General features: G+C 45.9%; 2 protein-coding genes and 1 non-coding gene across 8 annotated transcripts; 2 read left to right on the forward strand and 1 right to left on the reverse strand.

Annotated features, from left to right (window-relative positions):
- Window positions 1-6625: 6625 nt before the first annotated feature.
- On the reverse strand, window positions 6626-15173 carry LOC100599776 (putative speedy protein E7). 2 transcript variants are annotated; one of them, XM_030795828.1, is made up of 7 exons: window positions 14644-14803; window positions 13473-13691; window positions 11942-12172; window positions 10555-10613; window positions 9236-9321; window positions 6952-7195; window positions 6626-6829 (listed from the first exon to the last, which is right to left on the reverse strand). In XM_030795828.1, exons 1-7 carry the CDS (start codon window positions 14801-14803, stop codon window positions 6770-6772), a joined length of 1059 nt encoding a protein of 352 aa, XP_030651688.1. In that variant the 3' UTR covers window positions 6626-6769. The 2 variants fall into 2 exon arrangements, with proteins under 2 accessions (XP_030651688.1, XP_030651689.1); XM_030795829.1 differs by lacking the exon at window positions 11942-12172 and having other exon boundaries at window positions 14644-15173.
- A 7570-nt stretch (window positions 15174-22743) lies between these two features.
- RBAK (RB associated KRAB zinc finger) lies at window positions 22744-45050 on the forward strand. Of its 5 annotated transcripts, XM_030795832.1 has the most exons (6): window positions 22744-23293; window positions 23648-23741; window positions 24704-24825; window positions 33905-34031; window positions 34291-34386; window positions 39259-45050. In XM_030795832.1, the coding sequence occupies exons 3-6, from the start codon at window positions 24811-24813 to the stop codon at window positions 41166-41168; spliced, it is 2148 nt and encodes a 715-aa protein (XP_030651692.1). In that variant the 5' UTR covers window positions 22744-23293; window positions 23648-23741; window positions 24704-24810; the 3' UTR covers window positions 41169-45050. The 5 variants fall into 5 exon arrangements, with proteins under 5 accessions (XP_030651692.1, XP_030651691.1, XP_003277961.2 ...); XM_030795831.1 differs by lacking the exon at window positions 23648-23741; XM_003277913.4 differs by lacking the exon at window positions 23648-23741 and having other exon boundaries at window positions 24767-24825.
- Window positions 45051-47178: 2128 nt separating this feature from the next.
- Window positions 47179-48829, forward strand: LOC100592386. The gene is made up of 2 exons (XR_004026364.1): window positions 47179-48100; window positions 48530-48829. It is a non-coding gene; the product is annotated as an uncharacterized LOC100592386 (transcript).
- Window positions 48830-70438: the final 21609 nt, after the last annotated feature.

Consider the following 70438-nt stretch of genomic DNA (forward strand, 5'->3'; position numbering starts at 1 on the left):
GTCATCTGTTTAGGCCTTTCCATGGCCCACATCAATGCCAGTATTTCTGTTTGTTGCACATTTGATTTCCTTCTTGTTGGCATTTTGAAGTCCCCCTGTTTTCCAGATCACACCGTGGGCATGGACCACAGAGATTGCGTCTTGTGAGTCTGTAGAAACAGTCAAGGCCTTGTCCTCTCTTAGGCCCAGGGCTCAGGTTAATGCAGATTTTCCTGGCCGTCTGTGCTGAAGTCCCTGTGGGGAGGCTCCTGGCTGGTTTCCCGTAGGTTGACAGCTACATGTCCTGTCCTTCACTGGCCTATTTTCACGAAGCTCCTGCCTTCCACAAATGATGTCTCCCTTTCTTCTTGAACCACATCTCTGTTATTGAAACTCTAGAAGTCGGCTGGGTGTGGTGGGTCATGTCTGTAATCCTAGCACTTTGGGAGGCCAAGGCGGGCGGATCACCTGAGGTCGGGAATTCAAGACCAGCCTGGCCAACATGGCGAAACCCCATCTCTACTAAAAATACAAAAATTAGCCAGGCGTGGTGGTGGACACCTGTAATCCCAGCTTCTAGGGAAGCTGAGGCAGAAGAATTGCTTGAACCCGGAAGGCAGAGGTTGCAGTGAGCCGAGATTGAGCCACTGCACTCCAGCCTGGGCGACAGCAAACTCTATATAAAAAAAAAAAACAAAAAAACCTGGATGTCTGCCTCTACTAACTGGGAGGGGTTAATGTCAGAGCCTATGGCCTTTTTTGGAGCTTTCTGGAGCTATCTGGGGCACTCTTGAGATATGAAGTCGGTGCTGAGGACCACCTGACACCTTTTGCCTCAAGGTCCCAGGACATCAAGTCTTGGAGGCACTTGCTCAGTCATTCTAGAAATGCTGACATGTTCTCATCAGTTGAACCTCCCCCTCAGCTTGCTCCCATTAAAAGGGGGTTTGCTAACTTCTTTCATTTCTCTCAACAACGTATTCTGAGAGTGTTCTAAAGGTTCCCTTGCTGTTCTGACATCGGGTCCACACTCGAGATGGATTGTACTGCTTTTCACCAGACTGGGGATCTCTCTCAACCTCCCAGACCCAGAGACGGACATTGCTGTTTGCCCAGCCACCTGCAATCCAGGAAGAGAGGCCTCAACAGACACCAATTCTGATGGTGCCTGGGTCTTCGACTTCCAGCCTCCAGAACTGTGAGAAAATGAATTTCTGCTATTTAAGCCGCCTAGTTATGGTATTTTGTTATGGTAGCCCAAGACCTCCCTCCCCACCACCACCAACAAACACATATGTTTCCTTTATAAATATAAATCCGGAGAGAAATTTGACCAGGCGCAGTGACTCGTGCTTGTAATCCCAGCACTTTGGGAGGCCGAGGCAGGTGGATCACATGAGGTCAGCAGTTCGAGACCAGGCTGGCCATAATAGTAAAATCCCATCTCTACTAAATATACAACAATTTGCCGGTCGTGGTGGTGGGTGCCTGTATTTCCACCTACTCGGGAGGCTGAGGCAGGAGAATCGCTTGAACCTGGGAGGTGGAGGTTGCAGTTAGCCGAGATTGAGCCACGGCACCACAGCCTGGGCATCAGAGCGAGATTCCAACTCAAAAATAAATAAATAAAGAGGGATATTTATGTATTTCTCCCTATATTTACAATATTTATATACATAAATATAAGTTATATATAAATGTCATATTTATAAAGCAATCTATATATTTAATACATTAATACATTAAATATTTTATACACATTATCTATATGGACATATAAAAAGGAATTTATATGTTTCTTTGCTGTTCTGACACTTCCCTACGCTTCTTTTCCCAGTTGTTTCTGGCCTTTGTCTCTGATTCCTGGAGACAGCCTCTAAATCCTTGGAATTTCCTGGGTGATAGGCGTGTCTGTTACTCATGGTGACCCCCCAGGGTCACACCTGAGTTTAGGCCAACCAGGTGACTTGTGATTGACTCTGGTCAACCACACCAGAAAGACCGACCATGTGATTTGAAGGTTGCGACTTTGAGCCACATGGTATCAGGCCGATGTCCAGAAAGGAACTGGGGGGCTGGAGATTGACTCCACTGCCTGGCCAATGATTGAGTCAGTCAGGCCAATGTAATCAAAGCCCCGGATGTGGAGGCCCAGGTGAACTTCCTTGGTCAGTGATACACATCAATGTGCTGAGAGTATGGTGCGTCCTGAGGACACAGAAATGTCATCTGTGGGACCCTCTCAGAGAGTATGTGTCTGTTGCTTTTGTCCAGTCTTAACTTTTGTCAGTGTTTTTCTTATATAAAACTGTAATGAAAATGTCATGCTTGGTCGAGAACAGTGGCTCACACCAGTAATCCCAGCACTTGGGAGACCAAGGCGGGCAGATCACCTGAGGTCAAGAGTTCGAGACCAACCTGGCCAACCAACCCTGTCTCTACTAAAAATACAAAAATTAGCTGGGGGTGATCACTTGTAATCCCAGCTACTCGGGAGGCTGAGGCAAGAGAATCACCTGAACCCGGGAGGCAGAGTTTGCAGTGAGCTGAGATTGCGCCACTGCACTCCAGCCTGGGCGACAGAGTGAGACTCCATCACAAAAAAAAAAAAAAGAAAGAAAAGAAAAAGAAAGTGTCATGCTTTTCTGAGTTCTGCGAGTTGTTATAATTATCAATTCTGAGGGCACCGTGGGAATCTCCACATTTGTAGCAGTTGGCGAGAAGTACATGTGGTCTGAGGACACCCAAGTTTGCAGCTGCATCTAAAGCCTAGTGGGGGCTTGTGGCCTTAACCTGTGACATTTGACATAACATCAGGGAGTTGACATCAGAATTGCATCACACAGGCCAGGTGTGGTGGCTCATGCTTGCAGTCCCAGCACTTTGGGAGGCAAGATAAGAGGATCGCTTGAGCTTAAGTCTGAGGCCGCAGTGAGCTATGACGGCACCACTGCATCCCAGTCTGGGTGACAGGACAAGACCCCGACTCCAGAAATAGAAAAATCACAAAGAATTGCATGGCAGAGTGCCTGTCTTTAACAGCTTTAACTGTGGCAGGAACTGTTTTTTTGTTGTTGTTGTTGTTTTTGTTTTTTGGTTTTTTTTTTTTTGCGGGGGGAGACAGAGTCTCGCTCTGTTGCCCAGGCTGGAGTGCAGTGGTGCCATCTCTACAACCTCTACTTCCCAGGTTCAAGTGATTCTCCTGCCTCAGCCTCCCAAATAGCTGGGATTACAGGTGTGCACCATCATGCCTGGCTAATTTTTGTATTTTTACTAGAGACAGGGTTTCATCATGTTGGCCAGGCTGGTCTCGAACTCCTGCTGGAATCAATGGAGTGAGCCACCGCGCCCTGCCACCTTTAGAGTTTTCTTACCACCTGGTTTTCCTCTCTCAATATCTTTCCCTCATTTCCTGCTTTAAAACTCTAGCTTGGAGTCTGGGTGCAGTAGCTCCTGCCTGTAATTCTGTAGCAGGACGAGCCGCAGACAAAACTCCTCAGACACTGAGTTGAAGAAGGAAGGGGTTTATTCGGCCAGGGGCATTGGCAAGACTCCTGTCTCAAGAGCTGAGCTCCCCGAGTGAGCAATCCCTGTCCCTTTTAAGGGCTCACAACTCTAAGGGGGTGCACATGAGAGGGTCCTGATCGATTGAGCAAGCAGGGGGTACGTGACTAGGGGCTGCACGCACCGGTAATTAGATCAGAACAAAACAGGATAGGGATTTTCACAGCGCTTTTCTATACAATGTCTGTAATCTATAGATAACAAAACCGATTAGGTCAGGGGTTGATCTTTAACTACCAGGCCCAGGGTGCGGCGCCAGGCTGTCTGCCTGTGGATTTCATTTGTGCCTTTTAGTTTTTACTTTTTCTTTCTTTGGAGGCAGAAATTGGGCATAGGACAATATGAGGGGTGGTCTCCTCCCTTAATCCCAGCACTTTGAAGGCCGAGACGGGTGAATCACTTGAGGTCAGGAGTTGGAGACCAGCCTGGCCAACATGGTGAAACCCCATCTCTACTATTTTTACAAAAGTTAGTTGGATGTACGGTTGGGTGCCTGCAGTCCCAGCTACTTAGGAGGCTGAGGCAGGAGAATTTGCTTGAATCCAGAGGTGAAAGTTGCAGTGAGCCAAGGTCGTGCCACTGCACTCCAGCCTGGGAGACAGAGTGAGATTCTGTCTCCAAAACAAACAAACAAACAAAACCTCTAGCTTGGGATCGGCCTTCTCTTCTATTATTTTTCTTTTTAAAAAAATTTTTAAAAAATAGATGTTGATGCTGTGTTGCCCAGGGTGGCCTCAAACTCCTGGCCTCAAGTGATCCTCCTGCCGTAACCTCCAAAAGTGCTGGGAATGTAGGTGTGAGCACTGCACCCAGCCTTATGTTTTTTTCTACATAAAAAGTAGTGCAGGATTATCTTCTAGAGCTAATTAATATGTTCAAATAACCAAAACCCCATTAAGGAAAAATGTCATGACAGCAAATAATCAATCCAGACCAATATGATCACACTCGCTGTGAAGGTGAGAAAACCTCATCTTTATTACATTTCCCCAAGAGACGCCCTGCATTGTTCTCTTGAAAACACACAGCTCATGTCCTCCTTTAGAACACACATCCTCTTTAAAGTAACATACAAACATGCCAATACAAGGTAAAAAATTACATCTGAATTCTCACATTTCAAAAACATACAGTAAACATCAAATAAAAATTTATTTTTATAAGAATTTAGGGGAACTATCATGTAGCTGTAAGTGTAATACATATATTAAGAATCATAGATAAAAAGAGTGCTCCCTTCAGCAGCACATGTAATAATAAATAAAAAGATTTAAAGGTAAAAGATTTAGGATAAAAAGAATCCTCTCTTAAAAAGGAAAACAAAATTATATTTATGTGTATATAGCAGCTATAACACCCATCTCACAACTTTGTAGGAACAGTGTCTATTCAAAAATACCAGTATTTTCCAGATATTTAAAATAAATGTAGTAATAATTCTATGCCCATCCTTTTCAAAATAAACCAGTAAAATATATAGTATATATTAGACATGTTAGCATATATCTAAGACATGTTAAAAATCACAACTGAATTCTCACAATTCAGTCACAAACCTAAACAGCAAATAAAAATTTCTATGATGAGAACTTAGGAGAACTACCAATAGCTATAAATAGAAGAGATTGTTATGGAAGTATCATAGATAAAAAGTGTACTCGCTTCAGAGGCGCATATAATAATACAGAAAACAATTTAAAGATAATAAAAGATTTAGGATAAAAAGGATTCTCTCAAAATGAAAAGAAAATTATGTATGTATAACGGCCATAACTCTCATCAAAAAATCTACAGGAACAGCATGTTTTCAAAAGTACAATTTCCAAACTATTTGAAATAAACCTATTAATAATTCGATGGCCAACATTTTCCAAACAAACCAATAAATGCATAGTGTGCATGAAGCTGTCTGTTACAGTCTATGGCACTCATATTTCACAAAGAATTCCGTGCCAATCTGAGTGTCTGCACTGTGCCTTCGAATGTTCCTGGACTGTGGCAACCAAGTCCATAGGAAACAGGGCCTCCAGGCTCCGCCCAAGGGAGGTTGGAATTCAGCAATATAAAAAGGGAGGTGGTGCTGCAGGAAGGAGTGGAACCAGAAACACCCCTGGTTTCTTACTGTTCTCTATGGATTCCTAGAAGTACCCCACCACCACCCATCCTAGGAGGACAACGTGATCATTCTATTCAGCTTCGTCTAGAACAGTCCGGGTTCTTCTAGATGATCTGCACAAATGGCTCCTCTCCTCCTTCCTGGTGTGTGCCATAGCATTGGAATAAAGTTCTTGCTGAAAATCCACATCTCCCCTGGGCCCGGTGTTCTGGAAGTGAGAGAGATGATGTCACACTTCAAGGAGGCAGCTCTCTAGACAGGAAGGTTATTCGTGTCCCATGTCAAGTCTAACTAGAGTTCAGAGCAATTGAGAAATCCAGTTTTATCTCCTGTCCTTCATTCCATAGCCTGCTTCTGAACCATGGTGTTCAACTGTAAAACTCACACTTTGGTGACCCTAACTCTAAAACTCACTCAGTACACCCAAGGTCAGCCCCAGTGATCTGCTTCATAGCAAGGACTTTGGGTGGGTCTGCCCAGGGAGTAGGGCACCCTCAGAGAAGGTGGCTTTGGACTTGATCACAGCTGGGGCCTTTCCTGTCACTTAAGATCTAAACTTGTAACCATGCTAGATCCGTTTCTAATGTGACAACATCACGAACCCCGAGTCCAGAAGCCTAATCCATAATCCTACCTCCTCATAATGAAGTCTCATGCTCTGTGCTCAACGTGATTAGCTGCACCAGATGTAAACCAAAGCTTCACTGAACCCTCCACCCAAATCAGTAACTCAAGTTCATCCATCATAATGAACCTCCCCAAACTCAGTATTTATGATTATTTTTGAGTCAGGGTCTCACTCTGTCGCCCGGGCTGGAGTGCAGTGGCAGTATCAGGGCTCCCTGCAGCCCCAACCTCCCAGGCTCCAGCGATCCTCCTTCCTCAGCCTCCTGAGTAGTTGGGAGTAGTGATGCTTCCCACATCGCCTGGCTAATTCTTGTATTTTTGTGGAGAGGGGATCTCACCACGTTGCCCAGGCTTGAAGCCGGATCAAGCAATTGGGTTCCTCAGATTTCCGAAATAGACCCCAATATTACGCCTTTACCCCGGAGGATGCAGATGTACCTTCTCTTAGGCCGATGACCTCAGGCCTCCATGGTCCCTGGAGCTCTAGGAAAGGCGGGCACGATCTCGTGCCCACACCCAGTGCTCTGGATCATAAGCCTGGATCTGGAAAAACAAACGCCCTTTGAGAAGACGGGGACTCGCCAGGATACCCAGCTCTCCCCTCATCCAGCCTCCAGCCCACCCGATTCCACCCCACCTCCTCCACCTCCCCAGGCCCCACCCACCTCCTCCAACTCCTCCGGGGAAACCCAAGCCCTGCAGCGCATGGAACAGAAGAACTGGAACCGAAGCTCCTGGAACAAGGCTATCTGAGAGCGGTTCTTCCTGGCCCTCCAGTTCATGGAACGGCATAACCGGAACCGACGCTTATGGAACAAGGGTACGTGAGAGCGGGTCTTCCCGTACAGGAAGTAGAAGATGTTTTGTTTGGAGGCCTGGTCGTCCTCCTCCATGTCATTGGCCAGGTAGCTGAGGACAGAAATCAGGTTACTGCTCAGGGTCACCACCAGGAGAGACCTCTGGCTTAGGTCACCTTCCCAGAGAGGAGGGCAGGGGACTGTCCCTAGCTCAGGACTGGCACCCACCCTGCAGAGAGCCACGCCTTCTTCAGGAGGGCTCTGCTGGACAGAGACCTGTTCAAGGGTGTCTCCCACTCCTTCAGGATGGAGACAAAAACCGAACCGGTGGCCAAGAGTGGTGCCTTATTCCTGGAATGCCAGCACGTTGGGAGGCCAAAGCAGGAGGATCACTTGAGGCCAGGAGTTTGAGACAGGCCTGCGCAACATATTAAAAATAGAAGAAATACGCTGGACGCGGTGGCTCATGCCTGTAATCCCAGCACTTTAGCAGGCTGAAGCAGGTGGATCGCTTGAGACCAGGAGTTGGAGACCAGCCTGGTCAACCGGGAAAAACCCCATCTCTACTAAAAATACAAAAATCAGCCTGATGTGGTGGCACACCCATTAGTCCTAGCTACTCAGGAGGCTGAAGCATAAGGATTGTGTGAACCCAGGAGGCTGAGGTTGTAGTGAGTCGAGATTGGGCCGCTCCATTCCAGCCTGAGAGGCAGAGCAAGACTCTGTCTAAATAAATAAATAAATAAATAAATAAATAAATAAATAAACTGTGCAGGTGTGGTGGCACAGCCCTGTAGTCAGAGCTAATCAAGAGGCTGAGGTGGGAGGATCGCCTGAACCCAGGATATGGAGGCTGCAGTCAGCTATGATCTCACCACTGCACTCCAGCTTGGGGGACAGGGCAAGTCTGTCTCAAAAAAAAAAAGAGATTGGATACATTGATATTTTGCCAGGACCCTGCCTTCTACAGGCATCTAGTCTAATGGGACTGGGAGTAATCAAGGCAGATGACCTAATCCCAGTGTCCAGGATGTAACTGGAGAGCTACGGGCATGCAGAAGTTGGAAGATGAGGGAAGGCATCACAGAGGCTGTGGGGTGAACTGACTTCAAGGAATGGGTCATTCCCTTCAGAACCACATGTGTGCAGGACACCCAGACAGAAAACACAAACGCAAAGTCCAGTGGAGGGCATTTGGAAGGAGCTGTGAAGCCAAGCCAGGAAACACCAAGATGGCGAGCCAGTGTGGTTGTAGAGATTGTAGAGAGGGTGGGATTGGCACTGTGGACCCTGGCCTCGATAGAGAAAGACATCAGCTAAGGAAGTTGTTCAGGTGGATAGGGAGGTTGTCATGCTTTGGAAAGATGCTCAGGCTGCGCTAGGAATCCCCCTGGCTTGGGGAGAGACTCCAGGAGACCCCAGCAGCGAGCATTTGACAGTGGATTCGAGTGATGCGAGGGGGACCTGAACTGTGGCCTCTGTCATGGGAACCCAGAGGAGGGTGATGGCGTTTGTGGTTGATGTGAGAAGGGGAGAGAAGAACCAGAAACGTCTGCTTGCTGGGGGAAGTGTCGTGTCCACTCCTCCACTCCTTTTCTGTTTCCCTTAGGAGCGGTTTATGGTTCCTTTTGTTTTATTGTTGTATTTGTACACTGGCATTGGGTTTGTTTTTTGGGCTTTTTTTTTTTTTTTTTTTTTTTGGAGAAAAAGTCTCGCTCTGTCGCCCAGGCTGGAGTGCAGTGGCTCAGCCTTAGCTTACTGCAACCTCCACCTCCTGGGTTCAAGGGGTTCTCTTGCCTCAGCCTCCCGAGTAGCTGAGATTACAGGTGCACACCACCATGCCCGGCTAATTTTTCTATTTTTAGTAGAGACGGGGTTTGGCCATGTTGGCCAGGCTGGTCTCGAACTCCTGACCTCAGGTGATCCGCCTGCCTCGGCCTCCCAAAGTGCTGGGATTAGAGGCGTAAGCCACCGCGCCCAGCCTGAGTTTCTTTTTAGAAACAACAGTCTATGATAGTATAATCCTGTCTTTTTTTGTACACAGAGTAAAGAGGACAAATAGGTGAAAGAATAAATGAAAGGCTGGAATCCCACTTCCCCTGCTGTCCCAGGGCATTGGATATTGACGGATAGGAGGCAGCAAACCACTCACAGAGCCAGGAAGAAATGAATGCGTTGGTATTGCCAGGAGGGGAGGCCGGCCCGGCTAAAATACGCTATGACCATAGCCAGGAGATACTGATGGAGAGAAAGGAACACAGAGAGGGAGAGGTCACATCTTGGAAGACGAAGATTGTGGAGAGGGGGAATGAGTGTCTGGGGAGGGGCTGCCTGTCAGAAAAGGGACCTCAGTGTTGGGGTGACTGTACTCATTTGGAAATTGCGGGATGGAGGGGTATTCGAAGGTCGGATGCAAATCCGAGAAGCCGGAGGAAGGGTTTTCAGTGATGCTCCCAGGATGGTGGGCTCCGATGGGATCTTTGGAGGGGGTGTGTCTAGGTCGGCTGGTATCAGGAGGGCCTTTTGTGTGCCAGGCAGAGAACTGTCCCAAAGAGGTGAGAGTAGAGGGGCCAGGAGTTTCAGGGCTGCGGCCAGACTGTGGCCCAGGGCTCAGATCCCACAGGACCCATAGGAGAGGCAGGGGCCATTCATTCACTCTGCAAGAGACCAGCAGAGTCCTGAGGGAGATGCTGACAAATCATAAAAAGACCAAGAATAGCTGGGAGTGGCAGCTCAAGCCTGTGATCCCAGTACTTTGAAAGGTGGAGACAGGAGGATCACGTGAGCCCAACAGTTCGAGAACAACCTGGGCAACATAGCGAGACCCTGTTTCTACAAAGATTTCAAAAATTAGTTGAGCGTGATGGCATGTGCCTAGCCCCAGCTCCTCAGGAGGCTGAGGAAAGAAGATTGCTTGAGCCCAGGAGTTAGAGGCCGCAGTGAGCTGTGATCATGCCACTGCACTCCATCCTGGGGAGCAGAGCTAGACTCTGTCTCAGAAAAAATAAAAAATGTGTGGGTGCCAAGACTCAAGACCGGGAGCTGGCCGGGCACAGTGGCTGACATGTGTAATCTCAGCACTTTGGGAGGCCAAGGTGGGTGGATCACCTGAGGTCAGGTGTTCAGGACCAACCTGGCCAACATGGCAAAACCCCGTCTCTACTAAAAGCACAAAAATTAGCCAGGCGTAGTGGTTCACGTCTGTAATCCCAGCTGCTTGGAGGCTGAGGCAGGAGAATCGCTTGAACCCAGGAGGCATCAGCTGCAGTGAGTCAAGATCGAGACACTGCCCTCCAGCCTGGGCAACAGAGCAAGACTGTCTCACAAAAAAAAAAAAAAAAAAAAAAAAAAAAAAGACTGTAGGAGCATCTGGTGGGAGGTGGTGGAAGGAGAACTGTGGGCTTGGAAACTGCGCCCTCCCCGTGGCTGTGCATTGGAACAGGAACACAGTTACATGGAGAACAACCTTACCTTGTCCGACACCCTCAGATCTTTGTCCCAGGCCAGGAATCTTTTAATGACAGGATCCTCTGTGATTAGAGAGCAGATGTCAGCATGAGAAGCAGGACAGGGTTTCTGTGGGAGCAGCAGGGCAGCGAGAAGTATGCCTCCCGGGGGGAAGTCTCAGGATTGTGGCCACGGGTGAGGCGGATGGGAGAGGGGAGAATGACTTTCACTGGGCAAGGGAGTGAGGCTCCTGCTCTGAGAATCCCCTGAGAAGAGGCCGAAGGAGGCCCTGGGTGTGAGAATCTACAGGATGTAGAGCTGGGAATCAGCCAGGACCCCCTCCAGCAGACAGGGAGGGACCACTGCCGAGTCATAAAGGAATTCCCATCATTTCTTCATGAGACAGTCACATCAGGGTGTGACCATGGCCTTGGTATCCCCCACTATGGATGGAGACACTTAGATTTAGAAAAGTCAGTAAGAGGCCGGGCGCGGTGGTTCACGCTTGTAATCCCAGCGCTTTGGGAGGCCGAGGCGGGCGGATCACGAGGTCAGGAGATCGAGACCACGGTGAAACCCCGTCTCTACTAAAAATACAAAAAATTAGCTGGGCGTGGTGGCGGGCGCCTGTAGTCCCAGCTACTCGGAGAGGCTGAGGCAGGAGAATGGCGTGAACCCGGGAGGCGGAGCTTGCAGTGAGCCGAGATTGTGCCACTGCACTCCAGCCTGGGCGACAGAGCGAGACTCCATCTCAAAAAAAAAAAAAAAAAAAAAGTCAGTAAGAGACATTAAGTTTCAGGGGGCACAGCTGAAACCACTTTCTTTGTTTATTGATTTTGTTTTTCTTTATTTGATTTTTATTTTTTTTTATTTATTTATTTTGAGACAGAGTCTCCCTGTGTGGGCCAGGCTGGAATGCAGTGGTGCGATCTCAGGTCACTGCAACCTCTGCGTCCTGGGTTTAAGCGATTCTCCTGTCTCAGCCTCCTGAGTAGCTGGGATTACATACATGAGCTAGTGTGCCCAGCCTTGGTTTTTCTTTTGAGACAGGGTTTTGCTCTGTCACCCAGGCTGGAGTGCAGTGGTACAGTCATAGCTCACTGCAGCCTCAAAGTCCTGAGTTCAAGCAATCCTCTTGCCTCAGCCTCCCAACGTGCTGGGATCTCAGGCGTGAGCCACCATGCCTGGCCCAAAACCAAGCTTTCTTATCCCAAGTGCCAACCTTTATCAAGTCTAGCCTAATCCTCTATCATCTCCTAAGTGTCCCTCATGAGTGATCACTTCAGAGTCCTCCCGCATGGAGAGCTCACCCACTGGGGCGTATTTTTCCCATTGGAATAGTGTGGTTATTGGAAGTTTCCTCTTTTTAGAAAGAACAGGATTGGAGGTGCTCTCTGGGGTGTCCTCCTACCAAGCAGCCTGTTGAAGGCCTCGTGGTGCTCAGGGAGCACGAGCGACACTCGCCGTCGCTTCAGCTTCATCTTGAGGCCACACAGCGTCTCCACCACCCAGGTCTCCTCAGGCTCAGGAGCAGGCTCCTTCTGTGGCTCCTCCGATGACGACTCCTCAGATTTGTCCGACCACTCCCTCTTCCTTTTCCAGCAAAGGGATCTTCCTGGGGGGCTGTGATCTACCCCAGGGGCTGAGTAAAGAAACCAGGCCATGGTGTAATGCTTCTGCAACTGATCACCTTAGATCCCCACCCAAAACCCCAAACCACCCTCCATCCTCCCCAGCCTCACAGACTGTTGGCTTCTCCAAGCCATCTTTCCTTCTGTCTGTCTCCTCTGCTGAGCTCCATGTGCCGCTCCTTCTCCTCCCCATTCTCCCGTTTCTCTGTCCTCAAAACACTTCCTCATGTCCTCATGTCCTTCCCTGGTCCCTGGCTCTCTGAATCCCTTTTTTTTTTTTTGAGACACAGTCTTGCTTTGTGGCCTAGGCTGGAGTGTAGTGGTGCGATCTTGGCTCACTGCAACCTCCGCCTCCCGGGTTCCAGTGATTCTCCTGCCTAAGCCTCCCAAGTAGCTGGGATTACAGGTGCCTGCCAGAATGCCCAGCTCATTTTTGTACTTCTAGAAGAGACAGGGTTTCACCATGTTGGCCAGGCTGGTCTCCAACTCCTGGCCTCAAGTGATCTGCCTGCCTGGCCTCCCAAAGTGCTGGGATTACAGGTGTAAGCCACTGCACCCTGCCTCAGTACCTCCATTCTTTCCACACACCCTCCTCACATGCTCCTTCCTGACTTCTGGGCCCCTCCTTCTTTTTTTTTTTTTTTTTTTTTTGAGACACGGTCTCACTCTCTCACCCAGAATGGAATGCAGTGGCGCTATCTTGGCTCAAAGCAACCTCTGCCTCCCAGGTTCAAGTGATTATCCTGTCTCAGCCTCCCGAGTAGCTGGGATTACAGGCATGCACCATCACACCTGGCTAATTTTTGTATTGTTAGTATAAATGAGGTTTCGCTATATTGGTCTGGTTGGTCTCGAACAACTGACCTCAAGTGATCCACCCATCTCAGCCTCCCAAAGTAATGGGATTACAGGCATGAGCTGCCACACCGGGCCTTAGTTTTTCTTTTGACACAGGGTTTTGCTCTGTCACCCAGGCTGGAGTGCAGTGGTACAGTCATAGCTCACTGTAGCCTCAAAGTTCTGAGTTCAAGCAATCCTCTTGCCTCAGCCTCCCAACGTGCTGGGATCTCAGGCATGAGCCACCGCGCCTGGCCCGAAACCAAGCTTGCTTATCCCAAGCGCCAACTTTTATCAAGTCTAGCCTAGTCCTCTATCGTTTCCTAAGTGTCCCTCATGAGTGATCACTTCTGAGTCCTCCCGCATGGAGAGCTCACCCACTGGGGCATATTTTTCCCATTGGAAAAGTGTGGTTTTTGGAAGTTTCCTCTTTTTTAGAACAGGATTGGAGGTGCTCTCTGGGTGTTCTCCTACCAAGCAGCCTGTTGAAGTCCTCGTGGTGCTCAGGGAGCACAGGTGACACTCGCTGTTGCTTCAGCTTCATCTTGAGCCCACACAGCGTCTCCACCACCCAGGTCTCCTCAGGCTCAGGGGCAAGCTCCCTCTCTGGCTCCTCCTCGAATTCGTCCAACCACTCCCTCTTCCTTTGCCAGCAAAGGGACCTACGTGGGGGGCTGGGATCTACCCCAGGGGCTGAGTAAAGAAACCAGGCCATGGTGTAATGCTTCTGCAACTGATCACCTTAGACCCCAAACCCCAAAACACTCTCCATCCTCCCCAGCCTCGCAGACTGCTGGCTTCTCCAAGCCACCTTTCTGACTTTCTCCTCTGCTCAACCCCATGTGTCGCTCCTTCCCCTCCCCATTCTTCCGTCTCTCTGTCCTCAGAGCACTGCCTCATGTCCTTCCCTGGTCCCTGGCTGAGTCCCTCCTTTTTTGTTTTGTTTTGTTTTGAGACAGAATCTTGCTTTGTCGTCCAGGCTGGAGTGTAGTGGCGCAATCGCAGCTCACTGCAACATCTATCTCCCAGATTCCAGTTATTCTCCTGCCTCAACCTCTCAGATAGCTGGGATTACAGGTGCCTGCCATAATGCCCAACTCAATTTTGTACTTGTAGTAGAGACAGGGTTTCACCATGTTGGCCAGGCTGGTCTCAAACTCCTGGCCTCAAGTGATCCACCTGCCTTGGACTCCCAAAGTTCTGGGATTACACGTGTGAGCCACTGCACCCAGCCTGAATTTCTCCATTCTTTCCACACACCCTCCTCATGTTCTCCTTCCTGACCGCAGACCCTTCTTTTTTTTTTTGAGACAGCGTCTCTCTCACCCAGACTGGAGTGCAGTAGCTTGATCTCGGCTCACTGCAACCTCTTCCTCCCAGGCTCAAGTGATTCTCCTGTCTCAGCCTCCCAAGTAGCTGGGATTACAGGTGCGCACCACTACCACCTGGCTAATTTTTATACTTTTAGTAGAGATGGGGTTTCACCATGTTGGCCAGGCTGGCTGGCCTTGAACTCCTGACCTCAGGTGATCTGCCCGCCTCGGCCTCCCAAAGTGTTGCAGTTACAGGCATGAGCCACTGCACCCGGCCCCTTCCTTCGTCTTAGTCAATCCTATCCCACCTCTTCTTCCTCCGGTCCCCTCACCTGATGGTCCTGGCACTTCATCATCCACCACCTCCTGGAGGGGGTACCCCGAGGTGCTCTGCTGGGGGCTCTGCTCGTCCGGGGGGTGCGGTTGATGGCTGGTTGTGATCTTTCTCATAATCTGTCCCCTCTTGCGGAACCTAGTCTCTGTTCTGTCCATGGCCTTCTTCTGGACACTGCTAGGATCCAGAAGAGTATGTTATCAATTCTCAAGGCTGGGAGAAGTCAGGAGTGGAGAACAGCTCTGAGAAGATAACTGTTATCCACCTGAGGTCCAGGCGCCGACGGAGTCCACTCCTTCCAATCAGGAAGGTCGGAATCTCTGATGTCATTAGTCATTGCAACCTGGCAACCAGTTTGAAGAAAAACACATGTAACTGCCAGGCTGATCTCTTGTCCTGGAGATTCCGGGTGAATGGTATCTCCTGCCACTGTCCCAACCTTAGACAACCGTCCAGAAGCATCTTCAGGGTCTCCTCATCCCTCTGTTCCCTGTCCCAGCAGAGGCTGTGTTCTCTCCACTCAAAGCCTGAAGCATGTTGGGGTCTCCTCTTCTCTGTACATGCCCATTTCAGAGTCCAGTCTGGTGGGAGAGGGAACAGGGTGGGAAAGAAAACTAGGGTAAGCAGAAACTATGAAACCTTGCAAGAGTGAGATGATCATGTACAAGAGTGAGATTATCACGTACAAGAGTGAGATTATCACGTACAAGAGTGAGATGATCATGTACAAGAGATCCCAGGAACATTGACTTGATGAAAAAGTCACATCAGAACACTCAATTTGGCAGAGCTTTTCTGCCGAATGTTTACTGACATTCACTGTCCGAAATTCTATACTGGGGGTACACGCGTCCTCTGCCCTAAGGCAACTTTGAGTCCAAGAGACATTTTGAGGCCTGAAAATAATAGGCAACTGCCCCTGAGCTCACACGTATTTCCAATGGTGTCCCCAATTTCAGGGAGTCCATGGATTACCTAAACCAGCCCCTCCAGTTCGGCCAAGAAACTCTAGTCTGTATATCAAGTTTTGTATCATATGTATTGCTCTGAACTCAGAAATTTCCCTTCCATTTATGGATTCTATGAATGAAATATCGCATGTACAAAAAGACTAAGTCAAAAAATCTCAGCTGTGCACAGTGGCTCATGCTTGTGATCCCAGCACTTTGGGTGGCCAAGGGAGGAAGATTGCCTGAGGCCAGCAGTTCAAGACCAGTATAGGCAACATAGCAAGAGCCCATCTCTAAAAAACAAAACCAAACCAAATTAGCCAGGTGGGGTGGCTGGCACCTGTGTTCCAACTACTTGGGAGACTCATGCGACAGGAAGATCACTTGAGCCCAGGAGTTAGAAGCTGCAGTGAGCTGTGATCTTGCCACCACACTCCAGTCTGGGCAACACAGCAAGACATTGTGTCAAAAAAAATTTTTTTGATAAAAAATAAAAGAGTGGCATGACATTCAGAGACCATCCAAAAAACCTGTGGTTTCCCGGCTGGGCTCAGTGGCTCACACCTGTAATCCCAGCACTTTGGGAGGCCAAAGGGGGTGGATCACTTGAGGTCAGGAGTTTGAGACCAGCCTGGCCAACATGGTGAAACCCCATCTCTACTAAAAATACAAAAAATTAGCCAGGCATGGTGGCGGATGCCTGTAATCGCAGCTACTCAGGAGAGGGCGCTGGAGAATCACTTGAACTCCGGGTGCACAGATTGCAGCGAGCCAAGATCGCACCGTTGCACTCCAGCTTGGGCAACAAGAGCAAAACTCCATCTCAAAAAAAATAAAGAAGTTGTGAGTGAGTTCCCACACGTTTTCCTAATGGGCTGCAGCACTCCTAGGAGTCTCTTGCTCATGGGAAAGGCAGAAACTGAATGAGGAAGCAGATCCCATTGCTGTGGAAGTCCCATTGTTAGGAAGCTCTGCTTTTCTGGAGTTCAAATTCGCATTCATGACGCTTTAAGCCATCAGAGCTGGGTGGGTCCTCCTACAACAAAATAGTTTGCTATCTGTCTCCTAATTAACAGGCTTTCAAATATTAGAAGATCAATGTTCTGACCCCATTAAAATTTCTCTTTTGTGGAATGAAAAGCTCTGATTTAACCCATCTCCAAGCCTGGTTGCATATTCCTCTCTCTTCTGGCCACCTTGTCTAGACACACTACACTGAGGTCGTGCCCATCTTAAATGATGTTGATACATTGTCAAAAAATTGGCAAACCAGGCGCAGTGGCTCATGCCTGTAATCCTACCACTTTAAGAAGCGGAGGCAGACAGATCACCAGAGGTCAGAAGTTCGAGACCAGCCTGGCCAACGTGTTTAAATCCGTCTCTACTAAAAATACAGAAAAAATTAGCTGGGCGTGGGGGTGCACATCTGTAATCCCAGCTACTTGGGAAGCTGAGGCAGGAGAATCGCTTGAACCTGGAAGGCAGAGGTTGTAGTGAGTCGAGATTGCGCCACTGCACTCCAGCCTGGGTGACAGAGCAAGACACCATCTCAAAAGAAAAAAGGCTAAACAGCCCAGGTTTGGTCTGATATGTTCAGAAAAAAGCAAAACAGTCACCTCTCACCTCTTCTTTTCCCACAATGATGCAGTTTAATACAACAATGGCTGTAGGTATGCTGCAGAAACATCATTCAAGTGAAACAGAAGGGCTTTCCTGGCCAGACACAGTGGTCACTCCTGTAATCCCAGCACTTTGGTTGGCCCAGGTGGGAGGATTTCTTGCGGCCAGGAGTTCGAGACTGCAGTGAGCTGTGATCCTAACACTGCATTCCAGGCTAGGCATCAGAGTGAGGCCTGTCTCTAAAAAAAAAAAACCCTTCACTCCCCCGAAAAAGGGATTTGCAAATACCAGCCTTTCAGCGTGAGGATCATATGGAGGAACGCTAAGATACAGATGCTGGGACCCAGCCCTATTGATTGTAATTCAAAAGCTGAGGTAGGGCCTGATTTAACTCCACCATTGGAATCCATTCAGATTTGGAATTCTCTGGGTTGGGCAGTGCAAGAGAGATCCTAAAGAAAGCAAAGTCACTATGGACTGAAATGAGACGACAAGGTTTTCTTTTTTTTTTTTTTTTTTTTTTGAGACGGAGTCTCGCTGTGTCACCCAGGTTGGAGTGCAGTGGCGCGATCTCGGCTCACTGCAAGCTCCGCCTCCCAGGTTCATGCCATTCTCCTGCCTCAGCCTCTCCGAGTAGCTGGGACTACAGGCGCCGGCCACCACGCCCGGCTAATTTTTTGTATTTTTAGTAGAGACGAGGTTTCACTGTGGTCTCGATCTCCTGACCTCGTGATCCGCCCACCTCGGCCTCCCAAAGTGCTGGGATTACAAGCGTGAGCCACCGCGCCCGGCAAGGTTTTCTGAGTGTGGTGAAATACGATCTGGGCCTCACTTGGGAGGGCTGTGGCCTGGCCTTGAGTCCTTGGCTCAGTGGGACCTTCTGAAACAGCCTCCAAGCTGCGCCCCCACTTCATTTGCTGGTAGATGACACCCCCCCACCCCCGCCAGTGGCTTTGGTGCTGATGGGAATAAGTCGACCTGCAGCAGAAGTTCAGCCCAAGTCTCAGCCCAGCAGCCTCCCCACACCTGGCCACGGTCTGGTCATGCTGCCATCTCTGCAGTTCTCTGTGGAGTCGTGGTTTCTGTACCTTGAAGAGAACTTCCCCTTCTGGGACCCAGAAACCCAGTAAACCCTGAGGAAAAAAGGGAATGAAATTACTGAAGACAACTCTATGGTGGGGAGATGGAAAAGAGGCTCTTTGTTTTTGTTTTTTATTTGTTTTTTTTTTTATTTTTTGAGACAGAGCTTTACTCTTATTGCCCAGACTGGATTGTAATGGCTCAATCTTGGCTCACTGCAACCTCTGCCTCCCATGTTCAAGCAGTTCTCATGCCTCAGCCTCCAGAGTAGCTGGTCTCAAACTCCTGGCCTCAAGCAATCCACCTGCCTTGGCCTCCCAAAGTGCTGGGACTACAGATGTAAGCCACCGTGCCCAGCTCTCACTGTATGGATTTTCTAAAAAAAAAAAAGATTACATTTGTCTTACTTTCCAAAAGGTAAATTAACCTTATATCCTCTCCTTTTTAAAGAGTATTTCCTTGATAAACCTTGTAATATAAATAACTTCTTTTGTGCCTTTGATATGTATCTAAATCTTTTAAAAAGGTAAACGAACTTCTTGCCAACATTACAATCCAGGAATTTTTTTTTTTTTTTTTTTTTTTTTTTTGAGACAGAATCTCACTCTGTCACCCAGGCTGGAGTGCAGGGGTACGATCTCAGCTCACTGCAACCTCCATTTCCCGGATTCAAGCAATTCTCCCATCTCAACCTCCTGAGTAGCTGAGACTACAGGCGCCTGCCACCACGCTTGGCTAATTTTTGTATTTTTAGTAGAGACAGAGTTTCATCTTGTTAGTCTGGCTGGTCTTGAACTCCTGACCTCAGGTGATCCACCAGCCTCAGCCTCCCAAAGTGCTGGGATTATGGGCGTCAGCCACCGTGCCTGGTCACAACCCAGGAATTTTTTTCTTAAGAGCCTAAGAGTCTTGTCTTTGAAATGTAAGCCTCGAGGAAGATAGTGTCCCTATCTTCCTGTAGCCTAGGCACCTTGAGCTGTTACTACCTGCTTGTCAAGGAGATGTGAGAAGTTTTATTTTTTCATTGGATACAGGTAATTAACCAGCATGGATGGCCACCTTGATTTCCAGGTGAATTTAGGATGAGTGTTTAAGAATGCATAGCAGGCCAGGCGCGGTGGCTCACACCCGTAATCCCAGCACTCTTGGGGAGGCCAAGATGGGTGGATCACTTGAAGCCACACAGAAATCGAAAGAAGGAGTTTGAGTCCATCCTGGCCAATATGGCGAAACTCTGTCTCTACTAAAATACAAATATTAGCTGGGCATGATGGCACATGTCTGTAATTCCAGCTACTCGGAAGGCTTAGGCACGAGAATCACTTGAACCCAGGAGGTGGAGGTTACAGTGAGCCAAGATCACACCACTACACTCCAGCCTGGATGACAGAATTAGACCCTGTCTCAAAAAAAAAAAAAAAAAAAAAAAAAAAAAAAAAGCATAGCAAGGATGAGTTACTGTTTATCTTGAGAGCGTGTATGCAATGGATTGTATCTGCCAGGCTATATAAAAAGGAGGCTTTGGCCAGGCACCATGGCTCACGCCTATAATCCCAGCACTTTGGGAGGACTAGGTGGGCGAATTACGAGGTCAAGATTTCGAGACCTTCGTCGCTAACATGACGAAACCCTGTCTCTACTAAAAATACAAAAAATTAGCCAGGCATGGTGGCACGCACCTGTAGTCCCAGTTACTTGGGAGGCTGAGGCAGGAGAATCGCTTAAACTGGGGAGACAGAGGTTCCAGTGAGCTGAGATCGCACCACTGCACTCCAGCCTGGGTGACAGAGCGAGACTGTCTCAGAAAAAAAAAAAAGAGGCTTTATTTCTCTTTGCATCTCACTAATGAATCACCTGTGATGGGCATCACAGTCTGGTTTAATGCTTATTCAATAACAAAATTGTTTTATTTTATGAATTTGTGGAGGGAATATTCTAGGTTAACAGAAGAATTTATTTATTTATTTATTTATTTATTTATTTATTTATTTAGAGATGGAGTCTTGCTCTGTTGCCAGGCTGGAGTGCAGTGGCGTGATCTCAGCTCACTGCAATCTCCGCCTCTCGGGTTCAAGTGATTCCCCTGCCTCAGCCTCCCAAGTAGCTGGGACTACAGGCGAGCACCACCACACCCAGCTGATTTTTTGTGTTTTAGTCGAGACAGGGTTTCACCATGTTGGCCAGGATGGTCTTGATCTCCTGACCTCATGATCCACCTGCCTTGGCCTCCCAAAGTGCTGGGATTACAGGCGTGAGCGACTGCGCCTGGCCTCAGGAGAATTTATTTTTAGGCTTTTCCTTACCAGCTTTTATGAAACAACTGGGCAAGAACACTGTTAGATTTCACCAAAAAATTGTGATGAATCATTGTCCTTATGATCCCATTTTTGAAAATTAACATTTTAATTGTAAAACAAAAATAAAATTCTAAGCCCCCACAACTGCTGAATGGACTCCCTTGTTGGCCAGCAGGATCCAAAATAAACATGGAAAACTAATTCAGGTCATGACCAGAAGGAGGGCGTCAGACATGCCTTGTCATACTCTCCTCCCTTCAGAGTTTAGGCACAGCTGACCAATATTAACATTAGAATACAGATCATAAGACTGACAAAACAGGCTCTTTGTATCAGTAAGATACCCAACTCCATCCAGACTCTGATATAGCATAACATGACAGATAGCAGTCCCTGAAGGAAATCATAGTATTTTATCCCATAATATATTTTCTTTGACACACTTTAAAATAGTCCTGCAAAGCCATCTCTTTGGGGGAAATTTGTATTCTGTAGAGAATCTCCTTCCTTTCAGAAAAGAGTCCAGGTCTTTTCTGGAGAGTCTGATACCTTTTAAGATCCAGTAAGAGATATTTATCATCTATTCTCTCTGAAGCCTGTTCTGAGGCTTCACCTACATAACAAGAACCTTGGTTTCCACAATCCCCCTTATCTTAACTCAAGCTTTTCTTTTCTTTCCCTCCTCTTTCTTTTCCTTCCTTCCTCTCTCTCTTTTCCTCTCTCTCTCTTTTCTTCTCTGTTGCCCAAGCTGGAGTGCAGTGGCACCATCATGGCTCACTGTAGCCTCAACTTCCCAGGCTCAAGCGATACTCCCATCTCAGCCTCCTGAGTAGCTGGGACTACAAGCATGCACCACCACACCTGGATATATATATAAATTTTTTTTTTTGTAGAGATGGGGGTCTTGCTGTGTTGCCCAGGCCGTCCTTGAACTCCTGGCCTCAAGGGATCCTCCCAGCTCGCCCTCCTAAAATGCTGGGATTACAGGCGTGAGCCACCGCAATGGCCCATTTCTTTATGTCGTCTTCCAACTGTTCAGCCAACGCTTAACTCTGAAACCAACTGCCAATCTTTGAATCTACTAGTGACCTGAAAGCCTTTCCTGGCTGACCCAATGTATACCTCCCATGTATTGATTTATGTCTGCCTGTAACTGCTGTATCCCTAAGATGTATGAAACCAAGCTGTAACCCAACCACTTTGGGGTCACGTTCTCAGGACCCTCTGAGGCTGTGTCACCAGCCATGGTCACTCAAATAGGAGGCCCAGAATAAAACTCTTTACAGACTTTGTGTCTTTTTGGTCAACATAACCTAACCCTAAACATAACCCTCCTGGAGAAGGTGAGATTACAGGTATCTCTTTTCTTCATTCGATCTGTGTATTTCCTGATTTCTCTACAGTTTTTAGGCATTCGCTGTGTGATCTAGAAAAGCTACGGAGTCTCGCTCCGTCGCCAGGCTGGAGTGCAGTGGCGCGATCTCGGCTCACTGCAACCTCCGCCTCCCGGGTTCAAGCGATTCTCCTGCCTCAGCCCGAGTAGCTGGGATTACAGGCACACGCCCCTACTCCCAGCTAATTTTTGTATTTTTAGTAGAGACGGGATTTCACCATGTTGGCCAGGATGGTCTCTATCTCTTGACCTCGCGATCTGCCCGCCTCGGCCTCCCAAAGTGCTGGGATTTACAGGCGTGAGCCACCGCGCCTGGCACAAATTCTATTTTCTTTCTCTTCCTTGGAAAGCATCGCTGGGCATTTATTCTGTCCTAGTATTTGAGTGAAACTTCTCTTAGCATTTCAGCGCAGTGACCATAATACACCATTTCCTTTCCTTCTTGTTATGGGAAATTCGGTTCTAACCCAGAGGCCTTGGGCTCCAGGACCCAGTCAGGCAGCCCTGGACTTGACCCTAAAAGGGAGTAAAGACAAATGCGAAGTTCAGTCAGGGTTTCAGGGCTATCAAAGCTCATAGCCTGGAGCTTCTTAACCTTTAGGCAGGGTAGAGACATTTAAAACGGCCCCTAAACTTGGAGGGCGCGTAGGCTCATGGGAAATAGAGTCCGGTACTTGTCCTGGGACCAGCGGTGGGCCCTGGAGACGGACTTCCGGTGCACTCCCGCGCGTGTGCACCTCTCCCTGTGTGCGTGTTCGCGCACGCGCGCCGCCGCCGCCGCCGCACTGCTCTCGCTTCCTGAGCGTCCTCAGGTCACCGCTTGCTCTAGTTCCCAGGCTTTGGCCTCCAGTGGACGAGAATCGCGGAGCCTGCGGGGCTGGACGCTGACCGCCCGGGCCAGCACCTAGGCGGGCGCGGGGCTGCACGGGCCAGGGTTCGCGCGGGCAGGGTGGAGGCTCGAGCGGGGATCCCCGAGCGTGAGCCCCGGAGCCCGCGGCGCTGGGGCCAGAGGGGCCGGGCGGGAGGTGGCGGCGGAGGCGAAGGGGCGGCGGGACCCGGGCCTGGCCCGTGTGTGTCCTGGTGGCCCCTGGCCCAGGCCGCCGCTGTACGGTGAGCCCCAGGGAGGCGGATCTGGGTCCCGGGAAGGACACCCGCCTGGATTTGCCCTGTAGGCCCGGCCCGGGCCCCTTGGGAGCAGAACAATCTTAGTGAGGTGGACAGGAGAGGACCTCGCGAGCAGACGCGCAACAGCAGCCCCGCCCCGGCCTCTCGGGAGCCGTGGGGCAGAGGCTGCAGAGCCCCAGGAGGGTAGGTCTTGGGTTTTCGGGCCCGGAGAAGGGCCTGGGTGAAGTCACCGTGTGTTCGGGACCTTAGAGTGTGGGGCAGGGGGAGGGTCTCGATCGTTTGCAGGAGAGACGTGTGTTTGGGTTTGAGGGTAGGGTCCGGCTGCACCGAACAGGCGCTGCATGGGAAGATCTGGGAGGACGAGGCTTACGGGGCCGTGGAGGGTGTCACCAGCCTCAGCTGTGGACGTCGTCTCCACTCCCCCGTAACCCCTAACAGCCCTTCTTCCTCCTCTCCGTGCTCCAGATTTCGACTGCCTGTAAACGTCCGTCAGCACCTCTGTTCTCTCATTTCAGTGTCTGCTGATTCCCCCCTTAGATATGCCCTGGAGACTCGTAGTAATGCAGGAACAGTCTGCAGGGATTCTCTCCTGCTGCCTCAGTTGCTAGGGGAAGAGACTGGGCCTTAGCAGGTGGGTGACTTGACCAGGTCACCGGCTTTGTGGGTAGAGTTGCTCATAGAACTCAGGAGTCTTATCTTCCAGGCCAGTGTTCTTTCTCCCATATCCTAGTTTTCTTAATAGATTATTAGGTGCAGCAATAACCAAGTTCAGTTAGATAATTTAGAAACAAAACCATATTTTATACACATTCATTTCATTTCTGAGAGCTCACATACTCAATTTCTATGGCTTCTTTGATTTTAAGCAGTTTAAGGAGACAATAAGAAAATGCGGGCCGGATGCAGTGGCTCACACCTGTAATCCCAGCACTTTGCGGGGCTAGAGCAAGAGTATGCCTCGAGACCAGGAGTTAGAGACCAGCCTGGAGCCCAGGAGGTTGAGGCTGCAGTGAGCCCTGAATGCACCACTGCACTCCAGCCTGGGTAGCAGATTGAGACCCTGTCTCAACAAACAAACCACAAAAAACATGAGCCGTATAATGAGAATTTTTTTTTTCTTTTTGCAGGTTGTATTTGATGATAGCAGACTATTCGTAAAATGAGTTGTGTTACCCATGAGAGTCTAACTCATCTAATTACTAATTGTCTTAGAGTTACAAAGTTACAAAGGCATGCTCCCCCATCACTCTTTTTTTTTTTTTTTTTTTTTTTTTTGAGACAGTGTCTCTCACCCAGTGTGGAGTGCGGCAGCGTGGTCTCGGCTCACTGCAGCCTCCACCTCCCAGGTTCAAAGGATGCCTCACCCTCCTGAGTAGCTGGGACTACAGGCATGTGACACTACGCCTGGCTAGTTTGTTTGTTATTTTTAAGTAGAGACGGGTTTTCGCCGAGGCAGTCGGATCACTTGAGGCCAGAATTCCAGACCAGCCTGGCAAAACCCTGTATCACTCTTTTAGGTCCTTCTGAGTGTTTGTAGGCTGAGTGTTCACAGGGTGTTAGCCTCTTGAACTTTCTTTTGTGGTTCTTACGCAGGAGATTCCTGCCTTTGCAGGCCAGAGCACTCATGACTTCAATGACCTGCTTCTCCCCGTCTAGGTCTACCAGCCACAGTCTCTGCACGTTTCCAAGAGCAGCAGAGAATGAACACATTGCAGGTGAGTTTTCATGCTTGTGTATATGTTCCTCAACTTTATTTTATGATGCATTTTAAGTGGTTTGTAAGGATTCATACTTTTTTTTCTTTTTTTTTTGAGACGGAGTCTTGCTCTGTTGCCCAGGCTGCAGTGCAGTGGCATGATCTTGCTTCACTGCAATCTCCACCTCCTGGGTTCAAGTGATTCTCCTGCCTCAGCCTCCTGAGTAGCTGGGATTACAGGTGTGCACCACCATGCCCGACTAATTTTTTGTATTTTTAGAAGAGACAGGATTTCACCATGTTGGCCAGGCTGGTCTCAAACTCCTGACCTCAGGTGATCCTCCCACCTCAGCCTCCCAAAGTGCTGGGATTACAGACATGAGCCACTGTGCCCAGCCAGGATTCATACTTTAAAATGGCAATGTGGAAATAGACATTGTCCTGTAAAATATAGTGTGGCAGATCAGCACCAAAAATGATTTGTGAAGCTTATATGTATGGGTAGTACATTTTAAGGCTGTTGAAATTGAGCCACACCCAGGACTGATATTCTTGGCAGTCATCACAAAAGGAAAATGCCATCTGTATTAGTCCATTCTCGCACTGCTATAGAGAAATAACCAAGACTGGGTAATTGATGCAGAAAAGAGGTTTCATTGGCTCACGCCTGCAGGCTGTATCATAGGAAGCATGGCTGGGGAGACCTCAGGAAACTTACAGTCATGGTGGAAGGCCAAGGGAAAGCTGGTACATCTTCCATCACCAGAGCAGGAGGAAGAGGGAGGGGGAGGCGCTACACACTTTTAAACAACCACGTCTTGTGATAACTCACTGAGTATCAGGAGAACAGCACCAAAAGGGATATTGCCCCCATGATCCAATCACCTCCCACCAGGCCCCACGTCCAGCATTGGGGATTACAATTGAACACGCGATTTGGGCGGCGACACAAACCGAAACCATATCACCGTCCATGACATTGTTTGCATTGATTATAAGGAGAAACCAATTTTGTTACTTGGGGATTTAAAAGATTTTCTAGGACTTGGAAAAATTTCTTCATTCCAGTTGATATAATTGCAGATAGCTTTCCTAATAACAACCATTAAATTACCGTAACTTATGGCTTATTCTTGGTGCTTATGTAAGCAGAGGGCCTGCTGCCCAAGGAGAACCTGGTGCATATAATTTTTCCAGGGATGGAAATATTGTGATCCAAGTAGACGGAATTCTGTTTTTACTGTTGAGTCCTAGACCATGGGGGGAATGAAAGATGTGATCATCCTTCAAATATTTGTTCATCTTTCCGTTTGGGTTGCACAGCAAACAATACAAACAGTTACTCTCTTGTGAAGATTTCCTCATTTCTGTTTCTCATTTCAGTTCTCAGTGTTTTAGTTTTGTCCTTTTCACGTTGCTGAGTCAGTCAGTAAAGATTACCAGTGATTTAATTGCAGTCGAATCCAGCGGGCATTTCCTAGCCCCTACCTCACAGGACTCTTTGTCTGCCTTTGACATCCGTTACTTCCAAACTGATATTTTCTCCATGGAGTCTCTCTTTTCTTGGCTTTTAAAAAGATTTGTCTATAAGTATTTCTGTTTGTCTTTAAATGATGAAGTCTGTTTTGTTTTGTTTTGTTCTGTTTCTTTTTTTCTTTTTTTGAAATAGAGTCTTGCTCTGTCACCCAGGCTGGAGTGTAGAGATGTGATCACAACTCACTGCAGCCTCAATCTTCTGGGCTCACACGATCCTCCTGCCTCAGCCTCCCGCATAGCTGGGACTACAGGCGCAAGCTGCCACACCCAACTAATTTTTTTTGTATTTTAGTAGAGACTGGGTTTACCGTGTCACCCAGGCTGGTCTCGAACTCCTGAGCTCAGACACTTTGCCTGCCTTGGCCTCCCAAAATGCTAGGATTACAGGTGTGAGCCACTGCTCTTGGCCTAGAGATGTATTCTCACTGTATTGCTCAGGCTGGTCTCAAACTCCTGACCTCAAGTGATCCTTTCACTTTGGCCTCCCAAAGTGCTAGGATTACAGGTGTAAGCACCTGGCTAATAAGGAATCTTTTTGAAAGGGGCTAGGAATAACTCATAATACTCTCTTAATACATGTGGCAGTTGGGTTAAATCTTTTAATAGTTCCCATAGTATGTCTCTTACGTGCTCATTGTTTTGAAGAAACTGGGTTGGTTATCCTCAGTTTGGATTGTGTTACCCTTGTTTCACCTTCAAGCACATTTTTAAAATCTTGTATGCCTTATAAAATTGGTAGTTTGATCTGGAAGTCTAATCAGGTTTATGTTCAGTTCTTTTCACACAGCTGTACCATACGTGGCATTTGTCTACTTCTGGAGACATGTGTTACCTTCTTTGTTTTTGTGAACTTAAGAACTATTGACTGTTGATTATTGCTGTGATTTACTAGTTCATTAAGGGAGGCAAAATGGTGATCTGCTAATTCTACCATTTCTTCTTTATTTACTAGCGAAAATACCTTTCTTTTCTTTTCTTTTTTTGGAAAGAGTCTCACTCTGTCGCCTAGGCTGGCACATTTATGGCTCACTGCAGCCTCAAACTCCTGTGCTCAAGTGATCCTCCCACTTCAGCCTCCCAAGTAGCTGGGAGTACAGTCATGTGCCACAATGCCCAGCGAATTTTTTAATTTTTAGTAGAGACAGGTTTCTCTATGTTGCCCAGGCTGGTCTTGAACTCCTGGGCTCAAGTGATCCTCTTCTTTGACCTCCCAGTGTTGGATTATAGGCATGAGCCACCACAGCTGGCCTAGAATACTTTTCTAAAGATAAATTTCTATTCTCTATTTGGTTATGTAATTCATGCAGGAAAGAAAGTTTCTAAAATATCGAGTAGGCTTCTAAGCAGGAAGGCTTTTTTGTTTTGTTACCATTATGAGCTCATGGGTTTAAACAGATAGTAAATATTTCAGTACATCGAAGTTGTGATTCTTTTTGAAAATTAAGTGGCTCCATCTTTGGCCAGATGGAATCCCTTTAAGTTGGTTTCTGAGTCCTTTTGAAATATATTTGATATATTTGATAGCAAATCTATACATATAATATATATTTGATAGCATTATTTTCTGTTCAGCATTTTATTTTGAAGTCATTTCAAATTTTCAGAAAAATTGCAAGGATTTTACAAAGAAATCCCAGATACTTCCTTTTGTTCAGATACTTCATTCTTAACATTTTCCCACATTAATCATTTATATGCATATATACATATATGTGTGTGTATATATTTATATATATATTTTTTCTGAACTATTTGAGAGTAGGTATGATTTGTCATGTCTCTTTACCCTATAAAGTTTTAGATTATATCTCATAAAATCAAGAACATTCTATTAAATACCCATAGCACAGTAATTGAATTCAGGAAATTTATGATTGATTTAATACTTTTATCTAATCTATAGTTCATTTTCCAGTTTTGCCAATTTCCCAATAATTTCCTTTATAGCAATTTTTAATTTTTGGTAGAAGATTCAGTCTAGGACTGTCAATTGCTTTTAGTTTTCATGCTTTTTAAGGCTGTTTAATACGGATTTGTTCCTCAGTGCCATTATAATATTTGAAGAATACAGGCCAATGATTTTATAGAAGTCTTTAAGTTTAGGTTTCCCTGATCTTTCTTCATGATTAGATTTAGACTGTGAATTTTTGTCTGGAGCACTACATGGAACCTCTTAAATTTATGGCTCAGGATAGGATCTGTCTTGGGAAACTTCTGCGCATGCTTGAGAAGATGGCTTGTTCTTCTCTGGTTGGGTGGAGTGTTTGATAAATGTTAATGAGATCAAGTTGGTTGGTTGTGTTGTTTAGGTGTATTATGTCCTTGTTGATTGTGTGCCTACTTGTATCAATTGTGGGGGAGAGGGGATTGAAATCTGCTGCATTTGTGGTTCTGTTTCTCTTTGCAGTTTTACCACTTTTTGCTTTATGTGTTATATTAGATACATAAATGTTCAAGGTTATTACATCCTGTTGATTAATTAACCACTTTGTAAAATGGCCTTCCTTATCCCTGCTAATATTCCAGGCTGAAATGTACTTCGTTATTTATGTAGCATTCTTTTGAGTAATGCATGCATGGTATATTTTATTCCATCCTTTTACTTTTAACGTATTTGCATCTTTATATCTAAAGTATTATTTCTTGTGGGCAGCAAGATTTGGATCTTGCTTGATTTCATCAGTCTATTTCTGTCTCATAATTGGGGATGTATAGACTGTTTACATGTAATGTGATTATTGATAAAACTAGTTAGGTTATAGTCCATTGTCTTTGCTTTCTTCTAGTCTTATCTTTGTTTCTTTTTAAAATGTCTTTGTTTGTCTTCCTTCCTTTTGATTAATTGATAATTTTTTATGATTCTACTTTATATCTTTTGTTGGGTTTTTAGCTATCACACTGTTTTGTTATTTTAGTGAGTTAGAATTTATAGTATGCAACTTTAATTATCATAGTTTATTCTTAAGTAATATACCATTTTGCTTAGAGCTTACAATAGGATACTTCCATTTCTCTCCTCTTGGTCTTTACACCATTGTTCATTTTATTTTTACAGGTAGTATCAGTGCCACACAGAATCTATTATGTTGTTGTTAATTAAACAGTTATCTTTTATTTATTTTGAGATGGAGTCTCACTCTGTCCCCCAGGCTGCAGTGCGGGGGTGTGATCTCGGCTCACTGCAACCTCTGCCTCCCGGGTTTAAGTGATTCTCCTGCCTCAGCCTCCCCGGTAGCTGGGATTACAGACACCCACCACCACGCCCGGCTAATTTTGGTATTTTTAGTAGAGACGAGGTTTCACCATGTTGGCCAGGCTGCTCTCGAACTCCTGACCTCAGGTGACCCGTCTGCCTCAGCCTCCCAAAGTGCTGGGATTACAGCACACCCAGCCCAGTTATCTTTTAAAAAGATTTAAGTAATGAGAGAAAATATGCAGTTACCATTTCTGGTACTCTTCTTTCCTTTGTGTAAATCTAAATTTTTATTTGCTGCCATTTTCCTTCTGCCTCAAGGACTTTCTTTAACATTTCTTCTAGTTGATGATGAATTCTTGTATGTCTGCAAATGTCTTCATTGTGTCTTTGCTTTTAAGGTGTTTTTCCTGGATTTTTCTCCACAGTGCTTTAAATATGTTTCTCTGTTGTCTTCCTGCTTACATTTTTTTCTAAGAGAAATCTGATCTCATACTCATCTTTGTTCTCCTATATATAACATGTCTTTTCGTCTTTCCCCCCTTACTGTTTTAAACTTTTTATCACTAGTTTTGGGCAATTTGATTGCAATACGTCATGGTATCATTTTTTTCATGTTTCTGTTTTGGGGATCATTGAACTTCTTGGATCTTGGGTTTATGGTGTTGTCACTTTGGGAACATTTTTATCATTATTTCTTAAAATAGCCACCACCTCCCCTCCATTGATTCTTGTTGCCTGTATATTCGGCCACTTGAAATTTTCCCACAACACACTGTTGCTCTTTCTTTGCTTTTAATTCTTTTTTCTCTGTTTCATTTTATGTAACTTCTGTTGCTGTCTTTATATTCACTAATCTCTTTTTTCCACGATGCTGTTAATCTTCTCCAGTGTAATTTTCATCTCAGATATTGTAGTTTCTGTCTGTAGAAGGTTAGCGTGGGTCTTCTTCACATCTTGCCTGTCTCAATGTTTTTGAACATTTGGAATAGAATGATGAACTCTCTCAGTGCTCTGTGCTGGTTGTAAACTCTGTGTCAGTTCTGGGCCAGTTTTGATGGACTGATTCTTTTCTTTCTTATGGATTGTAATTTCCTGCCCATTTTCCCATCTCACAGCTCTTTCTCCTCACATCTACCTCTGTTCTTCTTCCCTGCTCTGTGGCCTGGAAACGCTCAAGGCAGAAGTTGATTGGTTCACCTTGTTTATTTCCCAGCACTCATAGATAACTCTACTGCCTGATAATCAGTGCCTTGAAAACCATTGCTTCAGCCCAGGCGTGGTGGCTCATACCTGTAATCTCAGCACTTTGGGAGGCCGAGGCGGGCAGATCACGAGGTCAGGAGTTCGAGACCAGCCAGGCCAACATGGTGAAACCCCGTCTCTACTAAAAATACAAAAATTAGCCGTGCATGCTGGTGCATGCCTGTAATCCCAGCTACTTGGGAGGCTGAGGCAGGAGAATCACTGGAACCCAGGAGACGGAGGTTGCAGTGAGCCGAGATTGTGCCATTGCACTCCAGCCTAGAAGACAAGAGCGAGACTTCATCTCAAAAACAAAACAAAACAAAAAAACAAAGAAACCATTGCTTCGTATATGTTCTCCGTTTTATTTTTCTTTCTGTTTTTGATTTTTTTGTTGTTGTTGTTCTTTGGTATGTGCTGTTTCAGGTTGGAGGGTATATCCAGTACCTGTTAGTTTATCACAACTGAGGGCAGAAGTCCTCGTGTCTCTCTCTATATATTTTTTCTAATATATATATTTTTTTCTTTGTAGAGACAGGGTCTTGCTATGTTGCCAAGGCTGGTCTCAAACTCCTGGCTTCAAGCAATCCTTCTGCCTCAGTTTTCCAGAGTGCTGGGATTATAGGCATGAGCTACCTACCGCACCTGGCCTGGATCCAGTTTTATCCACGTCCAAATGGTTTTTTTCCCTGAGCTGTTTTTTATTTTCTTCCACCTCATATGAACTGTAGTGTCAGCTTATCTAGTTCCAGGAAGAAGCTTTTTGGTATTTTTATTGGGATTGCATATTTATAAAGTAATTTAGGGTAACTGACTTACCCTACATAGGGTAAGTTGACCTTAATAATACAACTAATTTTTTTTTTTTTTTGGATTTTTAGTAGAGATGGGGTTTCACCATGTTGACCAGGCTGGTCTCGAACTCCTGACCTCGGGTGATCTGCCCACCTTGGCTTCCCAAAGTGTTGAGATTACAGGCATGAGCCACCATGCCCGAGCACTTTTACTTTTTCTTAGTTATAGTCCTCTAATTGTTTTCTCTTCTCTAATTGTAGATAATGAGCATTTTATTAATACCTTGTTCTTGATCTTAGTGGGAAGGTATGTAGTTTTTCCCTGTTAAGTAAAATCCTGACTTTTGGACCGAGAAGACTGAGGCATAAATGTGTGTGTGTGTGTGTGTGTGTGTGTGTGTGTGTATACACGCAAACTGTATATATGTACTTGTGTGTAATTGAAATACATATGTCACAGATATATCATACATACCATTGCGTATTAGGGTGCAATATTTATATTTGTGTATATACATATTATTGATGTTAATGAAGTATCCATCAGTTTCTATTTTCTTTAGTTTTTTTAAATCAGCTTTTTCTGTCAAGCTTTTTCAAGTATCTTCATGGATACAAAATTTTTCTTCTTTGCTGTGTTATAGTGGCTTATCATATTAATAGATTTCCAAATATTAAACTAGTCTATATTATTGGAATAAGTCCTATTTGGCTATTGTATCTTATGTTTTTAATCTGGTACTGGATTTTGTTTGGTTGTGTTTCATTTTGGGTATTTGTATTGATATAAGTGGTATTGTATTGGCATGTAATTTTATGTTATTTATTGGTTGATCAGTCTTCTAACCCCTCCACCTCCTTGCTTTCTGGACTAACTTAACCCAGAAGGTTATTACTCTCTTTTGGTGATTTTATCAGCTCCTGTGGCCTGCCTGTGGATAAGCTTGGATGTTCTGCTTTAGTTTCTCAGCCCACAGCCTAGCGACTCTGCCTCTGCTATCTCTTGGGATCTACATGGTCCTAGCTGTATCACTGGATTTGAACCCCTTGTTGATATGTTCTTTATAAATAATAGGATAATGCAACATGCTTACTGGGCACTTCCTTTTTCTAAACTACAAGTTTGGGCAGGGCATGCTGGCTCAAGCCTGTAATCCCAACACTTTGGGAGGCCAAGGCAGGTGGATTGCTGGAGCCCAGGAGTTTTGCATTTTTCTTTTTCTTTTTTTTTTTTTTGAGACAAGGTCTCACTCTGTTGCCTAGGCTGGAGTGCAGTGTTGCATTCACAGCACTTGACCTCCCAGGCTCAAGCGATCCTCCTGCCTTAGCCTCCCAGGTAGCTAGAACTACAGGCATGTGCCATGATGCCCAGCCAATTTTTTTTAAATTTATTTTTAGCAGAGATCAGAGATGAGGTCTTACTCTGTTGCCCAAGCTGGTCTCGAACTCCTGAGCCCAAATGATCTTCCCATCTCGGCCTCCCAAAGTGCTAGGATTATAGGCATGAGTCACCATGCCCAGCCCCAACCTCTTAAAAATTGAAGCTGCTTCATGTTTGCCATTGGTACTTTTTACACCTCATCATCTTCTTCCCCTTCATCCCATAGAATACACAATTCATCTTTAAAGACTTCAAGTTAACTGAGTCTGTGAAGCCTAATCTGATGGCATAAAGTTAAAATAATTTGATCTTCTTTTGTTAAATCATTCTGCACCTTGTCTGCATTACTCTAATAACAGCTTTGGGCATTCATACATTTAACGAATATTTATTGCTGCAAGATTGAGATGTTTGAGATAAAACTCAGCCATGCAGATAGCCAGAGGCCACTGGCTATGAGAATAAAAGAGCCAAAAGAACAAGGAGCTGAAACTAGATGAGGGCCCCAGAGCAGTGAGTTAGGAAGAAGAAGACCAGGAACTGACTGGTGGGCACTCCACCATGAAGAGGTCCAGGAGAAGGGGAGGGCCTGGCAGCAAAGAAGACTAAAAGAAGTGACAAGGAGTAAAATGCTTATGTTTGTTTACATGTTTATCTCCTTATTAGGTTGTCCGCTTTCTGAGAGCAGGCATGGTGTTTCACTCATCTCATATCCCCAAAACTCAGTTCAGTTGCAAAATAGGAGCTCAGTTGTGTTTTGGATTTTTATTTTTGTGATATATATGTGACCCCAAAGGATATGTATTTCCAATATGATTTCCCTTCCATAATCTGTAACATAAAATAAGGTGTACAATGTTCATGGTTAACTTTACCATTGAGCTTTGTAAAATGTTATCCCCCTATCCCTTTTCCATATCTCCCAATTCTGATCATGTTGCCGTTACAGGGGCCAGTGTCATTCAGAGATGTGGCTGTGGATTTCACCCAGGAGGAGTGGCAGCAGCTGGACCCTGATGAGAAGATAACATACAGGGATGTGATGTTAGAGAACTACAGCCATCTAGTTTCTGTGGGTGAGGATAGCTTGCTTTCTGAATGCTGTCATTTGAATGGGGTTTTATCCTTGAGTTTGAAGAAATAAGTGATGACACCATTTAATTCCTTGTGGGCACTAGCTGGAGTGTTTATATTATTATTCATTGAAAGATTCTAACTTTGATAAGGTAAAAAATGGAGCACTTCTGTTATGCAGCTTATGAGGTGGTAACATCTTGTACTTCGGAGATTCTGAAGCCAAGCAGCTTGCCCAAGTCCTTCTCTTCCCATTAACAGGGTATGATATCACCAAGCCAAACGTCATCATTAAGTTGGAGCAGGGAGAGGAGCCATGGATAGTGGAAGGTGAATTTCCATGTCAGCATAGTCCAGGTAAGTTAGTAGAGTATCAAATGTTAAAACATGCTCATCCCAGACCTTTGGGAGTGACTAAAGGGTTGTTTATATGCATTCGGTACCCTCAGTAACACCTTCCAACCCCCAAATATCACTTTCCTTCCCGCACACATACATGAACTCTTTTGTTGATTTTACATTTGATTTACATTGGTAGGGATTTCTTCATTCTAACCTGTACTGGGGGCCCATTCACTTCCTCTTTCTCCAGCATTATCGGTAACTTATTTATTCCCTCGCCATTGCAGAATTGTTGTGGGTTTTTTGTTTGTTTGTTTGTTTGTTTTGGAGACAGAGTCTTGTTCTGTCACCCAGGCTGGTGTGCAGTGGTATGATCTCAGTTCACTGCAACCACCACCTCCCAGGTTCAAGCAATTCTCCTTCCTCAGCCTCCTGAGTAGCTGGGATTACAGGCGCATGCCACCACGCCTGGCTAATTTTTGTATTTTTAGTAGACACAGGGTTTCACCATGTTGACCATGCTGGTCTTGAACTCCTGGCCTCAAGTGATCTGCCCACCTCAGCCTCTCAAAGTGCTGAGATTACAGTCCTGAGGCTCCCGGCCTTACAGAATTGTTTTGTTTTGGGGCATTCAGAAGTCTGACATAAAAATTACCTTGAGACTTTTATGTTCATTCTTTTTATCTTCCATTTTCTTTCCTTCCTTGCTTTAAAAATACTTTGGACTTATTTTCTGCCCTCAATTTTATTTACTTCTTTAGGCATTCAGATACCAAAACCTCGTCCCCCACCTATGCCTGTGAATTCAGTTACAGCTTGTGGTGTACGTTATTTCCCAAAGTCCATGCTCAGTTGATGTGACGATATAGCACTCCCTCAGCTTTCCTCTCTTTCCCCAATGCTCATTTATGACCCGTCTGTGTTCATTTCCCCTTCCCCATAACTGGAATCATGCTCTGTCCATAGTAGACATTCAGGAAGTGTGAATTTCATAAGTGAATGTCGGTTCCTTTTCTTGCCTTTTCAGAAGTGTCCCCCTAGGACCTGTTTTCCAGTTTTTTGGTTTTCTATGTATCCCTTAAAAGAGTTTATCTAATCTCAACTTCTAAGACCTTTTTTCCTGTGTATTTTTGCAGCTTGCCTCCAAATTGATATGTCTGACACTTTTAACCTGGAGCCTAGTTGAATATTTTACTTGAAAACATAGCAGTACCAGGGAGATAGTTCACTTCCTTCTTTCTCAGAATGTCTGATGATAAACTGTGCACATTCCAAAATCATGAATTCTGTCTACCTTCCTCACCTCCCAGTATTTGATTGTGCTAGTCTTCTCTCCATGGTTTGTGTTCTTTGTCTTTTGTGAAATGCCTTGCAGATCGTCAGCACATTCTGTTTCTTTTGACATTAGTGTTCAGTATTCTCCCATACCTGGATTACAGTGGATCCATCTTCCATTCAAATGATCATTGTCCTTTTCCTTCATCTGCATTTTACTTGCCCAGATAATACATATTTTCCCTCCCTTTCTTCCTCTCCTCCCTCCCTCCCTCCCTTCCTTCATTCTTCCTTCCTTCCATTTTGAGATGGAGTCTCGCTCTTGTTGCCCAGGCTGGAGTGCAATGGCACGATCTCGGCTCACTGCAGCCTCTCCCTCCCAGGTTCAAGTGATTTTCCTGCCTCAGCCTCCCAAAGTAGCTGGGATTACAGGCACACGCCACCATGCCTGGCTAATTTTTATATTTTTATAAAAAAAAAAACAACATAACATACAATTTACCATCATAACCATTTTTAAGTATACAGTAATGTTAACTGTATTTGCATTGTTGAGCAGTCAGCTTTAGAACTTTATGCTTTACATTTGAGCTGACAAGGTTAACTCCTTGAAGTTTGCTTCATGATTCATTGACCACTCCAGTCTTTCCTTCTCTTAATATCTATTCCACTCAGCAATTGTTACCACAAAAAGCTAGATATGATTATATACTCTGATATGATTATACACTCTGATAGGATTATATGCTGTAAGAATTATATGCTCTGATAGGAGTATATGCTCTGATAGGAGTGTATGCTTTATGAGTATAAGCTCTAATAGGATTGTGTGCTCTGTGATTATATGCTCTGATAGGATTATATATTCTAAGATTATATGCTCTGATAGGAGTCTATGCTCTATGAGTATAAGCTCTGATAGGATTATATATTCAAAGATTATATGTTCTGATAGGATTATATGCTGTGATAGGAGTGTATGCTCTATGAGTATATGCTCTGATAGGATTATATGCTCTGAGTATAAGCTCTGATAGGAGTATATGCTCTGTGATTCTATGCTTTGATAGGAATATATGCTCTAAATGATTATATGCTCTGATAGGTAGGTACATATATTTGTTGCTTGAGCTTCTTCTACCTGCATTATAATCCTCCAAAGAGGAAAGACCTTTTTACTCTTCTTGCTTTGGTAATGCAACATACAATAGGCATTCAGTAGGTTTTTATTCACTTACCAGGGAGGTAGGTAAAAGAAAGATCTTTATCATTAATCCATTGAGAGATCATTTATTCCGAACCATAGATTCTGATAAAACAGATAGGGGCTAGATTAGAACCTGTAAGCACCCATCAGATTAAGAACTACTTTAATTTCTATTCAGAGAGATTCAAAGAAAATATGAATACTTTCCAAGGGCATAGGTTTTGGTTAGGAAATAAGATCATAGCTGCATCAACTACTTTAAAATTCAGTTTTCACATGGAAAATTTATACTCCAATGCACATTGTGCAACTTTAAGAAGCTATTTTAAAATGTAAGGGAAAGAGATTCAATGAACTGGGAAGAGATTTGATAAATGTCTTCAAGTTTCCCCCAAACTATAGATAGATTTGGAGTATAGCCAACACCAGAAGTCAAATTGAGTGGAGAAGATCACGAGTACAGACTTGCGGCTGAGAATAAGCAAGGCATAGCCTAGGCTTCGAGGCACAGAAGATGTTGGCAGATTAGTGGAATGCTAGCTTGGACATATATTGTGAATCCAAGTAGTGAAAAATATCATTAATAACCTTTCAGTTTCTTCTGTTGGTGTTTGGGGTGCTGTAGCTCAGAGATGTTGTAGATTTCTGAGCAGAGTACCATCAGGGTTGCATTGAATGTGGGTGATAGCAGCTAACAATAGTTTAGTGGATCCAAAAATTTGTAAGATACATAAAAATAAAAGTACATCATGGGGCAGCTTTAGGAATCTGAGATATAAAATTTTACACCAAATGAAACCCAGGAGTTTGGGAACTCTTGTTTGTATTCAGAATTAAGTAAAAGAATTATACAGAGACATGACTGGTTTTAGGAAATTTAAGTCAGCAAATTGAAAGAAAATTAATAGCTCAACTTAATGAGCATTTGTTTTATGTTATAAACTGTTCTAAGCAGTTTACATGTACTAATTCAGTCTTTTGACAACCCTATGATTTAGGCATTCATATTCACATTTCAGATGAGTGAAACTGCATCACAGTTACGTAACTTGACCAAGTGCCCTAGTTAGTAAATTGTTGGGAGTTTGAACTGAGGTGGCCTGCTCTGGTGGTCATGCTCTTAACCACTGTGCTATATTGTGCAAGCAGGGAAAGCAGAATTTAATGGCTAAGAAGGTTAGCTAGTATTAAATATGACTTTCAAAACACTTCAAAGATCTGATCTTGGGTTTTTTGTTTTGTTTTCTTTTTTTTTTTTTTTTTTTTTTAGTAGAGACAGGGTTTTGCATGTTGCCCAGGCTGGTCTCAAACTCCTGAACTCAGGCAATCCACCCATCTTGGCCTCCCAAAGTGCTAGGATTACAGGCGTGAGCCACCATGCCCAGCATGATCTTGTTTTTGAGATATTCCCTGGCCGGCCATGGTGGCTCATGTTTGCAATCCCAGCACTTTGGGAGGCTGAGGCAGGTGGATCACCTGAGGTCAGGAGTTCAAGACCAGCCTGGGCAACATGGTGAAACCCTGTCTCTACTAAAAATACAAAAATTAGCCGGGTGCGATGGCGTGTGCCTGTAATCCCAGCTACTTGGGAGGCTGAGCCTGGGAAGTGGAGGTTGCAGTGAACCAAGATTGTGCCATTGTACTCCAGCCTGGGTGACAGAGCGAGACTCCATCTCCAAAAAAAAAAAACAAGATACCTTGCCTTCTGGTCTATCTTATGCGTCTTTTGGACATTCACATGCCTGGATCTCTCCTCCAGATGAATGTGGATCCTCTCTGTAAATGTGAAGAAATCAGAGCATTCAGAATGTTTATTTGCATTTATATGCAGACTAGTAAGGCATGAATTTTGGAAGGGATGCCACCATCGTCGTCTTGATATGAAGCGATATCTTGCAGTTTAATATAAGTTGTAATAGATGTCTCCCAAATGTAATCCATAATGGAGTCTTTCCTTTGCATGAAGACCTAGCACCTGTTTTTGTTCCTCCTTATCCCATTTGATCTAAGTCCTCCCATCTTTGCCTGGATCTGGCGCACTTTCAGCCACTTCTCTGCTCATCATTTGGTTGTATTTCACCTTTTCTACCAAAGTTTGAAACATAATATTTGTAAAGCAACAAGGTTATCTGTATTCAATATGAATTTACTCTTCTATTTTCTACCACTATCTCACCTTAATTCTTTCGCCGTGTGTGTGTGTGTATGTGTGTGTGTGTGTGTGTTTATGTTTTGTATTACAAATAAAAGGAAAAAGATAACTATGCATGTGTAATTATTTTTATTTATAGAGATTGGCTCTAAAGCCAGAGTCAACCCCACAATGGGGGCTCTTGAATACCAGTACCCTTCCATAGCTAGTGTGTTCAGATTTACAAAGTTTGTTTACTATTTTTCGTTTTTAGAAGTCTGGAAAGTTGATGACCTGATAGACAGAATCCAAGAAAACGAAGATGAACACTCAAGGCAAGCTGCTTGTACCAACAGCAAAACTCTGACTGAAGAGAAAGAGAATACATTTAGTCAAACTTATATGGAAACAAGCCTTGTTCCTTCAAGCATAATAGCTCATAATTGTGTCTCATGTGGAAAGAATTTAGAATCTATTTCAGAATTAATTAGTAGTGATGGAAGCTATGCCAGGACAAAACCTGATGAGTGTAATGAATGTGGGAAAACATATCATGGAGAGAAAATGTATGAATTTAATCAAAATGGGGATACCTGTTCTCAAAATGAAGAAAATATTCTTCAGAAAATTAATATTTTGGAGAAACCCTTTGAATATAATGAATGCATGGAAGCCTTAGACAATGAGGCTGTTTTTATTGCTCATAAGAGAGCTTACATGGGGGAGAAGCCCTATGAGTGGAATGATTCTGGACCAGACTTCATACAGATGTCAAATTTTAATGCATATCAGAGATCACAAATGGAAATGAAGCCCTTTGAATGCAGTGAATGTGGAAAATCCTTCTGTAAAAAGTCAAAATTCATCATCCACCAGAGGGCTCACACAGGAGAGAAACCTTATGAATGTAATGTATGTGGGAAATCCTTCAGCCAAAAGGGAACCCTCACTGTACATCGGAGATCACACTTAGAGGAGAAGCCCTATAAATGTAATGAATGTGGGAAAACCTTTTGTCAGAAGTTACACCTCACTCAACACCTAAGAACTCATTCAGGAGAGAAACCCTACGAATGTAGCGAATGTGGGAAAACCTTCTGCCAAAAGACACATCTCACCCTACACCAGAGGAATCATTCAGGAGAGAGGCCCTATCCATGTAACGAATGTGGGAAGTCCTTCTCCCGCAAGTCTGCTCTCAGTGACCATCAGAGGACTCACACAGGAGAGAAGCTTTATAAATGTAATGAATGTGGGAAATCCTACTACCGAAAGTCTACCCTGATTACACATCAGAGAACACACACAGGAGAGAAGCCCTATCAGTGTAGCGAGTGTGGGAAATTCTTTTCTCGGGTTTCATACCTCACTATACATTATAGAAGTCATTTAGAAGAGAAACCCTATGAATGTAATGAATGTGGCAAAACCTTCAATTTAAATTCAGCCTTCATTAGACATCGGAAAGTACACACAGAAGAGAAATCCCATGAATGTAGTGAATGTGGAAAGTTCTCTCAGTTGTCGTATCTCACTGACCATCATACAGCTCATTTAGGAGAGAAACCCTATGAATGTAATGAATGTGGGAAAACCTTCCTTGTAAATTCAGCCTTCGATGGGCACCAGCCACTTCCAAAAGGGGAGAAATCCTATGAATGTAATGTATGTGGAAAGTTATTCACTGAGTTGTCATACTATACTGAACATTATAGAAGTCATTCAGAAGAGAAACCTTATGGATGTAGTGAATGTGGGAAAACCTTTTCCCATAATTCATCCCTCTTCAGACATCAAAGAGTACACACAGGCGAGAAACCCTATGAATGTTACGAATGTGGAAAATTCTTCTCTCAGAAATCATATCTTACCATACATCATCGAATTCATTCAGGAGAGAAACCCTATGAATGTAGTAAATGTGGAAAAGTCTTCTCTCGGATGTCAAACCTCACTGTCCACTACAGAAGCCATTCAGGAGAGAAACCCTATGAATGTAATGAATGTGGGAAAGTCTTTTCTCAGAAGTCATACCTCACTGTACACTATAGAACTCATTCAGGAGAGAAACCCTATGAATGTAATGAATGTGGGAAAAAATTCCATCACAGATCAGCCTTCAATAGCCATCAGAGAATTCATAGAAGAGGAAATATGAATGTACTTGATGTGGAAAATCTCTGAAGTCAGATCTCAATTTTTAGAAAACTCTGAATATAATGAATATGGGAAATCCAATAGGAAGTCAAAACGTTTAACGGAGAGTTCATGTTCCTGAATGGTGAGAAGCATTTAGGTGTTAGAGTCATTTTAATCCTAATTTTCACAGAGAAGAATCCCGAAGAATGTAACAAGAAGCAAAGCCTTCAGCAAGATCATACGACTCATCGGACACTAATTTATGTGGGAGTGAAGTTTTATAAATATTTAATATTTATTTTGGATTCAAATTGCATTTACATATCAGGGAATCATACAAAGGCAAAATCTGTCAATATGGTGAATGTGGAAAATATATTGTCTTGGAAATTTGTTCTAAAAGCCATATTTCTAATGTAAAATCAGGTGTTTATAGGAACAATCTCAGAGGCTATAAGCTCTGAATAAATCTTCATTGTATAAAATGAAGTTTTTAAATTATCAGGAGTTGATCATGAGGACAGTAGCATTAAATAAGTATATGGCCGTTTTTTATCATGTCTTAAAAATGCAATCTAATGGTAATTCTATGCAAGTGTGGAATTGGACGACTTGTGAAGAGGCAGTTTTCTTATTTGAGTATTAGGATGGCAAAATGTACTAAGACAGGATATACTGTTGGTGAGATAATATTTAATAGGTATAAAATGGTAAAATACCTAGTTTTCTATTTAGAGGAATTTACAAATGGGTTTTTAACAAATGCCTCATTAGTAGAGGAGGCAGTGGTTTTGTAAAGTTTTCAACTGCATCTGAGCAAGATAAGATTTTCTAAAAGACTATTTTGATAAACTATACATACATAATTTGGAATTGTTTAAGTCTATTTCAGTGAAAGAGAACAAGCATACTGCCCATACTCTAAAATATCCCCAACTCTCACACCACCCTTGTTTTTTAACCCATAGGTTTGAGTGTGCCTAGTGCCAATATTTTATAATTTAGAAATTTTATTCACAAACTTCTGTTTGATACAAATACGGTGTCATTGTTTTGTGCATTCTCCTTTTTCCCAGTATTTCAGAACAAATTGATTCAAGTTTCTAGCAGATTTTTTTTTATCAATTAACTTAATGTCCTCGCTCCATTTCTTGCTGGAACAGTTTAGGTACCTACCGCTTCTTCACATGACACAGGGGAATCCTGATTAGTCAAAATAATAATGATTTCATTCTCTTTGCCAGTCACTTGTTTTATAGTGGTCATATGACCTGATACTGGGTAAACAAAACAAAGATGGATTTTTTCTGAGAAAAGGTAAAATGGTAATCAAATAGATTGTGTTCCAGGAATGCAAAGGTGGCTTAATATTCAAAAGTCAGTTGCTATTATACACCACCTGTAGAAAAGTAATCTGGCATGCAGAACATTCTTGTGGTAAAGTTAATGGTCATTTATGATCTTAGCAAATGATGGATTGAAAGGGACTTCCTTAATTGCATAAAGAGACTTAAACTACAACAAACAGTATGCTTAATGATGAAATAATGAACATTTCTGCTAAGATTATAAAAATAAGACAAGGATATCTGCTGTCAGTGATTTTATTCAGCATTGTTCAGAAGGACCTAACCAGAAAACTAATGCAAGAAACAGAAACAAAAGGCATAGAGATTAGAAAAGAAGTAAAACTTTAAAAAAGAAAAAGAATATAAATCTCTATTTGCAGATGCCGTGAGTAAATTTGATAAGTTCTCTGCATAAAAGTTATGCAAAAAGCATTTTATGATATACCAGCAAAAAACATGGAAAATGGAATTTTGAAAAGCAATGCCACTTAAAAGATCCCTCAAGTGCCTAGGGGGAGAAAATGAGTTAATATGCTTTGAAGAACTGTATCCAGAAAAGAAAATTACAAAGGAGGAGAGGGACAGGATTCCAGGACAATCTCAAAACTATTGCTTTTTCCTAAATTCATTGCGACCTTAAAATCCTAGCAAGTTCTTTAATGTAAATTAACAAGCTAATTCTAGAATTCATATGCATATTCAAAAGGCCAATAATTGTCAAGGCTATCTTGTAGAATGGACAGAGAGGATTGAAATTTCCAAATATCAAGACCTGTTATAAAGCCATAGAAATAATGAAGGTGTTATTTTGGGACAAGGATGAAAAAACTGACTAGTGGAACAGCATACAGATTCAAAAGTAGACCCACATGTATACCATCACCTGACTTTTGAGAAAGGTGACAATGAAGTGTAGTGGGGGAAAGGGTGTTCTTTCCAGTAAATGTGCTTTGCCAATTAAATTTTGTAATTTAATAAAAAGTCATTTGGAGGTGGATTGCAGATCTGAATATGAAATGTGAAAGCTTTACAAAGAAATCTGAGGACAGTTTGTAATCTTGGAGTAAGCAAAGGTTTATTGAGACCCAAAAAGCATTAACCCATAAAATTAGAACTTAATATTAAATTTGAGAACTTCTATTTCTCAGAAAGACCACCAGTAAGAAAATGAACAGGAAACCATGGGGAGGAGAAGATATTTGCAGTTCATGTATGTGACAACAGCACTGAGTATAGCAAAAGTGTTGGCAAACTTTTTAGCAAGGCACCAGATGGTGAAAATTTTAGGCTTTGTCACAACTGCTCATCTTTGCTATTGTGTGAAAGCATCCGTACACCATGCATTAAAAAAAAAATGAGCATGGCTGCTTCCCAGTAAAACCATTCACAAACCCAGGTGGCAGTCTGGATTTGGTCTGCACTCATAGTTTTCTGGCCCCTGATCTTGAATATGTAAAGAGCACCTACAAATCAACAAGGGGGAAAATGGAAAAGGCAAAAGACTTTAGAGGATATCCACTCACTTTAGAGGATATCCAGACGGCCAATAAACATGAAAAGATGTGTTAGCTTTATTAGTAATCAGGGAAATTGAAATTTAAAACACCATGTAGTACTGCTACCCATCCATGGAAATTGTTAAAATGAAAAGCATGAAAAAGCATCACGTTTTGGCAAGGATGTAAGCAAGAGGAACTGTACACTACTGGTGGAATTGCTCATCGATAAAACCATTTTTGAAAGCTGGCACTTAAAGCCAAGCATATGTATACCGTTTTACCCAAACCCAGCAAAAATGCATGTGTCTGTCCACCAAAGGACATGCACTAGAATATTTATAGCATAAAACAGCACAAAACAGAACTATCTTAAGGCACATGTGCAATGGAATGAATAAACAAGTGGCATATTTCCATGGAATACTGTAAAACAGCATGAATGAACTAGAAGTCCGTGCAATAACATAGCTGAATTTAACAAACCTTGCTGAATGAAAGACTCCAGACACAAAAGCCAACATGCTGTATGATTCCTTCTATATAAATTATAAAGACGGGCAAAACTTGTCTATGCGGTTCGAAATTAGGATAGCAGTTAGCCCTGGCCAAGGCTGAAAGGGGGCATTTATCTGGTGCTGGGAATAATCTGTTTCTAAACCTGGGTGCTAAATATCTGAGTGTGTTCTGAGCTGTGCACTTAAGATATATGTATTTTTCTGCATGTGTGTTACACTTTCCATAAAAGTTTTCTAAAATCACAAATGGCTAACATTTTTGGCGCTCATCACTCTAATCATATTTTTCTAGATGTGTATGAATATGCTGCATAACAGGAATTAAATGGCAGATTTTGCATAATTCTGTGCAGGAAATACATATTTATAGTAATTTTAATGGCAACTACTAAGATTTCCTACGCTGTCCTTAAGGCTTAGCATAATGTATATTTTAAGTGAAATATTTGAGAAGGTTAAAGAGTCATTACATACTTTGTCATCCTGTACTTTTGCATATATAAATAGGTCTGAGCTGCCTCTTCAATAAAGAATCTAATGTGTAACATTTCATATTTCCCTAAACAAATTGTTTTTTGCATTTCTGAATTCGGGATTCCTCTTAACTTTTACCATAGAGGTGACCTTTCTTGGCAGTGAATGAATATAATGCTGAGTTTGATTTGATGGAAAATTATTTAAGAAGTATTCAGCTAAACCTTTGAGCAAATCTCAGATACACAGTTAACAGCACAGATGTAATTGAGTGAAAGAAACGGGTCACCAAGACTTTGCACCATTGAAAAAAAAAGCACCTTGGGTGGGGGCTGGCTGAGCTTGTAAAAGCACAGCAAGAAGGACGTGACGTTGGATTGGATGGCATAGACTGTGTGCCTCATTTTCTTTGGTGGGGAGGCATTTTTTTGTTTTTCTTTCTTTTATTTTTAGTTTTTGAGTCAGGTTCTCACCACAGCCTGCAGTGCAGTAGTGCACTCACAGCTCATTGCAGCCTCGAATTCCTAGGCTCAAATGATCCTCCCACCTCAGCCTCCTGAGTAGCTGGGACTACAGGTGCATGCCACCACACCTGGCTAATTTTTTTATTTTTTAATTTTTTTCATAGAGACAGGGTTTTGCTGTGTTGCTGGACTCAAACTCCTGGGCTCAAGTGGTCCACCCAACTCGGCCTCCCAAAGTCCTGGGATTCCAGGAGTGAGCCACCTCACCCGGCCGTGTGCTTTTCATTCCGCCTTACTCATTGAGGGTTAAGCGGAAGTATGAACAGGTGACTAATGCTTTGCTGAAGGAGGGGGAATCTGAGAGTTGGTTGGGACTTGGGGGTGTGATTCCCTCACAGTGGCTCCCTTTGCTCTCTCATTTGGGCAGAACCATCAGACAGTGTTCAAGCAAGGCTGGGGCTCGCCCTTCACCCACACCGGAAGTGCCCATTTCACAGGAGATTTTCTCCACCCATACCCATATTTGCTGGTGCTTGGCTTGGGGTTGGCAAACTTTTCAATTTTGTCTCTAAATTATGTCAAAAGACATAAATGCAAGACTACTTTATACCTGAGGCCAAAAATTCACCCACTGTTCCTTATTCCAACCCAAATTATGTCCAGATATGAGGAAGCCAGTCTCTTCAAAGAAGGGAAGCAGGCCAGGCACACCTGTAATCCCAGCACTTTGGGAGGCTGAGGTGGGAGGATCTTGAGCTGAGGAGTTCAAGAGCAGCCTGGGCAACACAGCCAGGCCCCTTCTATTTTTTTTTTTTTTTTTTTTTTTTTTTTGTGTGTGTGTGTGTGTGTGTGTGTGTGTGTGTTTGTTTTTGTTTTTTGAGACGGAGTTTTGCTCTGTCGCCCAGGCTGGAGTGCAGTGGCTCAATCTCAGCTCACCGCAAGCTCCGCCTCCCGGGTTCATGCCATTCTCCGGCTTCAGCCTCCCAAGTAGCTGGGACTACAGGCGCCCACCACCACGCCCGGCTAATTTTTTTGTATTTTTAGTAGAGATGGGGTTTCACCATGTTAGCCAGGATGGTCTCGATCTCTTGACCTCATGATCCGCCCACCTCGGCCTCCCAAAGTGCTGGGATTACAGGCATGAGCCACCGCGCCCGGCCCTAATTTTTGTATTTTTAGTAGAGACGGAGTTTCACCCTGTTGACCAAGCTGGTCTCAAAACTCCTGACCTCAGGTGATCCACCGCCTTGGCCTCCCAAAGTGCTGGGATTACAGGCATGAGCCACTGAGCCCGGCCAACATCCTCTATAAACCCCTTTTAAGAAGCAGAAATGGGGTTAACCTCCCATACCAGGAAGTAGCTATGTGATTGTTTTTTCTTTCCAGGTAAGATTGCAGCACTTTCCTGGAGAAAATGAGTTCTGGCAAAAATAACCAGAGATTTGAGGAACTCAATCACCAAAGAACAAACTGCACCACCTATGCTAAAGATTCTCAAAGAAATAAGAATATATTGGTAATGTTTGGCATACTGAGGCAGGAGGATCTTTTGAGGTCCGGAGTTCAAGACCTGCCTAGGCAACATAGTGAGACTCCGTCTCTACAAAAGATAAGTTTAAAAATTAGCTGGGCATGGCTGTGTGCACCTGTGGTTCCAGCTATTCAGAAGGCTGAGATGGGAGGATAGCTTGAGCCCAGGAATTTGAGGCGACAGTGAGCTGTGATCATGCCACTGCATTCCAGCTCGGGCAACAGTGAGACCCTGTCTCAAAAACACAAAAACAAAAAAACAGGCATGCAAAGAAGCAGAAAAACAGAACCCATAATGAGTAGAAAAATAACAAAGACCCAGAAATTGCATAGATGATGGAATTAGTGATCAGGACATTAAAAGAGCTACTATGAATATTCCCCGTATGTTCAAGAAGAATGGAGAATGAACGGGAGTGAGGGACCGGAAACGACTGTGTTCCATGCTGAGGGTGGCAGAGGCTGGCCCGGATGCTGGATGAGGCTCAACTCGGGGGCCTGGGCTGTTGCACTGGGGCTGGACTGGGGATCACGGAAGAGGGCCAGGCCCGCGTGGGTCTCCAGGGCCGTGCTCAGGGGTGTGGTCTTCTGCAGTGAGGGCGTGGCTGGTGAGTGGAGACTGCGTGGCTGAGGGCGTGGCCTAGAATGGGTGTGGCTATGTACTAGGGCGTGGTCATTGCGTAGGGGCTTGGGTGAAGCGTTAACAGTGGGTGGGCGTGGCTTGGGCTCGAGGGCGTGGCTAGCACGCGGGGGTGTGGCTCACGCTCGTGTAGGCGTCCGAGCTCCAGGGCAGCTCTGGGGCAGAACTGTCCGGATCTAATAATCCCTGGGGAGCCGGAGACCGGTGACCGGTCTGTGGGCTAACTCAGGGCTGTTCGGGAGACAGGCGGGCCGTGGGGGCAGGTGAAGGGTGCTGGACGTGCAAGCCGGGCACGCAGAAGCGAGAGGGCAGAGAGGAAAGGGCGTGAATAGGGGGCGGGGCCTCTAACGCCCACCTTGTCCCCCCACAGCCGCCCTGCCCGCAGGCCATGTGGCCCCCGCTGTTGCTGCTGCTGCTGCTGCTCCCGGCAGCCCCGGTCCCCACAGCTAAGGCCGCTCCCCTCCCGGATGCTAACACCCAGGAAGGCCTTCAGAACCTGCTCCAAGGTTTCAACCGCCCCATGCTGGAGGGGAGGGGCGGGGAAGGGGACTGGGGGCGGAGGGATGGACGGGAAGAGAGAAAGTCAGGGACCCAGAGAAAGGAATAGACGGAAACAGAAAGATGAGGCACTACAGACCCAGCACGGAGAACTAGATAAGGACAGGGGACCAGACAGGGGTGGGAGGGTGACTGGTGGGGCTCCGAGGGTCAGAGGGTGGAGAACATGGGGTGGGCTGCTGGGCCCCTTGGCTTCGAGGCCGGCCACACACCTGGAACCCCCAGGGCACCTGCTGCGGGACAGGGACAGCGTCCCCGATGCCCCCCCCCCCCCCCACAGGCACAGCCACAGCACAGAGGACCAGGGGGCTGCCTGGCTGGAGAGCATCACCCTTTCTAGCCAGCACCAGGAAGCCCCCCCTTATCCCCTTCCCCAGGAGTCGAGGCTGGCGGAGACGGAGAGCTGCAGGCAGACTCACACCTGGCCCCGGGCTCTGGCTGTATTGATAGGGCTGTGGTGGCCACGCGACCAGAAAGTCGGGAAGGAAGACCTGCGGCTCCGTGAGAGGCGTCCAGGGCTGCAGGCCATGGCGACAGGCTCCGGGGAACATGGGGCTTTCCCTGTCCACTCCCAAGGAGTGTGGGCCTCAACGCATTGGCAGGGGACGGCCATGTGCCCTCTCCAGACCCCACCCCCAGATCCATTTATTAGAAATAATAAAGTTCTTTCTTAGCTAGCGGTGCTGTTTCCTTTTGGAATGGGCCCGTGCCTGGTAGGCCAGGCTGTTCTGGGTTCCTTCCCCCAGGCCTGGCCCTGTCGCCAGGAGGCACCTGAACTGGTTGTGCTCTCTGGGCCCCATGTTCCTATTCAGGCACTCTGTCTTCTGACGAAGCAGCTGTGTCCTCCAGTCCCTGATGCTGACGTCCCCAGACCCTTCTCTGCACTCAGTCCACCCATGTCACCTGAAGCCCCATATGTGTACTTGATCCCTCAATGTCAACTGCAGTCCTATTTGTCCACCGGGTCCCTGACTGTCACCTGCAGCTCCATCTGTGCACCTGGTCCCTGACCTGTCATCTGCAGCCACTCTGTGCTCTGTCCTTAACTGTCACTTGTAGCCCTGTCTGAACACTCCACCCCTGACTCTGTCACCTCTAGATGCTGCAGCCTGTGGGTGTCCCATTTGCTGGTCCCTAACCTCTCCAATGGTGGGGCACTTGGCTCTTACTCAAGGCCACCTGAGATCTCAGGGGAGCATGCTGACTTGGGCACAGCAAGCATGTCTAGTCCTGCTCCCCCACGGAGCACTGCTCACCACACTGAGCCTCCTGGCCCCAGCCTCAGTAACAGCACACGCTGGAGCGCCCTTGTCACTTTCTGTCTCAATGACTTCAAAAATACCAGCCCTGGTGGGTTTTGTTTTGTTTTGTTTTGTTTTGTTTTTGAGACAGAGTTTTGCTCTTGTTGCCCAGGCTGGAGTGCAATGGCACAATCTCGGCTCACCACAACCTCTGCCTCCCAGGTTCAAGTGATGCTCCTGCCTCAGCCTCCTAAGTAGCTGGGATTACAGACGTGTGCCACCATGCCCAGCTAATTTTTGTATTTTTAGTAGAAACGGGGGTTTCATCATATTGGTTAGGCTGGTCTCGAGCTCCTGACCTCAGGTGATCCAACCACCTCGGCCTCTCAAAGTGCTGGGATTACAAGGGTGAGCCACTGCGCCCAGCAGGTGGTTTCTTAAAATGTTAAACCCACACCTGCCTATGACCCAGCCATTCCATGGCCTGGGCACTTATCTAAGAGGCATGAAAGCACACGCTTCACAAACACTTGTACACAAATGTTCATGGCAGCTTGATTTATAATTGCTGAATTTTAGAAAGAACCCAAATAGCAACGGGTAGAATGGATAAACACCATGATACAGCCTCACGAGGGAATGTTCATCAGCAATAAAAAGGAAAGAATTACTGACAGATGCAACACGAATGGGTCTCAGAAACATTATCCTGAAAAAAAACAACAAAAAACACTGCATATAATTTTTTTTTTTTTATTTTTTTTGAGATGGAGCCTCACTCTGTCACCCAGGCTGGAGTGCAGTGGCGCGATCTCGGCTCACTGCAAGCTCCGCCTCCCGGGTTCACGCCATTCTCCTGCCTCGGCCTTCCGAGTAGCTGGCACTACAGGCTCTCGCCACCACGCCTGGCTAATTATTTTGTATTTTTAGTAGAGACGGGGTTTCACCATGTTAGCCAGGATGGTCTCGATCTCCCGACCTCGTGATCCGCCTGCCTTGGCCTCCAAAAGTGCTGAGATTACAGGCGTGAGCCACCTCACCCAGCCAAATACTGCATATAATTCTATCCTTGATGAAATCCTACAAAAGGCAAAATTTCAGGCCAGGCGCAATGGCTCACACCTGTACTCCCAGCACTTTGGGAGGCTGAGATGGGTGGATTGAGGTCAGGGGTTCAAGACCAGCCTGACCAACTTGGTGAAACCCTGTCTCTTCTAAAAATACAAAAAAATTAGCCAGGCATTGTGGTGTGCACCTGTAATCCCAGCTACTCAGGAGGCTGAGGCAGGAGAATTGCTTGAACCTGGGAGGGGGAGGTTGCAGTGAGCCAAGATCCAGACTGGGCAACAGAGCAAGACCCTGTCTCAAAAATAATAATAATTAATTAATGAACGGGGTGTGATGGTGTGCTCCTGTAGTCCCTATTCAGGGGGCTGAGGTGGGAGGATCGCTTGAAACCAGGAGGTTGAGGCTGCAGTGAGCCGCGATTGCACCTCTGCACTCCAGCCTGGGCAATAGAGTGAGACCCCATCTCAAATAAAACTCCAATCTACACTGACAGCAGATCCGAGGTTGCCTGGGGATGAGGGTGGGCGAGGATGGGGTGACAGGGGCACAGGGAAGTTTCTGGGGGTGATATGGTTTGGCTGTGTCCCCACCCAAATCTCATCTCGAATTGTAGTCTGACTCGTAATCCCCAGGTGTCAGGGGAGGGACCTGGTGGGAGGTGATTGAATCATCAGTGTGGCTTCCTCCGTGCCGTTCTCATGAGAGGGAGTTCTCACGAGATCTGATGGTTTTATAAGTGCCAGTTCCACCCGCTCTTGTGAAGTAGGTGTTTGCTCTGCCTTCTGCTATGACTGTAACTTTCCTGAGACCTTCCAGCCATGCAAACCGTGAGTCAATTAAGCTTCTTTCCTTTATAAATTACCCAGTCTTGGGTATTTCTTTATAGCAACATGAAAACAGACTAATACAGGGGGCAATGGATTGGCCCATCTTCTTTGTGGCAACGGTTTCACAGGTGTACATATCTATGTCAAAACTCATTGAAACCACACAGTTAAATGGATGCAGTGTACTATATCCATCAGAACTCAGTAAACTAGCAAAGCCAGCTCTATGCTTGGAGCCCCACCCAGAAAGAACCCTGCAGCCTTTTCACATCCTTGTCTGTTCCTCCCGGTCCCCTCAGTCTCCGTGAGAACCCGGGCCAGGTTCCCTCTGCACCATGGGGAATGGCAAGTGGGTGGAGGCGCCCCCCCCCATCGTCCCTACCCATCATTACACCTGGGAGGATGTCACTGCCACTGCCCCTGCACCCCCAGAGCTACACTGAGAGTGGCGTAGCCTTTGCTGCCTCTTTGTGGCATGCCTCACCCTGCAGGTCTGCTCTGGCCTCCTGCCTGGCTGCTCTGCCACGGCACAGTCAGTGCCCAAGGAGGGATGCAATTTAGGGGACCCGCCTTGAGGTCTAGCATCTCCTGGTGTTGTCTGTTTGCTTCGTATGGTTGCTAATTGGCATTCTGTTTTTAGGCCTGATATAAGTTATTTGAGACCCAGTTGTATCCCATCGTCTTTGGCCCAGGTAAAGCTTCACCTCCCGAGTGGCTGATTGTGCTGCAGCCCACCTGTTCCTCATCCCGCCGACCCCTAAACCCAACACACCCACAGCTGCTGACCACGCTGAAACCTTCGGGCCAACACCTGCGTCGTGAAAATCAGTTCCCTTCACAGGAGTTTCCTTTCCTTTTCTTTCTTTCTCTTCTTTTTCTTTTTTGAGACAGAGTTTCGCTCTTGTTGCCCAGGCTGGAGTGCAATGGCGCAATCTTAGCTCACTGCAACCTCCACCTCCCGGGTTCAAGCGATTTTCCTGCCTCAGCTTCCTGAGTAGCTGGGATTACAGGCACATGCAACCATGCCCAGCTAATTTTGTATTTTTAGTAGAGATGGGGTTTCTCCATGTTGGTCAGGCTGGTCTCAAACTCCCAACCTCAAGTGATCCACCCACTTCGGCCTCCCAAAGTGCTGGGATTACAGGCATGAGCCACCACACCCGGCCTCCTTTCTCTGCCTTTCCTTCCCTTCCTTCTTCCTCCCTCCCTCCCTTCCTCCTTCCTCCCTCCCTCCCTCCCTTCCTCCTTCCTCCCTCCCTCCCTCCCTCCCTTCCTCCTTCCTCCCTCCCTCCCTCCCTCCCTTCCTCCTTCCTCCCTCCCTCCCTTCCTCCTTCCTCCCTCCCTTCCTCCTTCCTCCCTCCCTCCCTTCCTCCCTCCTCCCTCCCTTCCTCCCTCCCTCCCTCCCTCCCTTCCTCCTTCCTTTCCTCCCTCCCTCCCTTCCTCCTTCCTTTCCTCCCTTCTTCCTTTTCTTCGTTCCTCCTTTCCTCCTTCCTTTTCTTCCCTTCCCATTTTCTTTTTCTTTCTCTTGCTTTCTCTTTCTCTTTTGTTTTTGTTTTTTTTTTTTTTTTTTTTGAGATGGAATCTCGCTCTGTCGCCCAGGCTGGAGTGCAGTAGCGTGATCTCCGCTCACTGCAAGCTCCGCTTCCCGGATTCACGCCATTCTCCTGCCTCAGCCTCCCGAGCAGCTGGGACCACAGGCACCCACCACCACGCCCGGCTAATTTTTTGTATTTTTAGTAGAGACAGGGTTTCCCGTGTTAGGATGGTCTCGATCTGACCTCATGATCCGCCCACCTTGGCCTCCCAAAGTGCTGGGATTACAGGCGTGAGCCACCACGCCCGGCCTCTCTTTTTTCTTTTACTTTCTCTTTTTTCTTTTTCTTTCTGTTCTTTTTATTTCTCTTTCTCTCTTTCTCTTTTTCTTTTTCTCTTCTCTTTTTCTTTGTTTCTTTTTCTCTTCCTCTCTCTCTTTCCTTCTCTTTTTCTCTCTCTCTGTTTCTCTCTCTCTTTTTCTCCTTTCTCCTCTTTCTCTTCTCTCCTTTTCTTTTCTCTTTCTCTTCTCTCCTTTTCTTTTCTCTTTTTTCTTTTCTTTTTTTGAGACGAAATCTCGCTCTATCGCCAGGCTGGAGTGCAGTGGCATGATCCTGGCTCACTGCAAGCTCCACCTTCCAGGTTCAAGCAATTCTCCTGTCTCAGCCTCCTGAGTAGCTGGGATTACAGGCTAATTTTTGTATTTTTAGTAGAGATGGGGTTTCATCATGTTGGCCAGGCTGGTCTCAAACTCCTGACCTCAAGTGATCCACCCGCCTCAGCCTCCCGAAGTGTTCTTTTCTTTTCTCCTCCTCCTCCTCCCCTTTCCTTTCCCTGTTTCTCTCAACAGAGTCTGGCTCTGTCACCCAGGCTGGAGTGCAGTGGTACAATCATGGCTCACTGCAGCCTTAAACTCCTGGGCTCAAGCGATTCTCTTGCATCAGTCTCCCAAGTAGCTGAGACTACAGGCATGCACCACCACCCTCGGCTAATCTTTAAAAAAAATTTTTTTTCTTTTTCTTTTTTTTTTTTTTTTTTTTTGCAGTGGAGGTCTCATATGTTGCCCAGACTGGCTCAAACTCCTGGTCTCAAGCGATCTGCCCACCTTGGCCTCCCAAAATGCTGGGATTGCAGGCGTGAGCCACCACACCCAGCCCTGTTTTCCATTTTAACTGAAACGTCCTGACCAATAGTTTCCAGAAACGGCATTTGACTATTGTAGCCTCAAACCCAGGATGGGCGGTCTTCTGCATACAAGTGTGTGTGTGCGTGCACGAAAATGATTGCTTTTCTTTTCCATAAACCCTCTTACAAGCTCCTGACGGCAGATATGGGACGTGTTTCCTGCTGTGTCACACAACACTCAGCTTGGCAGACGTTCAGTTCTCGAAGGCTTTTTCTCCCACCGAGGACAAGCATGCAGGTGGCTGTGTCTGTCACACGCTGTGCAGAGAGGCTGTTGCCAGACACTACAGCCCCTGTTTCCACTTTACTATTGCCTCCAATGGTGATCGTGTGGGACTGTGTAAAATGCTAGAGTCCTGTTGTTCAAAGGCTGAAAAGTGAAATTTACAGTCATGGATAGATGGGTGAGTTGGCAGTGATTGAAAATAAATCGGGCTGGGAGTGGCGGCTCATGCCTGTAATCCCAACACTTCGGGAGGCCGAGGCGTGCGGACTACCTGAAGTCAGGAGTTTGAGACCAGCCTGGCCAACATGGTGAAACCCCATCTCTACTAAAAATACAAAAATTAGCCAGGCGTGGTGGCAGACGCCTGTATTCTCAGCTTCTCAGGAGGCTGAGGCAGGAGAATCGCTTGAACCCGGGAGACGGAGGTTGCAGTGAGCCGAGATCATGCCACTGCATTCCAGCCTGGCTGACAGAGCAAGACTGTCTCAAAAAATAAATAAATAAAAATAAATTGACCACTCACAGGAGCACATTGATCTCTATTGGGAGGTAAAGAACCACTGTTTCTTTACAATTCTTTTCAATAGAGTCAGGGTTTTGTCACGTTGCCCAGGCTGGCCTGGAACTCCTGGGTTCAAGCGATCCACCTGCCTTGGCTTCCCAAAGTGTTGGGATTACAGGCGCCCTCAGCCTACAACCTTTTTTTTCTTCTTTTCTTTTTCTCTTCTTTTCTTCTTTTTTCTTTTCTTGCCTTTCCTTCTTTCTCCTTTCCTTTCCTCCCTTCTTTCGACAGGGTCTCGCTCTGTCACCCAGGCTGGAGTGCAGAGGCATAATCTCAGCTCACTGCAACCTCCGTCTCTCAGGTTCAAGTGACTCTCCTGACTTAGCCTCCCGAGTAGCTGGGATTACACGTGTGAGCCACCATGCCCAGCTAATTTTTCTATTTTTAGTAGAGACAGAGTCTCACCATGTTGGCCAGTCTGGTCTTGAACTCCTGACTTCAAGTGATTTGCCTCCCTTGGCCTTCCAAAGTGCTAGGATTACAGGTGTGAGCCACAGTGCCCAGACTAAAACCACTATTTCTTAAAGCTTTGTGGCTAAAGTGAGGACATCTTCTCCTCCTGCTGTGTCCTGGGCATAGCAGCGGGCATAGCTGGGCATTTCTACATGCCACAGGCTCATTGTCTGGTAGGTCTTCACTTGAGCCAAGCCAGAGAAGCGGGCCCGGGGTGACACTGGCCTTCAGCAGGCTCAGTGGCCGAGCAAAGGAGATGTGGGAGGATTAGAAAAGGGGTTAGGCTGGGCGTGGTGACTCAAGCTTATAATCCCAGCACTTTGGGAGGCCAAGGCAGGTGGATCATTTGAGGTCAAGAGTTCAAGACCAGCCTGGCCAACATGGTGAAACCCCGTCTCTACCAAAAATACAGAAATTAGCTGGGCGTAGTGGTGGGTGCCTATAATCCCAGCTACTTGGAGGCTGAGACAGGAGAATTGCTTGAACTTGGGAGGCAGAGGTTGCAGTGAGCTGAGATCATGCCACTCCACTCCAGCCTGGGTGATAGAGCCAGACTCAGTCTCAAAATAGAAAAGAAAAGGGGTAAGTATGGTGGTCACACCTGTAATCCCAGCACTTTGGGAGGCTGAGGTGGGATGATTGCTTAAGTCCAGGCATTTTGAGACCAGCCTGGGCAACATAGCAACACCCCATCTTTATAAAAAATAATACTAAGCCTGGTGTGGTGGCAGGGGCCTGTAGTCCCAACTACTCGGGAGACTGAGGTGGGAGGATTGCTCGAGCCCAGGAGTTGGAGGCTGCAGTGAGCTATGATTATGCCATTGTACTCCAGCCTGGGCAACAAAGCAAGACCCCATCTCTACATAAAAATTTAAGAAGTAGCTAGGCATGGTGACCTGGGCCTATAATCCCAGCTACTCAGGAGGCTGAGGCAGGAAGATTGCTTGAGCCCAGGAGTTTGAGGCTAGAGTGAGCTATGATTATGCCACTGCACTCCAGCCTGGGTAACAGAGCAAGACTCTATCTCTTAAAAAAAAAAAAGGCGGAGGGCTGAGGTAGAGGCCTCAGGGAGGGCAGAACTGTGCAGATGGCAGGGCTGGGAGTGATGGGTAGGCAGGGCTGGGACAATCAGCTGAGCTGAGCCCAGGCGGGGCGGGTGTGGCTGGTGGTGGAGAAGCCCGCGCTGGGCCTGGGTGAACGTGCATAGTGCAGACATCAGGAGAGAGGGAGGACCCTGAATGGTGCAAGGAGAAGCTGCAGGAGATGTGACAGCTGCCCTGTCCCTTGGCTTCAAGCAACAGTGTGGCTAGGTGGCACTTTGGTTGTCTCTGTGACCCCAGGCTGATAAAACCACCCAAACACATGGCAGCTACTTCTACCAGCAGATGAATGCCCATCAGGCATCAGCAGGACCTGGCACTGGGACCCTCCTCTGCATCCCCAGTGTTTGCCTAAACCCCCAGACGAGCAGGGCCAGATGCTATTCCAGCGTTTATGCTAGAGCTTGGCTCGCACTGTTCCACTGCCTGGAATGCCAGCCTCTGTCCTCACCTCCGGCCCATGAGGAAGGGGAAAAGTGAGACATCATGGCAGAGCCTATAAGATGTTATCAACATTCTATGTCAATTTATTTTTTATTTTTTAATTTGCTTTTTTTTTTTTTTTTTTTTTGAGATAGGCTTTAGCTCTGTCGCCCTGGCTGGAGTGCTGTGGCATGATCTCGGCTCACTGCAACCTCTACCTCCCGGGTTTAACCAATCCTCCCACCTCAGCCTCCCGAGTAGCTGGGACTACAGGCATGTGCCACCATGCCTGGCTAATTTTTGTATTTTTAGTAGAGACGGGGTTTCACCATGTTGGCCAGGCTGGTCTTGAACTCCTGACCTCAAGTGATCCACCCACCTCGGCCTCCCAAAGTGCTGGGATTACAGGTGTGAGTCACCGTGCCTGGCCATGCCAATGAATTTAAATATTTGGATAAAACCAACAACTTTCTAGAAAATTACTGAAACTGACACAAGAAATTGAATCTGTAACTTAAAATCCCCCACCATGGCCCAGCGCGGTGGCACATGCCTGTAATCCCAGCAGTTTGGGAGGGCAAGGTGGGAAGAACTCATGAGGCCAGGAGTTCAAGACCACCCTGGGCAACATAGCAAGAACCACCCCCTCGTCTCTACAAAAAATTTCCAAATTAGCCGGGCATGGTGGTGCATGCCTGTAGTCCCAGTTGCTCGGGAAGTGAGGAGGAAGAATTGTTTGAACACAGGAGGTCGAGGCTGCAGTGAGCTGTGATTGCATCTCTGCACTCTAGCCTGGGTGAGAGAGTGAGACTCTCTCTCTCTTTTTCTTTTTTTTTTTTTTTTCCTTTTAAGACTTTAGAAAATGGCCTTCTGAGGACCTGGCTCTTGCCTTGAATGAATGGGGGACCTCTTCACCCTTCAGACCCACAGAATGGCAGGTTCCCTCTCCCTATGGGGATTTCTGCTGGGACTCTCTCTGGGGTCACCTGAAGGGTATGGAGCTCTTCAGCTCCCTTCCACTCTTCAGAAAAGACATCCCTCCCCACAGCCTGACTCCACTGGAGCACACAGTTGATGACTTTTAGGCTGTTGATATTTCTCTGGTAAAATGGGTTTTTTAAAATTATTTTAATTTTAGTATTTTGAGATGGAGTCTCGCTGTGTTGCCTAGGCTGGAGTGCAGTGGCACAATCATAGCTCACTGCAGCCTCCACCTCCTGGGCTGAAGTGATCTTCCTGCCTCAACCTCCCACGTAGCTAGGACTACAGGCACATGCCACCATGCTGGCTAGTTTATTTTTTGTACAGACAAGGTCTTGCTCTATTGCTCAGGCTGGTCTCAAACTCCTGGGCTCAAGCGATCCTCCCACCTTGGCCTCCCAAAGTGCTGGGATTGTAGGCATGAGCCACCATGATGGGCCTCTTTGCTTTAAAAAAAAAAAAGTCACTATTTGCTGTACCCCAGTTTCCATTTACCATGTGTTTGGGGTGCATCCTGCCCAGTCATCTGAGAAGGAAGTGCCAGGGATTCAATTATTTCCAAAAACTGGGTTTCCAGGTTTTGCCATTGAGAAATAAATTGGGATTTGGGTCAGGCGCAGTGGCTCATGCTTGTAATCCCAGAACTTTGGGAGGCCGAGGCAGGCAGATCACTTGAGGCCAGGACTTCAAGACCAGCCTGGCCAACATGGCAAAACCCTATCTCTACTTAAAATATATTTTTGAAAAAGAAGAAAGAAAATTAGTCGGGCATGGTGGTGGGTGCCTGTAATCCCATCTACTCGAGAGGCTGAGGCAGGAGAATGGCTTCTGGTGGAGGTTGCAGTGAGCGGAGATTGTGCAACTGCACTCCAGCCAGCCTGGGCGAAAGAAACCGGGATTTAGAAATGCCTCAGGTATTGGGCTCCTGTCTCCTCTTGCGGGGGGGGGGGGGGGAGGGGGGTTGGGGGGGTTGGGAGGGGAGAGGTATTTTCACGCCTTCCAGGAAGCAGGGGGATGTCTCCAGTCCCACAACCCTCTTCTCACCTGGATTTGTCATGCTGGTGAGTGCTGCAAAAGTGCCAAGTGAGCCAAGCACACCTTGTCCCCTCCCTAGCTGGTCTCTCTGGGACAGCCTGGTCCACAGTTCCTTCTGCTTTTCCTAACAGAAGACCTTTGTAGTTTTCTTTTTTTTTTTTTAATAGTTCAGTATTTATTTTTTTATTTTTATTTTTTATTTTTATTTTTTATTATTATACTTTAGGTTTTAGGGTACATGTGCACAATGTGCAGGTTTGTTACATATGTATCCATTCGCCATGTTGGTGTGCAGCACCCATTAACTCGTCATTTAGCATTAGGTATATCTCCTAATGCTATCCCTCCCCCCTCCCCCCACTCCACAACAGTCCCTGGAGTGTGATGTTCCCTTTCCTGTGTCCATGAGTTCTCATTGTTCAATTCCCACCTATGAGTGAGAATATGCAGTGTTTGGTTTTTTGTCCTTGTGATAGTTTACTGAGAATGATGTTTTCCAGTTTCATCCATGTCCCTACAAAGGACATGAACTCATCATTTTTTATGGCTGCATAGTATTCCATGGTGTATATGTGCCACATTTTCTTAATCCAGTCTATCGTTGTTGGGCATTTGGGTTGGTTCCAACTCTTTGCTATTGTGAATAGTGCCGCAATAAACATACGTGTGCATGTGTCTTTACAGCAGCATGATTTATAATCCTTTAGGTATATACCCAGTAATGGGATGGCTGGGTCAAATGGTATTTCTAGTTCTAGATCCCTGAGGAATCACCACACTGACTTCCACAATGGTTGAACTAGTTTACAGTCCCACCAACAGTGTAAAAGTGTTCCTATTTCTCCACATCCTCTCCAGCACCTGTTGTTTCCTGACTTTTTAATGATGGCCATTCTAACTGGTGTGAGATGGTATCTCACTGTGGTTTTGATTTGCATTTCTCTGATGGCCAGTGATAATGGGCATTTTTTCATGTGTTTTTTTGGCTGCATAAATGTCTTCTTTTGAGAAGTGTCTGTTCATGTCCTTCGCCCACTTTTTGATGGGGTTGTTTGTTTTTTTCTTGTAAATTTGTTTGAGTTCATTGTAGATTCTGGATATTAGCCCTTTGTCAGATGAGTAGGTTGCAAACATTTTCTCCCATTCTGTAGGTTGCCTGTTCACTCTGATGGTAGTTTCTTTTGCTGTGCAGAAGCTCTTTAGTTTAATTAGATCCCATTTGTCAATTTTGGCTTTTGTTGCCATTGCTTTTGGTGTTTTAGACATGAAGTCCTTGCCCACGCCTATGTCCTGAATGGTATTGCCTAGGTTTTCTTGTAGGATTTTAATGGTTTTAGGTCTAACATTTAAGTCTTTAATCCATCTTGAATTAATTTTTGTATAAGGTGTAAGGAAGGGATCCAGTTTCAGCTTTCTACATATGGCTAGCCAGTTTTCCCAGCACCATTTATTAAATAGGGAATCCTTTCCCCATTGCTTGTTTTTGTCAGGTTTGTCAAAGATCAGATAGTTGTAGATATGCGGCATCATTTCTGAGGGCTCTGTTCTGTTCCATTGATCTATGTCTCTGTTGTGGTACCAGTACCATGCTGTTTTAGTTGCTGTAGCCTTGTAGTACAGTTTGAAGTCAGGTAGCGTGATGCCTCCAGCTTTGTTCTTTTGGCTTAGGATTGACTTGGCGATGCAGGCTCTTTTTTGGTTCCATATGAACTTTAAAGTAGTTTTTTCCAATTCTGTGAAGAAAGTCATTGGTAGCTTGATGGGGATGGCATTGAATCTATAAATTACCTTGGGCAGTATGGCCATTTTCACAATATTGATTCTTCCAACCCATGAGCATGGAATGTTCTCCCATTTGTTTGTATCCTCTTTTATTTCATTGAGCAGTGGTTTGTAGTTCTCCTTGAAGAGGTCCTTCACATCCCTTGTAAGTTGGATTCCTAGGTATTTTATTCTCTTTGAAGCAATTGTGAATGGGAGTTCACTCATGATTTGGCTCTCTGTTTGTCTGTGATTGGTGTACAAGAATGCTTGTGATTTTTGTACATTGATTTTGTATCCTGAGACTTTGCTGAAGTTGCTAATCAGCTTAAGGAGATTTTGGGCTGAGACAATGGGGTTTTCTAGATATACAATCATGTCATCTGCAAACAGGGACAATTTGACTTCCTCTTTTCCTAATTGAATACCCTTTATTTCCGTCTCCTGTCTGATTGCTCTGGCCAGAACTTCCAGCACTATGTTGAATAGGAGTGGTGAGAGAGGGCATCCCTGTCTTGTGCCAGTTTTCAAAGGAAATGCTTCCAGTTTTTGCCCATTCAGTATGATATTGGCTGTGGGTCTGTCATAGATAGCTCTTATTATTTTGAGATACGTCCCATCAATACCTAATTTATTGAGAGTTTTTAGCATGAAGGGTTGTTGAATTTTGTCAAAGGCCTTTTCTGCATCTATTGAGATAATCATGTGGTTTTTGTCTTTGGTTCTGTTTATATGCTGGATTACTTTTATTGATTTGCGTATGTTGAACCAGCCTTGCATCCCAGGGATGAAGCCCACTTGATCATGGTGTATAAGCTTTTTGATGTGCTGCTGGATTCGGTTTGCCAGTATTTTATTGAGGATTTTTGCATCAATGTTCATCAAGGATATTGGTCTGAAATTCTCTTTTTTGGTTATGTCTCTGCCAGGCTTTGGTATCAAGACGATGCTGGCTTCATAAAATGTGTTAGGGAGGATTCCCTCTTTTTCTATCGATTGGAATAGTTTCAGAAGGAATGGTATCAGTTCCTCCTTGTACCTCTGGTAGAATTCAGCTGTGAATCCATCAGGTCCTGGACTCTTTTTGGTTGGTAAGCTATTGATTATTGCCACAATTTCAGAACCTGTTATTGGTCTATTCAGAGATTCAACTTCTGGTTTAGTCTTGGGAGGGTGTATTTGTCGAGGAATTTATCCATTTCTTCTAGATTTTCTAGTTTATTTGCATAGAGGTGTTTGTAGTATTCTCATGGTAGATTGTATTTCTGTGGGATTGGTGGTGATATCCCCTTTTTCATTTTTTATTGCATCTATTTGATTCTTCTCTCTTTTCTTCTTTATTAGTCTTGCTAGTGGTCTATCAATTTTGTTGATCTTTTCAAAAAACCAGCTCCTGGATTCATTAATTTTTTGAAGGGTTTTTTGTGTCTCTATTTCCTTCAGTTCTGCTCTGATTTTAGTTATTTCTAGCCTTCTGCTAGCTTTTGAATGTGTTTGCTCTTGCTTTTCTAGTTCTTTTAATTGTGATGTTAGGGTGTCAATTTTGGATCTTTCCTGCTTTCTCTTGTGGGCATTTAGTGCTATAAATTTCCCTCTACACACTGCTTTGAATGTGTCCCAGAGATTCTGGTATGTTGTGTCTTTGTTCTCATTGGTTTCAAAGAACATCTTTATTTCTGCCGTCATTTCATTATGTACCCAATAGTCATTCAGGAGCAGGTTGTTCAGTTTCCATGTAGTTGAGCGGTTTTGAGTGAGTCTCTTAATCCTGAGTTCTAGTTTGATTGCACTGTGGTCTGAGAGACAGTTTGTTATAATTTGTTCTTTTACATTTGCTGAGGAGAGCTTTACTTCCAACTATGTGGTCAATTTTGGAATAGGTGTGGTGTGGTGCTGAAAAAAATGTATATTCTGTTGATTTGGGGTGGAGAGTTCTGTAGATGTCTATTAGGTCCACTTGGTGCAGAGCTGAGTTCAATTCCTGGATATCCTTGTTAACTTTCTGTCTCGTTGATCTGTCTAATGCTGACAGTGGGGTATTAAAATCTCCCATTATTATTGTGTGGGAGTTTAAGTCCCTTTGTAGGTCACTCAGGACTTGCTTTATGAATCTGGGTGCTCCTGTGTTGGGTGCATATATGTTTAGGATAGTTAGCTCTTCTTGTTGAATTGATCCCTTTACCATTATGTAATGGCCTTCTTTGTCTCTTTTGATCTTTGTTGGTTTAAAGTCTATTTTATCAGAGACTAGGATTGCAATCCTTGCCTTTTTTTGTTTTCCATTTGCTTGATAGATCTTCCTCCATCCCTTTATTTTGAGTCTATGTGTGTCTCTGCACATGAGATGGGTTTCCTGAATACAGCACACTGATGGGTCCTGACTCCTTATCCAGTTTGCCAGTCTGTGTCTTTTAATTGGAGCATTTAGCCCATTTACATTTAAAGTTAATATTGTTATGTGTGAATCTGATCCTGTCATTATGATGTTAGTTGGTTATTTTGCTCGTTAGTTGATGCAGTTTCTTCCTAGCTTCAATGGTCTTTACAATTTGGCATGTTTTTGCAGGGGCTGGTACTGGTTGTTCCTTTCCATGTTTAGTGCTTCCTTCAGGAGCTCTTTTAGGGCAGGCCTGGTGGTGACAAAATCACTCAGCATTTGCTTGTCTGTAAAGTGTTTTATTTCTCCTTCACTTATGAAGCTTAGTTTGGCTGGATATGAAATTCTGGGTTGAAAATTCTTTTCTTTAAGAATGTTGAATATCGGCCCCCATTCTCTTCTGGCTCGTAGAGTTTCTGCCAAGAGATCATCTGTTAGTCTGATGGGCTTCCCTTTATGGGTAACCCGACCTTTCTCTCTGGCTGCCCTTAACATTTTTTCCTTCATTTCAACTTTGGTGAATCTGACAATTATGTGTCTTGGAGTTGCTCTTCTCAAGGAGTATCTTTGTGGCGTTCTCTGTATTTCCTGAATCTGAATGTTGGCCTGCCTTGCTAGATTGGGGAAGTTCTCTTGGATAATATCTTGCAGAGTGTTTTCCAACTTGGTTCCATTCTCCCCGTCAGTTTCAGGTACACCAATCAGACATAGGTTTGGTCTTTTCACATAGTCCCAAATTTCTTGGAGGCTTTGTTCATTTCTTTTTATTCTTTTTTCTCTAAACTTCCCTTCTCACTTCATTTCATTCATTTCATCTTGCATCACTGATACCCTTTCTTCCAGTTGATCGCATCTGCTACCAAGGCTTCTGCAATCTTTGTGTAGTTCTCGATACTTGGCTTTCAGCTCCATCAGCTCCTTTAAGCCCTTCTCTCCATTGGTTATTCTAGTTATCCATTCGTCTAATTTTTTTTTCAAAGTTTTTAACTTCTTTGCTATTGTTTTGAATTTCCTCCTGTAGCTCGGAGTAGTTTGATTGTCTGAAGCCTTCTTCTCTCAACTGGTCAAAGTCCTCTTTCATCCAGCTTTGTTCCGTTGCTGGTGAGGAACTGTGTTCCTTTGGAGGAGGAGAGGTGCTCTGCTTTTTAGAGTTTCCAGTTTTTCTGCTCTGTTTTTTCCCCATCTTTGTGGTTTTATCTACTTTTGGTCTTTGATGATGGTGATGTACAGATGGGTTTTTGGTGTGGATGTCCTTTCTGTTTGTTAGTTTTCCTTCCACCAGACAGGACCCTCAGCTGCAGGTCTGTTGGAGTTTACTAGAGGTCCACTCCAGACCCTGTTTGGCTGGGTGTCAGCAGCGGTGGCTGCAGAACAGCGGATTTTCATGAGACCACAAATTCAGCTGTCTGATAGTTCCTCTGGAAGTTTTGTCTCAGAGGAGTACCCGGCCGAGTGAGGTGTCAGTCTGTCCCTACTGGGGGGTGCCTCCCAGTTAGGCTGCTTGGGGGTGAGGGACCCACTTTAGGAGGCAGTCTGTCCGTTCTCAGATCTCCAGCTGCGTGCTGGGAGAACCACTACTCTCTTCAAAGCTGTCAGTCAGACAGGGACATTTAAGTCTGCAGAGGTTCCTGCTGAATTTTTGTTTGTCTATGCCCTGCCCCCAGAGGTGGAGCCTACAGAGGCAGGCAGGCCTCCTTGAACTGGGCTCCACCCAGTTCGAGCTTCCTGGCTGCTTTGTTTACCTAAGCAAGCCTGGGCAATGGCGGGCGCCCCTTCCCCAGCCTCGCTGCCACCTTGCAGTTTGATCTCAGACTGCTGGGCTAGCAATCAGCGAGACTCCGTGGGCATAGGACCCTCCAAGCCAGGTGCAGGACACAATCTCCTAGTGTGCCGTTTTCCAGGCCCGTTGGAAAAGCGCAGTATTAGGGTAGGACTGACCCAATTTTCCAGGTGCCGCCTGTTACCCCTTTCTTTGACTAGGAAAGGGAGCTCCCCGACCCCTTGCGCTTCCCGAGTGAGGCAGTGCCTCGCCCTGCTTCGGCTCGTGCACAGTGCACTGCACCAACTGTCCTGCACCCACTGTTTGGCACTCCCTGGTGAGATGAAACCAGTACCTCAAGCAGAAATGCAGAAATCACCCATCTTCTGTGTCGCTCAGGCTGGGAGCTGTAGACTGGAGCTGTTCCTATTCGGCCATCTTGGCTCCACCCCGGGTGTAGTTTTCTTTTTTTTTTTTTTTGGAGACGGAGTCTTGCTCTGTCGCCCAGGCTGGAGTGCAGTGGCGCAATCTCGGCTCACTGCAAGCTCCGCCTCCCGGGTTCACGCCATTCTCCTGCCTCAGCCTCTCCGAGTAGCTGGGACTACAGGCGCCTGCCACCACGTCCGGCTATTTTTTTTTGTATTTTTAGTAGAGACGGGGTTTCACCGTGGTCTCGATCTCCTGACCTCGTGATCCGCCCGCCTCGGCCTCCCAAAGTGCTAGGATTACAAGCGTGAGCCACTGTGCCCGGCCCCGGGTGTAGTTTTCTAAGTTCACCTGTGGCTGGCGGGTGCAAAGTGCTGGGAAACCCATGCAGTGCTTCTCCCCTGGCCCCGCCCCCTCCCCCCCTCCCCCCTCCACCCCCGTCCCCGCGCCCCTGGTCCCTCTACTTCCTCCAATTTAATGTCGTTCATAATAAAACAGATTTTGACTGCTATGCATCTGACACTGGTGTTTATGGCTTGGGGGATTACAAAGTTAGGAAAAGGAGAGGGGTTGGTATCAACCCCCAAACTAGCATGGTTATGTGGATTGCAAGGAGTCTGGCATGGTGATGTGTGCCTGCAATCTCGCAATGCATCCGTTATGTGCGCTTGCCTCCGTCCAGCGTGGTTATCTGCACTCGCAATGCGTCTGGTATGGCTTCCTGCACTTGCAGTGGGTCCGGCATGGTTATGTGTGCTTGGCTGCATCTGGCATGGTTATTTGCGCTTGCAATGCGACCGGCAGGGTTATGAGCGCTTGCAATGGCTCCGGCATGCTTATCTGTGCTTGCAATGCATACAGCAAGGTTATGTGTGCCTGTCTGCATCCGGCATGGTTATCGGCGCTTACAATGTGTCCGGCACGGTTACGTGTGATTGCAGTGCGTCTGGTATGGTTATTAGCGCTTGCAATGCGTCTGTTATGTGCACTTGCAATGTGTCTGGCGTGGTTATGTGTGCTTGCAACGCTTCACTTATGTGTGCTTGCACTTGCTGGGGATATGGACCGGCTGCATCACCTTTGCTTCTCTCCATCCCACTGCCTCATGATAACCACCATGCCAAAGCAGCAACTGTCCCCCCGAATCTGAAGGACGTGACATCGAAGCTTCCCTTGAAACCTACTGAGGAGCTTATAAGAAACTGATTTGGTGCAAACAGTCCCCACTACAACTCACTCAATCCACAACGAGGACTTTTTTTTGAGACAGTCTTGCTCTGTCGCCCAGATTCTCGCTCTGTCACCCAGACCGGGCTTGAACTCCTGGGCTGAAGTGATTCTCCTGCCTCAGCCTCCTGAGTAGTGGGGACTACAGGCCCACACTCCACACTGAGCTATTTTTTTAATTTTATTTTGTAGAGATGGAGTCTTGCTATATTGCCCAGGCTGGTCTAGAGCTCCCAGGCTCAAGTGATCCCCCTGCCTTGGCTGGGATTACAGGCATGAGTCACTGCATCCAGCCCCCACCCCCCTTTTTTGGCTTAACCCCACCAAGATAAAGGGAACATGAATACAGTTGAAGGTAGAAGAGAGACATCCACACAGTGTTAGGAGAAACATTACTAATGGCAAGGCCTGGCAGAGCAAAGCTGAAGCCCAGGCCAGGTGCAGTGGCTCATGCCTGTCATCCCAGCACCTTGGGAGGTTGAGGCAGGTAGATCAAGAGGTCAGGAGTTCAAGACCAGCCTGGCCAAGATGGTGAAACCTTGTCTCTACTAAAAATACAAAAATTAGCTGGGTGTGGTGGTGGGTGCCTGTAATCCCAGCTACTTAGGAGGCTGAGGCAGGGAATCGCTTAAACCCAGGAGGCAGAGGTTGCAGTGGGCTGAGATCTCGCCACTGCACTCCAGCCTGGGCAACAGAGCAAGACTGTCTCAACCCTGAAGCCCAAGTTCTGCAGAGCCAAACACTCCTCCGGAGGGGAGTCAAAGAGGAAAAGGCTCTGGGATTGGAGGAAACGTACGCCAGAGGGTGGAGATGTGCAGTGGGCTGCAAACAGGAGACCTGTTCAAAGTCAGAGTGAAGGCTGGGCACAGTGGCTCATGCCTGTAACCCCAGCACTTTAGGAAGCCAAGGCAGGAGACTCTCTTGAGCCCAGGAGTTCGAGACCAGCCTGGGCAATATAGTGAGACCCCCCCATCTCTACAAAAAATAAAAATAGAAACATTAGCTGGGTGTGGTAGTACACACCTGTAGTTCCAGCTACTCAGAAGGCTGGGTGGGAGGATTGCTTGAGCTCCGGAGCTGGAGGCTACAGTGAGCTATGATTGCACTACTGCACTCCAGCCTGGGGGACAGAGCCAGACCCTATACCCTATGTCCTTTATTTTTATTTTTATTTTTATTTATTTATTTTTTTTTTGGCGGGGGGATGGAGTCTTGCTCTGTTGCCAGGCTGGAATGCAATGGCGTGACCTCAGCTCACTGCACCCTCCACCTCTCAGTTTCAAGCAATTCTCCCGCCTCAGCATCCTGAGTAGCTGGGACTACAGGCGCCCGCCACCACTCCCGGCTAATTTTTGTATTTTTAGTAGGGACGGGGTTTCACCATGTTGGCCAGGATGGTCTCCATCTCCTGACCTCGTGATCCGCCCACCTCGGCCTCCCAAAGTGCTGGGATTACAGGCGTGAGCTAACCCTATGTCTTAAAAAAAAAAAAAAAAAAAAAAAAAAAAAGTTTAAATGAAGAGGGGAAAGACATGAGACCCCCTCTACACTGGGCTGGGTGGTCGCTTGCCCCAGCCTATAAGAGAGAAAGAAAAGGTCTGAACTTGGAGGTGTGAAAATGGAACCTCTCTAGAAAGCTGCACCCTGGCCAGCGACACCACAGCTGTGTATCCTGGAGCTGGGAGCATCCCCACTCACACCTCAAGGAGAGAGTGGAGTATTCCCGGATGCAGATACAGCCCGGTGCAGATAGGAACCCAACCAAGGGAAAAGCCCTTGTGAGGGTCCTGCTTCTGTCCCCATGACAAGTGTGAGGCAGCCCTGCCCCCTGGTGGCAGCACTCAGAACTGCATCAACAGGTGGGCTGCCTTAGGACCCGGGGACACCGCAGGCAACATAAATGCCCTTGTGGGTTACAATCTAATAAGGAAGATGGTCAATCATCTTATTAAAATAATCGGCCAGGCGCGATGGCTCACGCCTTAATCCTAGCACTTTGGGCGGCCAGGGCGGGCAGATCACGAGGTCGGGAGATCAAGACCATCCTGGCTAACACGGTGAAACCCCGTCTCTACTAAAAATACAAAAATTAGCCGGGTGTGGTGGCGGGCACCTGTAGTCCCAGCTACTCCGGAGGCTGAGGCAGGAGAATGGCGTGAACCCGGGAGGCGGAGCTTGCAGTGAGCCGAGATCGCGCCACTGCACTCCAGCCTGGGCGACAGAGTGAGACTCCGTCTCAAAAAAAAAAAAAAAAGCCTGGCGTGCGGGCCTATAATCCCAGCTACTTGGGAGGTGGAGGAAGGAGAATTGCTTGAACCCGGGAGGCGGAGGTTGCAGTGAGCCGAGATTGCACCACTGCACTCCAGCCTGGACGACAGAGGCAGACTCTGTCTCAAAAAGAAAAAAAAATTACTACTGTGAAGGGAACAAAGGGCTGAAGGAAGTAATTACAGAGGGGCCAGGGACAGAGTGGCATCTATGAGAGGCTGGGGATGAGATTTTGAAGATGGTCTCTGGGTTCCAGGCCGAGCTCACTCTGGTGCTCCTCTGGGCGGTAGAGCGGGGCACGTAGCTGGGCTGCTAATTCCAGGCTCTGAGCTCTGGGCGGTGGGCTCAGGCTCTCCCAGGGAGGTCGGCGTCTCTGCGGTGGCCACTGCCCAGTGGCCTGGGTTCTGCTTCTCCTCTGGACTCAGCTTCTCTCTGGGGCAGGCCATGCAGATGCCTGGGAAATACCATGGACACCTTCAGTGTCTCACATCTGCTGTCCTTGAGATGCTGAACTAGCAGGAAGTGAAAGCTAAGCGCAGAGTTGTCAACTGCTGGGGTGTTGAAGATGGGCCCCAACACACAGGACCCCTTGGCAAAAACTGGAAGACTTATTCACTTAAAGCATTTAAGGAAACCTGTACAGTCGCTGGCTGAACACTAAACTGAGCAGAGATGAGAACCAAGAGCGAGAAAATCTGAAAAGGAGAAAGGAAATCTGATTACCAGAGTTACCATAATACAGTATTTAAAATCTCCAGTTTTTTGTTGTTGTTGGTTTTTTTTTTGTTTTTTGAGATGTAGTCTTGCTCTGTCTCCCAGGCTAGAGTGCAGTGGCACATTCTCGGCTCACTGTAACCTCTGTCTCCCTGGTTCAAGCGATTCTCCTGCCTCAGCCTCCCGAGTAGCTGGGATTACAGGCACCCGCCACTGTGCCCAGCTAATTTTTGTATTTTTAGTAGAGACTGGGTTTCACCATCTTGGCCTGGCTGGCCTCGAACTCTTGACGTCATGATCCACCCTCCTCGGTCTCCCAAAGTGCTGGGATTACAGGCGTGAGCCACCGCACCTGGCCCTGAAATCTCCAGTTTTATGCAGAAAAAGTGATACATGCAAAGAAACAGAAATGTGTGGCTCATACACAAAATGTATAAAAAGTAGTCAATACAAACTGGCCCTGAGCAGTTCCAGGGTTGGGCTTACTAGACGAAGACTTGAAGCTTTTATAAATATGTTCAAATAACTAAAGGAAATGTTGTCTAAAGAGCTAAAGCAGAAGAATAATGTTCCACCAAATAGAGAATATCAATAGATACTGAAATTAGGTAAAAGACTAAATAGAGGCTGGGTGCAGTGGCTCACACCTATAATCCCAACACTTTGGGAGGCTGAGGTGGGAGGATTGCTTAAGCTCAGGACTTCGGGACCAGCCTGAGCAACATAGACCCCCATCTCTACAAAAGTTTCAAAAATTAGTTGGGCATGGTGGCACATTCCTGTAGTCCCAACTACTCAGGAAGCACTTGAGCCTGGGAGCTTGAGGCTACAGTGAGCTATGGTCATGTCACTGCACTCTAGACTGGGTGACAGAGTGAGACCCCGTCTCAAAAAATCAAAAACAGAAAGCCAGTAACAGCAAAAAACACTAAATAGAAATTTTGAGTCAGAACTTTAGGGGCTCAGCAGCAGATGTGAACTGGCAGAAGAAAGAATCATCAAACTTGAGGATAGGTAAATTGAGATTAACCAGCATGAGGGGCAGAAAGAAGGAAGAAAGGCGTATGAGACCTGTGTTGTACCATCAAGCATAGCAACATACGCATAATTGGAATTCCATAAG

Source organism: Nomascus leucogenys, chromosome 17 (assembly GCF_006542625.1).
Source record: "Nomascus leucogenys isolate Asia chromosome 17, Asia_NLE_v1, whole genome shotgun sequence".
NCBI lineage: Eukaryota > Metazoa > Chordata > Mammalia > Primates > Hylobatidae > Nomascus > Nomascus leucogenys.

What these genes read in the sequence shown, in the direction of transcription:
- LOC100599776 (XM_030795828.1), bottom strand. Translation starts at nt 14,803, where the DNA reads ATGGACAGAACAGAGACTAGGTTCCGCAAGAGGGGACAGATTATGAGA. An exon ending in TGAAGTGCCAGGACCATCAG is followed by an intron (nt 13,692 to 14,643) that starts GTGAGGGGACCG and finishes TTCTTTACTCAG; the next exon opens with CCCCTGGGGTAGATCCCAGC. An exon ending in ATCTGAGGGTGTCGGACAAG is followed by an intron (nt 9,322 to 10,554) that starts GTAAGGTTGTTC and finishes TCTCTCCATCAG; the next exon opens with TATCTCCTGGCTATGGTCAT.
- RBAK (XM_030795832.1), top strand. An exon ending in CAGCCATCTAGTTTCTGTGG is followed by an intron (nt 34,032 to 34,290) that starts GTGAGGATAGCT and finishes TCCCATTAACAG; the next exon opens with GGTATGATATCACCAAGCCA. An exon ending in TCCATGTCAGCATAGTCCAG is followed by an intron (nt 34,387 to 39,258) that starts GTAAGTTAGTAG and finishes TTTCGTTTTTAG; the next exon opens with AAGTCTGGAAAGTTGATGAC.